This window comes from Armigeres subalbatus, chromosome 2 (genome assembly GCF_024139115.2).
Source record: "Armigeres subalbatus isolate Guangzhou_Male chromosome 2, GZ_Asu_2, whole genome shotgun sequence".
Classification (NCBI taxonomy): Eukaryota; Metazoa; Arthropoda; class Insecta; order Diptera; family Culicidae; genus Armigeres; species Armigeres subalbatus.
In genome coordinates this window covers 396,439,441-396,510,853 of record NC_085140.1, presented here as the reverse complement: position 1 = coordinate 396,510,853, position 71,413 = coordinate 396,439,441, and the positions used below count along the sequence as shown (strand labels likewise).

At 39.4% G+C, this 71,413-nt stretch overlaps 5 protein-coding genes and 3 long non-coding RNA genes across 17 annotated transcripts in view; 4 read left to right on the top strand and 4 right to left on the bottom strand.

Moving 5' to 3' along the window:
• LOC134213243 (zinc finger protein 330 homolog) overlaps nt 1-1,556 on the top strand; it is a 1,734-nt gene extending 178 nt beyond the window's left edge. The window contains exons 1-3 of the mRNA XM_062692038.1: nt 1-91; nt 154-701; nt 1,162-1,556. The exon at nt 1-91 is cut by the window's left edge and continues 178 nt beyond it. Of these exons, the coding sequence (XP_062548022.1) occupies nt 1-91; nt 154-701; nt 1,162-1,409 (887 nt within the window). The 3' untranslated portion in view covers nt 1,410-1,556. The remainder of the gene's footprint in view (nt 92-153; nt 702-1,161) is intronic.
• Nucleotides 1,463-3,077, bottom strand: LOC134213242 (COP9 signalosome complex subunit 6). The gene is made up of 3 exons (XM_062692037.1): nt 2,480-3,077; nt 1,808-2,319; nt 1,463-1,751 (listed from the first exon to the last, which is right to left on the bottom strand). The coding sequence occupies exons 1-3, from the start codon at nt 2,925-2,927 to the stop codon at nt 1,611-1,613; spliced, it is 1,101 nt and encodes a 366-aa protein (XP_062548021.1). The 5' UTR covers nt 2,928-3,077; the 3' UTR covers nt 1,463-1,610.
• Nucleotides 3,078-8,270: 5,193 nt separating this feature from the next.
• On the bottom strand, nt 8,271-12,097 carry LOC134217489 (uncharacterized). 2 transcript variants are annotated; one of them, XR_009981062.1, is made up of 3 exons: nt 11,692-12,097; nt 9,106-9,415; nt 8,271-9,027 (listed from the first exon to the last, which is right to left on the bottom strand). It is a non-coding gene; the product is annotated as an uncharacterized LOC134217489 (long non-coding RNA). The 2 variants fall into 2 exon arrangements; XR_009981061.1 differs by having other exon boundaries at nt 8,272-9,027; nt 11,696-12,097.
• LOC134217488 (uncharacterized) lies at nt 9,667-11,268 on the top strand. 2 transcript variants are annotated; one of them, XR_009981060.1, is made up of 4 exons: nt 9,672-9,773; nt 9,884-10,046; nt 10,277-10,987; nt 11,048-11,268. It is a non-coding gene; the product is annotated as an uncharacterized LOC134217488 (long non-coding RNA). The 2 variants fall into 2 exon arrangements; XR_009981059.1 differs by having other exon boundaries at nt 9,667-10,046.
• Nucleotides 12,098-27,334: 15,237 nt separating the features above from the next.
• LOC134210227 (uncharacterized) lies at nt 27,335-29,085 on the top strand. The gene is made up of 4 exons (XM_062686270.1): nt 27,335-27,432; nt 27,488-27,634; nt 27,690-28,851; nt 28,921-29,085. The coding sequence occupies exons 1-4, from the start codon at nt 27,341-27,343 to the stop codon at nt 29,083-29,085; spliced, it is 1,566 nt and encodes a 521-aa protein (XP_062542254.1). The 5' UTR covers nt 27,335-27,340.
• Nucleotides 29,086-30,791: 1,706 nt separating this feature from the next.
• Nucleotides 30,792-31,334, bottom strand: LOC134217487 (uncharacterized). Its single transcript, XR_009981058.1, has 3 exons — nt 31,213-31,334; nt 30,965-31,148; nt 30,792-30,900 (listed from the first exon to the last, which is right to left on the bottom strand). It is a non-coding gene; the product is annotated as an uncharacterized LOC134217487 (long non-coding RNA).
• Nucleotides 31,335-37,689: 6,355 nt separating this feature from the next.
• On the top strand, nt 37,690-62,119 carry LOC134213239 (myb protein). 8 transcript variants are annotated; one of them, XM_062692018.1, is made up of 10 exons: nt 37,786-37,842; nt 37,961-38,068; nt 39,254-39,758; nt 50,432-50,581; nt 58,866-59,684; nt 60,080-60,388; nt 60,503-60,699; nt 60,761-61,031; nt 61,209-61,364; nt 61,418-62,119. In XM_062692018.1, exons 3-10 carry the CDS (start codon nt 39,681-39,683, stop codon nt 61,544-61,546), a joined length of 2,109 nt encoding a protein of 702 aa, XP_062548002.1. In that variant the 5' UTR covers nt 37,786-37,842; nt 37,961-38,068; nt 39,254-39,680; the 3' UTR covers nt 61,547-62,119. The 8 variants fall into 8 exon arrangements, with proteins under 8 accessions (XP_062547999.1, XP_062548005.1, XP_062548001.1 ...); XM_062692015.1 differs by lacking the exon at nt 37,961-38,068 and having other exon boundaries at nt 37,690-37,842; XM_062692017.1 differs by having other exon boundaries at nt 37,757-38,023.
• A 5,259-nt stretch (nt 62,120-67,378) lies between these two features.
• Nucleotides 67,379-68,169, bottom strand: LOC134217486 (deoxycytidylate deaminase). Its single transcript, XM_062696254.1, has one exon. It carries the CDS (start codon nt 68,091-68,093, stop codon nt 67,476-67,478), a length of 618 nt encoding a protein of 205 aa, XP_062552238.1. The 5' UTR covers nt 68,094-68,169; the 3' UTR covers nt 67,379-67,475.
• Between the last annotated feature and the right edge of the window lie 3,244 nt (nt 68,170-71,413).

Here is a 71,413-nt window from a genome sequence, read left to right as displayed (position 1 = left end):
AGAAACTTCGCCAGAAAGAGATTCGCAATCGCGAATCTCAGCTGCCGGAGCAACCTTGCAATCTGCCAATGGATTGCGAGAAGTGTGGCAGGTATGCGTTCCTTCAGAAAGTTTCTTATTTTACGATAATTCAATCTAATTTCAATTGACCAGGAAGCAGAAGTCTCGTGCATTTTGCTATTTCTGTCAAAGCGTTCAACGCTTGCCCATATGCGCCCATTGCGGAAAGCAGAAATGCATGCTAAAAACCGGAGACTGTGTCGTGAAGCACCCGGGTGTGTACACCACCGGGCTGCAGATGGTGGGTGCCATCTGCGATCATTGTGAGGCCTGGATCTGCCACGGACGGAAGTGTCTTCAGGCGCATGCCTGCACCTGTCCACTGATGGATGCCGTATGCATCGAATGCGAACGTGGCGTCTGGGACCACGGTGGCCGAATGTATAAGTGTTGCTTCTGCGATAACTTCCTTTGTGAGGACGATCAGTTCGAGCACCAGGCCTCCTGTCAGGTGTTGGAGTCGGAATCGTACAAGTGTCAGTCGTGCAACCGACTGGGACAATACTCGTGCCTGCGTTGTAAGACGTGTTACTGCGAGGATCATATTCGTCGAAAAGGCTTCAAGTACGACAAGAACAAGCCGATTCCGTGTCCAAAGTGCAACTACGATACGAGCCAGACTAAGGATCTGAGCATGTCTGGTAAGATGGTACTAGTTTTAAAAGACGAAAGCTTTTTTGTTAACGTAATACGGGAAGCAAAAGCAAAAATCAATCATATCGCGATGCGAATCAAGCGTAGAGGTCTCATACATGCTTGATAAGTACAAATTCTTTGCCGGTCAGTGCGATTCCAGGACCAGTTAAGGGAGAAAAAATGCTCGACTACCTAGAAATAATCTGATTTGTTTTAGGAGTAGACTGACGCGCGATTGCTCGATTAAATTTTGAATAGATGTATGCTACAATTTAAATCACTAGCGGTGCCAGTTTTTTTATTTAGTGGGTCACAATGGTGTTATTGCATCGTGTGGTGCCCCACGCTACCTATCTCCGCCAATGTTTTAAATTAGTGCAAATGACCGAAATCGTAAAATAACCACAAGACAATTATTGTCATTGCCAAACAAGTAAACTAACGAATAGTAATTTTTATTCTCAGTTCGTAGCCATAAGTATGGCCGTAAACGTCAAGACGACATGGATGACGATGATGATGACTACGTGTACGATGCCGAATACACCGCGTACCGAGCAGCTGCTGACCGTTACAATGAAACCGATTCCGATGATGATGACGACTACGAGGAGGGCTCTGACTCGGATGAAGATGATGACGATGAGTCTGAAGAAGAGGAGGAAGAGGAAGACGACAAGGCAGGTACGAGCAGCGGAAAAGGAGGCAAGTGAATCGTTCTGCCGCCCCTATAAGGAAGTTCTTTCCAAAGGCTCATAAGCATTACTTGATTGGTAGGTTGATTCTTGTTGAATTTAGATAGTTTGGGTATCGAACCGATGGGAAGTTGTATTCAATAAAGAACGTAGAAATATCCAGTAGTCACTCATGAGTTCAATTATCGACATATTTACCTTCATAAGGAAACACGGAGCTTAAAAGAATAGACCTCGCATCCTTCTCCCCATTCCTTGGCGGTCGTAAAGAACGTTAAACTTATTCACCAACTGATTCATATCGTTCGAAACCTTGGTCAGAGCTCCGAGATAGGTAATCAATCCGACGTCATTCGATTGCTACGAAAAAAATCAATGAGGTAAGTAAATCATTTATCCGAAAGTATCCAAATTACCGTATAAAATTCCTCCTTGAAAGCCGGATTTTGAATCACCGGCAGTCGACGACTGAGAGAATAAGCACCGCGTAAAATTTCCTGATTCGGTTCCAGCTGCCCGCCTTCAACGGCCTTAATATACGCCAGTACAATCTTGATCCGAGAATGGAGCATCTTAATAGCGCTATGCTGCGCCAGCAGGTGTTCCGCAACAGTCGAGTTTTCGTCGGAATCGTTTGTGGACATACGGGCTACGTGGTCTACCCCAATGCGTTCGGCTTCCTCTGTGGCCAGGGTGTACGTTAAGGGAACGAAGAGCATCACAGCATCGCCCTGTACGATATCGATTACCGATTCGTACAGCGAAATAGGCAATTGATTCATGTTCCGACTGGTCGGATCCAAAAGTACCATAATCGGACATTCGTTGATCTGACAAATTTGCTTGTGAATATTGATGTGCTTCTCAGAGGGCACCGATCCGGTCGTGTACCATCCCAAGAAATCCAGATCGCTGAAAACTTGTTTATCTGTGAAATAAAAATGTTTGAACCATACTTAGAATGCATAAACTTCTTCAGAATGTTTAGTTAGAAACTGGAAATTTTAGATCAGTTTTATTTTAATAATAAAAAGAGAGAATATAGTCCATATCCAATGTATTATACTTCCGGTATATTAACTACTTACATTGTTCCTCCTTGGTGTTGTAGTAGTCCATCAGGATGTGCACCTCGTCGTCGACCAGGTCGAACTTCAGCTCGAACGAGTTCATGACCTCAATGTTCCGTCCCTTCTGCTTCCCGATCAGGGCGCCGTATACCTGTGATTTGAATCCATTCTGGGCGCGGATCCGGGTCCAGTGGTCCGAAATGTTCATAATCACCAGCGGGTGCAACGAACAGGTAACCGAGGGAACCGTAGCGCTACTGGCCATAACATTCCGTGAGTCACCCAAAGGGGGTTGTTTCGTTTGCGCCGGGCCGGTGACCGCGGCAACTGTACTCGAACCGGCGCTAGAAGCGACAGGAGAAGCAACTTTGGTGGTAGCACTAGCACTTGAGCTGCCACCAGCAACCGGCTGTTGCTCATCAGCATCAATATCCATTTTTTCCTCGTTTGCACGCGGTTGACTCATGTTAGTAACGGAGGTCTTTTCCGGACAATTTTCAGGATAATGCAAATTATTTTGTTACGAATACAAATTGCAATCCTACTTTTGGCAAAAGCACAAAAACGATTTTGCTCTGTTGCTGTTCGCTGTTGATTCTTTTGACGTTTGCTTGTTTTTTTTTTCTATTTTTGTTCAGTACAAGTTACACTTCGTGAAAACTATAGATAGTAGAATCTATAGATAGTGGAATATATAGATGAGCGAAGATAAATCCTCTGTCTCCAAACGAACTGTCAAACGTGTCTCCAAACGAACATGACGTCACTATTTCAATGGAAACGTTAAGGGCTGTGACGTCATATGCGCGTGTGCACGGGCAAAAAATCGACTCCGCCATGCTTTTCGCTCATCTATAGATTCTACTATAGATAGTAGAATCTATAGATGAGCGAAAGCATGGCTGAGTCGATTTTTTTGCCCGTGCACACGCGCATATGACGTCACAGCCCTTAACGTTTCCATTGAAATAGTGACGTCATGTTCGTTTGGAGACACGTTTGACAGTTCGTTTGGAGACAGAGGATTTATCTTCGCTCATCTATATATTCCACTATCTATAGATTCTACTATCTATAGTAGAATCTATAGATGAGCGAAAGCATGGCTGAGTCGATTTTTTTGCCCGTGCACACGCGCATATGACGTCACAGCCCTTAACGTTTCCATTGAAATAGTGACGTCATGTTCGTTTGGAGACACGTTTGACAGTTCGTTTGGAGACAGAGGATTTATCTTCGCTCATCTATATATTCCACACGCTAACCTGGAGCTACCCAAAATTATGTCAAAGTGACCCAAATTCAGCAAAACCGTGGTTACTCTAATTTGGGTTCGGGTACCTAAACTCAAATCTGGGTAACAGTGCAAGCGAAAAAATCTGGGTATCCAGTACCCAGCTCTTTTCGCTTCAGAATATTGTTATTGTATAAAAAATGTTAAAAAATTCAGTTTCCCCCAACGTATATCATTTGCCGGCTGTGCCGACAATGCTCCGCCTTGATAAATTTAACCATTCTTACCTTATTTTTGCTGCATACAACGAAAAATTTCAACATTTTCTCCGGAATGCAAAGTCGGCGTCATGTTGCTGTATCAGAAATATTTAAGTCCCCATTTACCCAGATTACGGGTTTGTCTGACTCAGATCCATTTTGTTGACATACCCAGATTTTGACAACCGCTAATATCGAAAAAATCCGGGTAAAATCGACCCGGCCACTGGGTTGTTTCAGATTAGCGTGCACTATCTATAGTGAAAACTGACATCATTTGCTGGCAGTTTGCGTTTCACTGATAAAAAAATACACGTTCGATTCATGTTTTTCGGAATATGGATATTTTCAATAAGCTTACACCATCAATTCTAGTGCAATCCACATCACTACGATGTTCTTGACATCCTCAGTTCAAATGTCATTGTATACGTCCAAATTCATTATTGATACACTACCATATGATATGCCCATCCATGAAAAACCATAACAAATACACGTTCGACTCGTGTGTTTCAGAATGTTGATATTTCATTCCAAATTACACCATCAAGTCTGATGTATTTCACATCACTGAGATGTTCTTCACAAACTCAGTTCAAATGACTATGTTTATAGCAAATTGTATAATTGATACACCACGATGTCATATGTTTATCTAAAACATGTTATGAATTACTTCAAACGAATTTGAGTATGCATTCAGACGATTCAGACGATCCTCCATGTGTCATTATTTCAATAAAAACGGACATGTTCATGCATGTTTCGAAAGCCCGCAACATTTTTCAATTTCAATTATCGGTAAATAGTGAACTGCTTTTATATTAATTTGCACTTATTAATTTATGAATAAAAAAAGAAGGGACATTTTATTGTTGAGTGACCGGGAGGGCAGAAGATGTGTGGAACATGCAACCCTGCCAAATAAATGAAAAAAGTGAAGTTCACCTGCTATCTTAAGTAAAAACAAGTATAGTATAATGTTTGATTTAACTAATTGAAAAAAATATTTATAAACGTTTATAAATCTACGAAGGAATTCTCAAAAAAAATTATCCATATTTTTCGGAACTGTAATTAAACGACAGGAAACGTAGATTTTTCACTTCTTTTTAATAATTTGTTTTCGTTTAATTTAATCCATCCGGAATGCGACTGTCGTTATACGGTTGACATCCATTAATTTAATACATATATATATATATTAATATTTTAAAATAAATTTTCTTGCTCTGGAAAATCTGGCTGACCTGCTATGGCTCCTCGTTTATGTTGAATCGCATCAGAGCATACTAATTTGGTACTTTTTCTAATTGATTGCATGTTCACTTCCTGCTTTAGCAGCAGCAGGATCAAATAAGATGGCATTATACTCAAAACGGCGAAGACGCATCGTCAATACCGGCCTCATCCGACTATCCTTTGCGACGTATGTACTTCGTGGCGGCTTCTTGCTAGCAGGAATTACCACCGAACCGATCATGTTCTCCAGCAGCAGCTCTTTTAGATGTAGGTAACTTCAATTTTTTATGATCTGTGTGGATAATAAAAACCTTATTTACCGGTTGCAGATTTCGGAAAATAAAAGCACTTACCAGTTCGAAGACAAAATCGCCGGCCTCAGCTAGTAAAATAGTATTAGTTGGTGTGGTTCAACTTCTCTTAAAATAATAAAAGCAACCACCCACTGTGGATATTACATTTTTACCAACTTGATTTTTTTTCTATCTGTCCGGATATCAATTTCCGTCAGTGGTTCGAAAACCAACGAGACGTTTTTCTATACTTCCACCGTTGATTCGTCGAAGTTATAGGAAAACTATGTTTCTTGAAATGGATTTCGATCCGATGACGGAAATCGGAATCCGGACGGATATGCAATCATTATCACTATTAAAATGAGAAAGAAAACACGAAATTCACTCACAATTCAAATGAAAATCAACACAATTATTCTTAGATATTGTACGTGGATTTCCCTATTGGACCCGACCGTTCGAAATAGTCGCTCCTTGAACGGTCGTTGAAATCGCCGTTTTCACCTTCACACCCATCTTCATAGTAAAATCTGTCAAAACTGGCAAGTCTGCCACGTGCTTTTTGCTGTTTCCCTCGGACTTCCCTTTCTTTTTCCGATGTTTTGACATCTGTTTTGATAGACAAGGAGCAAAAAACAAGGTAATCTACCAAACATTTCTTGAGTTTGGCAAACCTTGCTGGAAAAGGGAACGTTTGAAATAGGCAAGTGAACCGACCTTCGAATCCATTGGTCAAGTAAATCCACAATATCATATATTAAACAAGCGACTATGACAAGTCGAGCAACCAAATTCGATTTGCTTTACACGTTAATACCGTGTGGTTTGTTTATAAAAAAAATGCTCAGTTTTGAATGAGCCATGTCATGTGTTTTACACGTGATATTGATTTGTATTGACAACATGCGCAAATTCATGTGTAGAACACACGGCCCTCTCGTGTATTTTTTTTATAGTGTTGGTTATATTTGATGGCAGAAATCGAACATGCAGCAGAATAAGATGGACACCGGGGATTCGGAGTGGCCAGTGGAATAAATACAGAACACACGCGGAATGCACTAACTATGTCTTTTATTATGCTGAACGATTAACAAACGTGTTTATAGCGCGAGAAGCGATCGGTAACTAACAATACAGAAAAAAATGTGTTTTATGCTATATCCGCACTACGGCCGAATAACATGTTATTCGCGCTTTGGTGTTATTCGGCCAATAACATGTTTTTCGAAGGTAATATTCCCATACATTTCTGACAGCCGAATAACACCTTTGAATAACATGTTATTGCGAATAACATGATACAACTGATCGAATTTGCTGCTCGACTGAAGGCCGAAGGCCCTGCGCATGTTTTCTTGCATTCAAGTGGTTGGTCATTTCACGTGTCCAATTGGATTATACGGCAATGTCATTTTTGATTTCCTATTCGTTTTCTATCGGATTCTTCAATCAGCTGTGTAGAACAACGGAGCTGAAAATTGGCAAGGTATACTTCATGATGGACTGTCGCATTTCATATTTAATATTCAATATTTAATATTTAATACTCAAAATTTAATATTTATAAATATTTAATATAAAATATTGAAAATTAAATATTTAATTTTAAATATTAAATATTGAATATTAAATATTAAATTCTAAATATTAAATATTAAATATTAAATACTAAATATTAAGTATCAAGTATTAAATATTAAATATTAAATATTAAATATTAAATATTAAATATTAAATGTTAAATACCAAATATTAAATATTAAATATTGAATATTAAATATGTATTTAATATCAAATATTAAATAATTGATATTAAATATTAAATGTGTAATTAATATTGAATGTTAAATAATTAATATTAAATATGTAATTGATATTAAATGTTAAATAATTAATATTAAATATTAAATATTTATTATAAAATATTGAAAATTAAATATTGAATACTAAATATTAAATATTAAATTTTAAATACTAAATATTCAATATTAAATGTTCATTCGTTCAACATAATATGATCTGTAAATTTAATACAACAAAAGCTGTTGACAAATGTCTCATTTCATATAAAAATATTTACAGGATTGGATGAAAAAATACATGCAAACATTTTTTAGAATTCCATTTTGATAAAATTAATTAAAATACACATACATGTGGATCATAACTACATATCTTCTAACTAAGGGGCCGTACACTAATTACGTAAGCATTTTTTCTGGGGTTTTCAATCCCCCCTGCCCCCATGTAAGATTTTTCCAAGATAAATCATTTTATATTTATATGGAGCGTAAGAAAATAGCAGACTCCCCCTCTCCTCATAAGTGCTTACGTAATTAGTGTACGACCCCTAAGCAATAGTCAAAAAATGAACATGTTAATTGTAAGTTCGAGAAATCATCCTGGCGACATGTTTTATGTCTAGAGAGTGTAAAACAACAAAAACCAAACAAATATCAAAAAATTACATGTGATCAGAAAGTCGTGAGAATGTTATACAAAACATTTTCTATCAATCAATAAGCTGTATGTTTACCAGAAACCTTTTCACAACTTACTTCAAACACGTTATACATCAATTTTTAAATTCGGTATTACTTGGGAAACTTTCATAAATAATTTTAAAATTCATAAAAAAATAAAGCTAGATTAAAAGTGAATTGAATCCATAGTTAATAAAAACAAGAATAGATTTTCAGATTGCTTACATTTTATTTGAACCGTCTAATTCATATTAAGTTGAATATATTTAGCCCTTAAACTATCTGCCTTCAACTGAATGCGTAGGACTGCGAATCCAGAGTTAACAAGTTTTAATTTTAGGTTAAGTCTAGTATGTTTTCGGGTGGAAAGCAATCTCGATTGCTTGGGCATAATGTATCCATTGTACTTGCCAAACAGGACATACACTTATGAAATGGCGGGCATAGAAAAGCTTTCAAATTTTAACTGAGAAAATGGTGAAGGATAACAAGTTGAAAAACGCGCCAGGTTCAACTTGGAATGTAGACCCGTAGAAGAAGAAAAAGAAGAAGAAGAAGTGAATGCGTTTGAATATCTTTATTTCGTTTGAATCATTTTACTCTAGTATCTATTTTAGTTATTAGTACTCCACGATCCCTTCCTAGCGAAACACAACAACGTAGTTCCGTGCCTGGCCTCGTTCACCTAAGTTGAGATATAATATAATGGTTTTAGCTGATTTTGGCAACTAATACCATCTCCTCTGATGATGATTACGTGCGATATCATCATAGATATAATAATATCATCCTGCGTTGTTTAATTGTTATTTTATTATAAAAATTGGAAGTTACTTCGTGGGCGAAACGACGGTGAATTTCTTACTCTTAAAACCAATTATAATACTATCACTACCGGCAACTTGTGGTTTTCCGATTGGTGACCTTTTGAGCAAAACTGGATCAACAAAATAGGTGCAGAATAATCCGATCAACGATACAACCAAATAGGGGAGGACAACCAACACTGATGATACTTCCCATTGGGCCCAAGGACTAGACGCATCTAAATACATAAAATTATTATCGTCAGTAACATTATTTCGAAAATTTCAAATTGCATAATAAACTGTTTCGGACTTACCCCAGTAAAAAGCCGTCGGTCGCTCCAAACGATAGCACTGAATATTTTTGGAATTTCCACCGTAGTTCTCGAGTTAGTTCGGGTTCCATGAATCCTGTGTCTCGCGCTGAAGATGTTCCATGAATTCCATTGTCACACTGTTTTGGCGATACAATTTGGTTTAACTTGAATTCACGTTGGCTCGTCTTGCAGCTGCTAAACATTGTATTATTTCTGATCCATCTTGACCTTCCAGGCTCCATTGATGCTTTCTGCCTGTGTAATATTTATGAAATCCTCGACTTCACATCCCGTTCACCGGTGACGAAACCTACACAGAGAAAAAAATAGTTGTGATTTCAACATTTTCTAATTTCATTTTGAAAGTTTGGGAAATTTGGTACTTTTGAATGCTAAAATATTTAATTTAAAAGCAAAATGTTCAATTTGATATATTTTTCTCAGTGTAAAATTGTTATTTTTACAGTGAGAACATTCAGAACAAAAATTGTAAAACAATCAAACTAACTTTCATATTCGATATTTCTGGCAACGCTAGCAATAGAAAAAGTGTTACTGGCAGCTCACGACGATCTGTCAAATGATAGAAAAATATTCATTTATGAATATATTTATCAGATTGGTCCGATTCGCGTAACAAAATCAAACTAAACAAGTGATTGATTTAGGTAAGTTGTTTCGAAAACTTATGCCTATATAGTAATGATGTGATTACCTAATAAACAGTGAAATTGTTTTAAAAGATTTTAATTGAAATGCTCAACTTCTATGTTTACAGCAGGCACACAAATTCAGAGCAACAGCCCCGCTGCTAGAAGATCCCAGTTTTGCATTATGCTTCCGGCTCCGGCTTCCGCCGATGTGTCTACAACGAGGAGCTGTAGAAGGAAATTTGCATCATGGAGGAACATACTCAAAAGGAATCGAGAATATCTTGACTGGTAAGTAGGTAGATGTTGGGTCAGTTTATTTTAGGAAAACCAAAATCCAAACGAGGCAGAAAAAATCATCCACGTTTCAATAGTGCTGTCCAATGAGCAGCTCGAAGTTGTTCCCGTCCTGCTCAAACTTTTTTGTCAACAAATGGGTATCAGCGTGACGGCAACAACTTCGAGCTGCTCATTTGACAGTACTAATGTTTATTTGCTATAATCTTTCCGTTTCTCTGCAGGACGACAACGATGACGGAAAATACAACGACAAAAAGCCGGAGGAAAATCCTGTAAACAAGCTCTACGGAAGAAGGGAGAGGATCGGTGACAGCAACAGGCATTCGTTCGCGTTTTGGGGGACATGCGCTAGTGCTCGTGGGGCGCGTGTGCAATTACTCGTCTAGATGTCCCCTACAGCTGTAAAGGAGGCCACCGCGGGCGCGTTTCTGATCCATCCGGAAGTGCGCGTATGTTGTGCGAGTGAGTGTTAGAGGACCCACTCCTGACCCTGTACTTTTCGGACACTTTGAACGAAGGTTTTCGAGCATCAAAAAGATAATCGCCGCTGCAGCTCGCATATCGAAGGTTCCAAGATTTGTCATCATCAATCTACAAAAGTGGTGGAGGAAAGGTGAAAATGAAGATCTCTATACTGACTACGAGAACGAACCCATCAACAGTGAAGGATATCCTGTCGTTTTCCTGGCAGATCAGCAAGGAAATGGCTTTTCTAACTTCATCGCGATCTGGTCGCTTGGAATGCGCTTCTCGGTGAGGGTCGTGTACCGGAGAACAAAGGCCGTGTAAGATACGAAAAGCGATGTCTGGGCATTCGGAGTCGTGGGCTGTCTGCTGGAAATCGATCACCTTGGGCGCATCCCCTTATTCTGGCATACCACCATAGCAAGGGAAATGGAAATGGAATGTCCGAAACATAATTCGGAAGAAATGTGAGTTAATTAATTATATTGGCAATCGGTTATTAATGTATGTGGTTTCTTTAATTTCAGACTCGTCATTATTAACTCCTGTTGGTCTGATGATCAAACCATCATTTAAATATTTGGCTGGCCGTTTCGGTGTGCCACAGCAGCTGATATCCTTTCCTTCGACCATTTACGCTGCGGAATGAAAAACGGGCAGCTGCAATAGCTGGCAATGGTGCCATTGAGGCAAACAAGAACGGCAAATGCTCATCGTAAATTTTATCTGTACTCTGTAACCATTATTAGAAAGCAAGCAAATATAAACAAATAGTTTTCAATAAATATATATGTAAACATTTATTATTGCGTACTGCAATTGAATGCACACAACACTTGTTGTTTTGAAAGCATCATAGTCAATTCTAGTATAAAATATACATTTAGTGTTGAGAAGAAAATTTCATTTTGACAAGTTAAATACACATTTAGTTTTAAGAGGATAAAGTTATTTTGACAAGTCAGCTCTTATCGGAGCTCACACCGGAGTGACATTTTTGCAATTGTGAATTTAACAATCTTATACTTTCTACTGAAAATCACTAACGTATTTTCTTAACTTTACCAACGATTCTGTTATTTTTACCAACGATTTTTTTTTGTGTGTAAGACAAACAATACACACTATTTTATATAGAAAGCAACATCAGTAAAAAAGCTAATGAAATTACCTACTTGTAACCTACTTGCAAAATAAAATTTAAACGAAGCACACAAATACTTCTGGCTTTTTAGCGCACACTAATCACTATCTGTTTCATCCCATACTGAACTCACGCCTTCGGAGTTTGGTCCGCTTCTTGCAATTACGAAGAAAATAGCAAATTAATAAATCTCATTACCGCTGAACAGTTCTTTAATCGCAAACAGAATAATTGTTTAATAATAATTGAATTCTAATTTGAAGAATCTCGCTGCATATTTGTAAACAAACAACAAACTGCTCGAAAAAAATTGGCGCTTGACACATGCTGTCAGCTGTCAAATAGTATTACCTAAAATGCTAGTGCGAACGGTTTTGTTATTCAGAAGTAACACCTTCGAATAACATGTTATTCAGCTGTAATCTGAACAAGGCATTACTCTTTCCCCTGCACGCTTAGTTCAGTTCACCCAAATATGGGTGAAGAGTACCTAGAATCACCAAAAAGTGCACATACCTAGATATGGGTGAATTGTCGTTTACCTATTTATGGGTAAACCCAGTTCACCCATATATAGGTACTTTAATAGGATCGGTTTATTGGTAAATTTCACCCATATTTGGGTAATGTTTTGTTTTTGTTTTTTTATCGAGAAAATAAAGAGAAACAAATTTATTTATAATCAAAGAACCATAATATAAATTTATTCAAAAAAAATAAAAAATAAAAGTGAATAATTTAAGCGGACCGAAATATGAACGTATCGCTTTTAAATTCGGGAACACAGTAGCTGCATTTATTTGGATTGCTGCAGGCATCGACGTACTGCCGGAACTTCCCCTCTGTTGCATGGATAGAACGGATGTCCAACACTTCGCAGTTCCACATCCGGTGTTCTTACGGCTGCAGCTGTAAATAGACGGAGAACTCATTTCTATTGCAGAGGTGCAGATCGTTATTGAAACTTACCTGAGCACGAAAAGGCGGGTACGGTGGCAGCTTATTAACAGGTTTCGCATTATGGTTCGCATTATGAGAGGATTCGGGGTCATTTGATGTGAATTCTCCACTAGCGTCATCATATTCGATTGATTCGTTCTTATAGGGACTATGGGAAGACCGAGAGGGCTGAAGGGATGTAGTCTGAAGTGAATTCTACACTGCTTCTTGGGTCGTTATTGCCGCTCAAAAATCAAGTTGCCAATTGCGGAAAAAGTTTCTGTTTGAAATTGCTTTGCTGTGGTCATCGGTTTCCTGAAAAACGAAATAATGAAACCATAGATATAAACAGTAATTCTTATAGCACTAATCATTTTTCTCCAGCATTACTTACCGTAATGAGATTTCGGGAAACTTGCTGGTGACAACAAATGGTGAACAGTAGGAACTGCACTTCTTCGGATACCGTCGGGAATTCACCGCTGACCGCCAGCTGAATGCATGCCGAATTTTCCCAGTTCCGGCACAAATGAGACTGAACTTCCGAGCAAGATTCGACTTGCACAGTTCCACGATTTAAGGATGACGAAGATAAGTGTCATTAGAAAGTAGGGGCGGATCATTATTTAAATTCACCTATAGACCAGGTGCGTGCATTATCGGCTGCTATTTCGACAGGTTTCCGTATCCGTTGACGGTGGAGAAGCGGTTTATCGTACACGTTCTTAGGGTCTGTCTCATTTGGAGAATCAAACTTAAAAGTGACAGTTCGAAAATTAAAAAATCACCCCGTTATAAGAATGGCTGGTGCTACCCTGCAATTCCAATAGGACATCGATGGAAAATGATTCGATATCTGTCAAAAGTAATCTTGCTCTGCGAGCAGGGTTATTCGATAATTATTGAAATGTCACTTTTAAGTTTAATTTCAGTTTAATTATCCAATTGAGACAGACCCTTACTCTTCACTGCGTTGGAGTGAAGCTGATCCTGATTTCACTTGGCCAAAACTCCAAAATTATAAATTTCAGGGACAATATGACAAGCACTTCAAAACTGTGATTTGTTTGATCTGGTCGTGGTTAGGATGCAAATGTTTATTTTTTCATCCAAATATGAGTAAATAATTTTACCCATTTATAGGTTAAGTCATATTATCAACAATATGGGTGAAATTGACTGATTTTCTCAGTATATTTCACCCATATTATGAGTAATTTTTGCAATACCCAAATATGGGTGATTAAAGTACCTATAAATAGGTAAACTGATCTAAGCGTGTGCACGAAGTATACAGGGTTACCAGGAATGTGGGAATAGAATACACGGTGAATAAAGAATGGGTAAATCGATGCATTCTCCACACTCCTCCTCAGCGATTGCCCGCTTCATCGTGGATTCAGTAGTCCTAACTGTTCGACGAAATATTTATGTTTCTGTGGCCCTAATGGCTTCGTCATTATATCCGCTATCATGTTCTCTGTACAACAGTACTCAAGCACTATCTCCTTCTTCTCACATAGTTCACGCACAAATCTTTCTCTAGTGTCGATGTGCTTGGACCGTCGGTTTGATCTCTCGGTGTTGACGAATGCAATACATCCCTGGTTATCCTCTCTTATTGTGGTTGGTTGTTGGGGTTCATCAAAATCAAGCAGAAGCTGTCTCAACCAGATGGTCTCTTGACAGGCTTCGGAGAGTGCGACATACTCCGCTTCCATGGAAGAGAGCGTTACGCAAGTTTGACGACGGCTTGACCAGGAAATTACACCACCCGCAAACAGAAATACATACCCAGAAGTTGATCGACGACTAACCGGGTCACCTGCCCAGTCTGCATCACAGTAGCCGAGTAATGGTTCTTTTCTGCCCCACCCAAACCGAGGGGCGATTCACTTGTGTATTTTCGATTCAGGCCAACGTATTTGATCACGTATTGATGTATTTTTCGTGCATTTATATGTATTGTATGCAATATTGTAATTTTGTGAATTAATGTATTTCTCCGTGTAATTTAGTATTTTAGTGTATTTTTATCGAATAAATGTATTGAAATCAAATGTTCGTATGTTTTGATAGGTTTTGATGTTTCAACCTTAAAGGTGTGTCAAATATTCCTTTTTGTCGTTGAAACAAACGATAAAGTTGAGAAGGTGCAAAATTTGATGGTGCTCCACAGACACCATGGGCGGGAGAGGGTTAATATGGCAAATATGAACCCCCCTGCGATGCACCGATATTTGTGATCACGTCTCGGTAAAAATCCGACAGTCGCATATGCAATGTTGTTGACATTTTGAATCTCGGATGTTGATATCCGCCAAATCGGCAAACTGCACCTGATCTTAAACGTGGTTTGTTTGAAAAGCAAGGGACTGGCCGGATACGCTTAATTTTCTGCTGAAAATGCGTTTCAAAATATCAATTGTTATTCCATTCCATGTTATTCTATAATTCATTTGTTATTACAGTTCCAGATGCTTTTTTAATGAATTAGCAAATTACATGTGAAATTCAAGCAATACTGAGATGTTTATAACGAGGTTTAGAATGCTGCTTGGAGTAGTTCGAGAAACGTACTACGATCAAGCAGTCTCATTTGACAGGACTTCATCTTGAAAATGTTCCCGACAGGAGTAAGAGGCTTCACTGAGGGGAAAACTTGGGCTTGAACTCTTCCAAATAACTGACTTTCCTCCTAATGACCAGCACAATCATGCGAATACCTCATAGTCCATCATCGGTAAAATCTATTTAGTAATCCGTGGTGGCCCGGTCAGTGCTAAGGAAATAAAACACGATCATTGGAGGTCGGAGCTCGTCTCATAGTGGTGCCACTATGGCCGGCTTGTTACGGATTCGAATATTGCGTTGTTATACAAAAAGTTATGTTCGAAAGCATGAATCACTGTCCTTGGCTAGTTGGATGTATGCGGACAACATTTAAATCACAGAAACCCGCTAGCTATAGCTAGCTTTTTTTGCATATTTTCATTTGAAAAGTTCATAACATTTATTAGCGCAAATTATCTGCAGTTGAAAGTTATTGAAAATCGTGGAGCGATGCACTCAATTACTTTCAATTCAACCTAAGTCCTGAATATGTTCACCGAATTAACCCTCTCCCGCCCACAACTTTTTCAAAGATTTCAATAGGAAGGAATCATCTTTGAGAAAAAATCTAGAACAAAAGTTGTTTGGCATAGCCAAAATTTGTGGAAAAAGAAAAAAAAATTGTAAATTAATAGTTTAATTAGTTGTATTGAAAATTGATTATATTTGCAGTCTAAAGGAACCATAAAGATGTGCCAACAATTGCTTTTTGTTGTTGAAAAAATTCGATGAAGGTTAGAAAGTGCAAAATTTGATGGTGCTCTACAGTCACCATCGGCGGGAGAGGGTTAATATGGTAAATATGAACCACCCTGCGATGCACCGATATTTATGATCGCGTCTTGGTAAAAATCCGAAAGTCGCATATGCAATGTTTTTGCCATTTTGAATCTCGGATGTTGAAACCCGCCAAATCGTCAAACTGCACCTGATCTTAAACGTGGTTTGTTTGAAAAGCAAGGGCTGCCCGGATAAAAATTTTCAGTAATTTGTATGACATAACCCATTGAAATACAATAGATTGTGTGGCAAACAATACAAACTATTGTATGCTTATTGTAAAATGTTCACGGTTGTAAAAGATCTTTATTGTACGTACATTAAAATCACAATATATTTAAATGTTTCCGATATATTCTATTATATTTTTATTGTTCGCTTATGTTTAGTATTGCTCATCCAAAAACTAAACAGTTTTTAAAAGTATTCGGTTTGGATGATCTGGAAATCCGTCTAATGTTATTGAATTAATATAATTTTGGAATATTTCATGGATTTATTATATTGATGAAATAACAATTGAAAACAATAAAATTACAATAGCTTTGTTTGTTAAATAAATAAAAATGTTATACCGGTTCTCAAGTATATATTTTCATATTGCAGGTCTTGTTGCAGGTCTAGAAATGTTTTGCAATAAAAATTTGATTTCAATAAAATGAAAGGGAACAAAAACTTTTGCTTATAATTTTACTCGGAGAATGGCTGGATTCATTTGAGCGTGTACAGTTTTGTTTATAATTAGTGAAGAGATGAAAATAATGAAACTGTATGGTGCAGGAAGTGTTTTTTCATTGCAGTTTCTGCTGCTGGGAAAGCGGTAGATCACTATGGCTTCTGTACCGTGGTGAGTATCTAAAGTGTTGAAGCGCGTTAGAGCATCATTACTGGGCGCAAGTATTTTGATCACTCTCACTGTACTGTCATTTTAGATTAGTCACTCTTTTTCGCATCGGTCACTATTTTCGGTATTTTCGGTTATCATTTCGGTGGCTGCATTCCGTATCGGTGACGTTCGACGTTTGATAGTTCATCAAATAGTAGCGCTGTTATTTGGTCAATTTGGTCACCTGTCAGCTGCGCTACTGTTTTAGCAGCGCATTTAGTAGCGACCGGTAAAGTGTCAAGTAATGATACTGCGCTGACAAACGGCTTATACTCACCACCGGTAATCGTAATCTTATACTACAAAAGTTCAATGTACATAATGAACGCAGTGGTTCATCCCGAACAAAAAATAAATGAAAATTTTATCATCGTAGTACCTGATAACATGCCTGGTAACATGTATCCTTGTTCCTTTACAGAAATGAAGCTTATGATAAATAAAATACTGCTGCTTACTGGTCCCTGATTGAAGATCGTTCAGTGGCTACCATTGGCCAATCTCACCAACGGGATATAATAAGAACTGACGCAGGTATTTTTTTCTTTTCTTCTCGACGTATTTTTTCTAATAAAACTGACATTCTTTTATAATTTACATTTTCACAGGTTTATATCTATTCGGAACAAAGTTAGTACACTTTTCAAACCGATGTTGGATTTTTCTCCAGATACAGGCAATCCACTTAACTTTGGAAGTAGTGCGCTGGATTCGTCTAAAGATATGCTAAACAACCGGAGGAAAATAAAATGATATGTAAAACAATTAATTGTATTGTATTTTTATTGTAATATTGGAGTATAATGTATTCTAAATCCTGTTGTATTTCTATTGTAAAACAATAGAAACAGTAATTGAAAACATTTAAAACACAATGTTTTCTATTGTTTTGTCGCTCGAAATCATCCCATTGAAGAACCGTAAAATCAATTGTTTTGCTCCGAATTTTGTATGGAAAATTTTCGATTTTTTATTGTAAAGATACATAACAACCCCCTTTTAATTGTAAAAGTCCCATTTACCATTCATTTTATCGTGGAAAACCATTATTTCTCATGTGATTTTATTGTCAAAATTCCATTATATTCAATGGTAAAAATTATGTTTTAAATGGTGTTGTAACAATAAAATTTATGATATTTTAATGATATTTTTTATCCGGGTGGCAGATCCTCGAAGTGTGTAACAAATATTGGTTTGAAATTAATGAAGCGAAAATGAAGGGGATTCTCTCGAACAGCTACCAAACTTTCATTTTCTTTGTGGCGTGCTCGGTGACGTGCGTTTTCTCGCGTAATGACGATTGTACCCGTAATTAGATGCGTTTGATTATATTTTTTGCATTATTTGCATTAAAATGTGATGTTTGAATTTTTCGTGTAATGATATGTATTTATTTGTACTATTTGTATTTTTGTGCAATATTTGTATTTCCGTGCATTATTTGTATTTTGTGCATTATTTTGTATTTTTATGCATTATTTTTATTCGCGTATTTTTGATTCATCATTCGATAGTAGTGAATCGCCCCTCGACCCAAACAAAGATAATGATCACGAGTTGCTTTGAGGTACCGTAAGAGCCGTTTCGCAGCGGTCCAGTCCGCTCGAGTTGGTTCGCAAAACTTTCTTCCCAAAATCGCCGTACTGGCAGCAATGTCTGGTCGGGCAACTACTGAAAGATACAACATACCACCTACCAAGCTGCGATACAAGGACACATCTTCTAAAGGTTCACTTTTCTCATTCGCTTTCAAGAATCCAACATCCATCGGAGTCCTTGCTGTTTTAGCCTCTTCAATTCCGAATTTGCTGATCATTCTATCAATATACTGCTTAACTTGAATCTTGAACGTTCCTACGCCTCGTTGCACTTCAAGTCCCAGAAAATGTTGAATTTCACCCAAGCATGTCAATTCGAATTCTTCGCTCAAGTTGTCGTAAACAAGCTTCAGAGTATCTTCCGCTGCTGCTGCGAGCAAGATGTCATCTACGTGGATTATCAGGAACACTTTGTCTATACCCGTAGCTTTTGTGTACAAACACTGGTCAGCGACAGAATGTTTAAATCCATATTTAGTCAGAACTTCGTCTAACTTTTTATGCCAACAGCGAGCAGACTGCCGAAGACCGTATATGCTCCTCCTGAGTCGGCAGACGAACTTCTCCTTGCCCTGGACTGCGAAGCCAGGTGGTTGTCGCATAAAAACTTCTTCCTCAAGAATCCCATTGAGGTATGCCGTCTTAATATCGAGGTGTTGTACGACTAGGTTTCTTTTAGCTGCAACAGAGAGAAGTGTTCGTATGGTAGTTTGTCGAGTAACAGGCGCAAACACTTCCTCGAAATCGATGCCTTCCTTCTGACTGTAGCCCTGAGCTACAACCCTAGCTTTAAACTTCACTACTTTGTCTTCTTGGTTTCGTTTTATCTTAAACACCCATCTTGACCCGATAGATTTTCGCCCTGGAGGTAACTCTACTAACTCCCAAGTACCGTTCCGCTGTAATGAATGCATCTCATCTTCCATTGCGTTGTACCATTTGGGAACCTTAAGAGCCTCTTTATAGTTGTCTGGTTCCTCAACTGCACAAGCCGCTATACCAACTGCGTATTCCAGTAGGTAGTCCTCAAGATGTTTCGGAATCGTTCGATTCCGCCGTGCTGATCGCCGAATCGTACCCGGTACTTCGCTTGGCTCTCGGGCTGGAGTACTGAACTCATCCTCCTCCTCTGTTTCTTGTTCTTCCTCGGAAACGCCCTTCTCCTGGAACGGGATTAGCTGAATGTCTTCCTTTACTTGCTCCTTGCTCTTCGTTGTTTCCGCAATTGGGAATTCAACAGACGATGTCCCATTTTGGCATTCAATGAAACGAGCATCCCTGCTGATCACAATGGAGTCAGTTTCCTGATCTACAAATCTGTAGCCTTTGTGCTCCATCGAGTATCCCACGAATGTTAGCCGCTTCGCTTTCGGCTCCATTTTGGTACGTTTCACGTCTGGCACGTGCACATACGCCTCGCTGCCAAACACCTTCATGTGGCTGAGATCCGGTTTTCGTCCCCACCACATCTCAAAAGGAGTCTTCGGAACTGATCTGGACGGGATGCGATTCTGTATGTAGGTAGCGGTCAAAACAGCTTCGCCCCAGTAGCGTTTAGCCAATCCGGAATCCAATAGCATACAGGTCGCCATTTCCGTAATGGACCTATTTTTCCGCTCCGCTACACCGTTGGATTGGGGAGAATACGGGGTCGTGAATTGCGGTCGAATGCCCTTTTCCTTATAGAAGTCCCGTAACTGCTTGTTGTCGAACTCCCCGCCGCCATCAGACCGGATAACGCAAGGTCTGCGGCCGAAAAGGGTTTCTGTCCATTGTACGAAATCGACAATGTTCTGGTACGCTTCAGACTTGTGCTTTAACAGGTACGTTATTGTAAAACGACTATAATCGTCAATTAGGTGCATGACGTATCTATTCCCGCTCGGCGTAGTCGTCTTCATGGGCCCACAGAGGTCGGTATGAATAATATCGAGTACCCTGGTAGACTTCCTCTCGTTGACGCTCGGGAATGGGGCCCTGGCTGCTTTGCCTTCTAAACAACATTCACAAACAAGTCTAAGACCGCAATCACTCACCTTCATTCCCGTCGCTAGTTCCTCCTTGTTGATGCGCTCCGCAGCTGACCAGTCGCGATGGCCTAGCCGGCGATGCCACACGTGTTGGCAGTTTTCCTTGTGCTGCCGATTTGCAGCTTGTAGTGAAGACTCCACCTGACACAGGTGATACAGGCCGCCGCAACGTGTACCTGTTGCAACGACACTTCCTTTCGAATCGATTATTCGGCATCCTTCACTATCAAAGCACACATCAAACTTCTTCTGTGTTAATTTTTCGACGGATATTAGGTTTGTCGACAGTCCCGGAACGTACTTTACACCGCTAATGTCAATCCTGATCACTTTTCCGTCACCGTCAATGCCTTCAAGAACACCGGCACCTTCACCGAGGATCTGCGTTTTATTGCCATCGGCAAGAGTGATCCATCCACCGCGCGATTCCTCGAATGTAGTGTAAAACGATTTATTACACGTCATGTGCGCACTGGCACCACTATCAATGATCCAGGATTGATTGTTTTCGTTGTTCACAACAAACGCGATTCCCCGGGTGTCACTGTGTACAGCTTTCGCTTTCATTTCTTCGCTTTTCTTCGGCTTTACTCCAGCCGACGAAACACAACTTTCTTCTTTCTTCGCTTCTGCGAGCTTACGACAGTTCCGCCGCTAGTGGCCAGGCTTTTTACAATAATGACACACGCGCGTTTCACTATTGCCCGGTTTCGATATGGCCGATTTCATTGCTTTCTCCCTTTTCACTGAATTACCGTCACGTTCCAATCTGCGTTGGTATTCGTCAACTAATTTTGATTTAACCACTTCCAGTGTAATATCGTTCTCCGATCGCGAATCGAGAGCGGTGACTAAACCGTCGAAAGAGGGTGGAAGACTCCTCAACAATAAACAAATTTTCGTATCCGCGTCGAGAGTCGTTCCGGCAGCGTCGAGCCGGTCGAACAAATCATCGATATCGAGAAGATGTTGTTCTAAATCACCGCGCTCCGAGAGGTTGATCGCACATAGTCTCTTCAGCAAGGACACGCGCACCGAACGAGTACTTTTCTCGTGGTACAGTTTCAACGCATTGAACACGTCACGAGCGTACACACTTCTTCACTATCGCGAGTTGGCTGTCTTCCAAAAGCAGCACCAACGTCGCCTTCGCCTTCCGATTGGCGGTTTTCCAGTCATCATCTTCGAGATCGTCGTCGTCAGGAGCATTATTCACAACATCCCACAAATCATCGCGACACAGCAAACTTTCCACTCGCACTTTCCATGTCGCCCAGTTCGCCCCATTCAGTTTCGGGATTGAAAATTTCGCGTCGGACATGTTTTTGTCGGTTCACTTTTCACCAACACCAAAACGATGATAAAAACGAATGGGCTCACTAACACACGGAACTGGGAAGGTCTTCGCTTATGTTCACTTTCCACTCTTCGCCTCTCGGGGCGGAACACTAGCAATGGCGGCTCAACCAGCCAAAAATTTTTCACTCCACTCCTGCAAATATCCGCCGGAGCTAGTCACTGGGACCACAACCTGATGGCAGAAATCGAACATGCAGCAGAATAAGATGGACACCGGGGATTCGGAGTGGCCAGTGGAATAAATACAGAACACACGCGGAATGCACTAACTATGTCTTTTATTATACTGAACGATTAACAAACGTGTTTATAGCGCGAGAAGCGATCGGTAACTAACAATACAGAAAAAATGTGTTTTACTCTTTCCCCTGCACGAAGTATACAGGGTTACCACACTGAACCAATACATCAGCCTCATAGCGTCTGACAGTTGATTCGCCTCAGCCCTTTAACGAACATCATACGTTTTCTGGATGATAAGCATTCGATCGCTCCCGATGCCTGATGACAAGCACCATATGCGAATCATCCAAAAACCGAATGCTAGCTAAAACAAAAATCGAATAGTCATTGAATCGTTTTTGAATGAAGCTCATACCTTATACAGATGCGGTCTTTATTGTTTCTGCATGAAATTCAAGTGATAAATATTCTGAAGATTATAATAAATTTTTCGTTTTTGAAATAGAAAGAAACATGCTTTATTGATTCATTTTTATTTTAAACATTTTGAACCATTTTAGTTTACATAGTATAGGTAAAACATTCAATGCAACACTCGGGAAAAAGAATGGAGGTCGTGCTACAATGGTAAGTGCAGTGGCGAGTGTATTTTCTGGCAACATGCGCCGCTGCGTTCACCATTATAGCCCGGCTTTAACACAGTAGAGAATGCAGTATCCCTTCCACATCCAGTGGGAGCATCGAGGGTGGCCAAAGAACATATTTAGCATGCGATATGGGGAGCGAATCTCCCGTCTTATTATTTGAAAATGTTGTCCGGAACTGTCGGTGGCATAACGAAAGATTTTTAACCTAGAAAAAGTAAAGCGTAAGAAATCTTTAAATTAATTATTTGTCACAAGCTTACCAAATTTGTAAAGTCTAATAACTGGTTTTCAGCGGGCAAAAAGTTATTTTTCCAAACATAATTTTCCTACCGAACTCAACGATCTACAAAATACTAATGGCGGTTTCGCCAATGCCGACGCGACCAACGCATAAAATTTGCATTATATTTCATTCTGATAGCGAATGAACTTCATGCTAGGGCAGATTCAAAACAATCATCATCCGATTACCGAATGATTTTTGGTTGGTGCAGACAATATCTTCGCATGGAATGACAAAACATACAATGAACATCAAAAGCATTGTACGCTGTTCGGATGATTTTCATTCGATTTCAAGTGAGTGTGTCAGATGTAACAGGGAGCATATGGTAAAGGGAGGGATCATATTTCAAAAACGCGGAATGCTAATTCAGTCGTTCCAAGGAGGATACTTTGGTTCAGTGCAGGAATGTGGGAATAGAATTCACGGTGAATAAAGAATGGGTAAATCGATGCATTCTCCACAATATTCACACGGTAAAAATAACTGAATAATTTTCTGCATGACATTGTTTTTAATTACAGGTCTGTCTCTCGTTCAACATCGGGTCAATCTTAAAAAAACAGCACTTTTTCGATTTTAAAAATATTGTCGCGTTTATCTTTTTCTAGAATACCGCGGCGGTCTTACGCTCGCAAGCTCGAGTGCGAATGTAAACGTCAAGATAGCCGCCGTGTTTAAAGATAGGCAGAATTATCCCGCTCAAAAAAAACCACGTGCTTTTCGTCAAATGACTACAGTGTTCGATTGTATCAGTGAGAGGCAACCGGAGTCACTGAGTACATGGAGGGTATTTATTGTCGCGCGCTTCTAAGGGTCTGTCTCATTTGGAGAATTAAACTTAAAACTGACAGTTCGAAAATTAGCGAATAACCCAATCATAAGAATGGCTGGTGCTACCCAGCAATTCCAATAAGACATCGATGCAAAATGATTCGATATCTGTCAAAAGTAATCTTGCTCTGCGAGCAGGGTTATTCGATAATTATTGAAATGTCACTTTTAAGTTTAATTTCAGTTTAATTCTCCAATTGAGACAGACCCTTAAACGCTCAGTTCTTCGCGGTGGTAACGCGCAAGCAAATATTGCGCAGCAGCGCGCCCATAAGCTTTTGCATAGGGTGCGAGTCTATGCTGTTAAATTTAATCAGCCGCCGAATGGGGTTGCCATAGCTGAATAGCCGCCGTGTGTAAAGTAAATGGGCGCGCTCCAGCGCAATTCAACGGAGGCTGGTTGGGATGATCACGATCTGAGTGTTTATCTTGGGATGCATAATATCATGGCAAGTTCATACGGTGGGTGAGATTTTCATAGATTCTGTCGTGTTTAATGACCGTTGCGATTACCATGAGAAGCAACCAGCGCAGGAAGCCGCAGTATTCTATTTTATCTCGTGATGCATAATAGTTAGAGGTTTCGAAAGATATGGGTTCTTTGAGAAAGTTGACCAAGCCAAAAAATCGACAGAGGCAATAGGCCTTTTCATGTGACACTGCCGAGACAGCACTCTTGTTTACAACCGCTGAACAGGCCCGCACACCCCAAGCTGTCACTTTCATGGAAGAACTGTTAATTGACGAAAAAATAAGCTGATTTTAAACATCTCGTGAAAGGCATCCAGCTTTCCACGCTCGGTAATGGCGGCTTGTCGGTGTGTAAAAATCAATCGGTCGCTGTACTGTTTGACACTAGCTGGAGGAAAACTCACTGTCTAAAAGGCCTTTTTTCCTTCCCTCACCCAGGAACGCCAGCGGGCTTTCCTCCAGCCAGTGTCAAACAGTACAGTGACCAATTGATTTTTACACACCGATAAGCCGCTCATCCAGCTTTCCACGCTCGGTAATGGCGGCTTGCCGGTGTGTAAAAATCAATCGGTCGCTGTACTATTTGACACTAGCTGGGGGAAAACCCACTGTCAAAAAGGCCTTTTTTCCCTTCCCCTCACCAAGGAACGCCAGTGGGCTTTCCTCCAGCTAGTGTCAAACAGTACAGTGACCAATTGATTTTTACACACCGGTAAGCCGCCATTACCGAGCGTGGAAAGCTGGATTACCGAGCGTGGAAAGCTGGATTTAAAACTAGATACCTCGCATAACTTTTCAAAAGGACCTAAATAACATTTTATTTATGAATTAATTTGAATACTGCAATCAATAGCTTTCATGTTGTTCTGTTGATTGCGCTATTCAAATTAATTCATGAAAAAAATGTTACTTAGGTCCTTTTCAAAAGTTAAGCGAGATACATTTTTTGACGGAAAAGGTCAATTCTCGCTTAATATGTGAAAAGGGCCTACAACAAGGCCTACAACCCGATGTGCTTCAGTAAAGGTGTGGGCCAAAGTCCTATAAGTCTGTATTAGTCGAAAAAATAACGTAAACATTGCCACCCACAGTGGGCGGGCGGAGTGAAACGTCACGTCTGTTATATAAATTGTACTGAGTATGCCAGACGAGACGTCACATTCGGTCGCCTTCGGCCATCTTCGGCAACCCAGCTGAGAGTTTCTCTCTCAAAAGAGCGAATTTTCGTTGAACTAATACTACTTGAGGGTTTGGGCCACACCTGTAGTAAAGCACATCGCCTACAACCATAACGTAAATATTGAGAAAATGCCGTTCGAAATAAATGCATCACAATTTCAATTCCCATTTCATAGGTTTATGACATTTCGAGCAGTAAAAACTTTTAAAAGCACATTAGCCTGTGCACGCGGGGATGTCGACCATCTGGGTCGACATGAGATGACATTTCAATCATTTACCTGGGTCTTTGTTTGTAAACATTGGCATTTTTCTTATATGATGTTGAAATAAGATTCTAACAGGCATTCGGCTTCAATAAGAATGCATATTGGAATTATTGGAGAAGCGCGAAACTAAATTCTATTGGACTTGTTGAACATTCAATGTAATTTAACTACATTTAATAGGGCTTTGATTATTTATTGATATTTTTAGCATTGAATGTTTCTATATATAAGACTGCTTCTGCTTCTTGCAATGGACATACTAACTATATCGAAGCGGCCAAACTTATTATCCTTGAAGTGTTCAGAAAATGCATCCATTCCGTTTGAAAAATCTAATAATCATAAAGGTCTTTGTAAGTTTTCACATAAATTCTGATCTTGCGCATCCTCGTAACGGATGACCAAAGTCGAACCAGTTTTAAAACAATTACTTATCTACAATGTTTTGATTGAACTTGTCTGTATAACTGAATTTTCAAATTAATATTGATCTTAATTTCTTTCAATTTTGGGCTTTTAAATGGTTTTTAATCCTTACAAATACGAAGAACAAGACTCCGAAGATTGCCTAACTCTATAAGGAGTAATACTAACTCGTATTGAGACCTCCAATATTCTATCTAGTTAAGACTACGAGCTATATTATAACATAGTATAGCTTGATGTCAAAGTTCACACATTCGAATTTTACTGGGAATAACACATATGATGTTCAAGATCCTTTTTACCAAGAAATAAAGCTCGTAGTCAGGATGTGATAACATGGGATGCTTTTTGCAAAGAACAATTGTGCACTCAACCTAATTCCCAGCCTAATTCTCTAAAATGTGACTTATTCAAGAAAACGGAATGAAGCCTCAGCTTCTACATAATTATTGTGGATTTACTTGACCAATGGATTCGAAGGTCGGTTCACTTGCCTATTTCAAACGTTCCCTTTTCCAGCAAGGTTTGCCAAACTCAAGAAATGTTTGGTAGATTACCTTGTTTTTTGCTCCTTGTCTATCAAAACAGATGTCAAAACATCGGAAAAAGAAAGGGAAGTCCGAGGGAAACAGCAAAAAGCACGTGGCAGACTTGCCAGTTTTGACAGATTTTACTATGAAGATGGGTGTGAAGGTGAAAACGGCGATTTCAACGACCGTTCAAGGAGCGACTATTTCGAACGGTCGGGTCCAATAGGGAAATCCACGTACAATATTTACAACGCTAATGATTAAACTTGTATATCGTATACATTGAAACTATCATTACTTGTATTCATTATTACGTAGGATAGGATATACTCGATTTAGTTGAAAACCGGAATACGGGACTAGCGAAGTTGGATTTTTCTCGCAATCCGTACGTAAAATCTAACTTCGCTAGTGGCGCGCTAGTCTAGTGAGAGCCTAATTAAACTAGCGCCACAGACAAACAGACATAACTCTTGAAAAAAGAACATCGTTCGGTAATTTAACGGTCGATTCAAATATTGCTTAGTTGGCCAAGCCCCCACCTATGGCGCGCTAAGTCATGCGCTTTGACATTTCTCTCTCTGGCTGTTTCGCTTTGACTGTTTACTTGTGTGCGTGTGTCAATCGAATGGATCAAAACTGCATAATGGGTCGTAAATGCGAAATGATTTCCTGTGTAAACCGCGAAGGAAAGAATATTGGAAAATCCTTCTACTGCTTTCCTCGTGATAGTCGGAGGTTTGTTTACTGGTGAATAAATAGTACAGAATATTTCTAACAGTTTATTTTCCAGGTGCTACTTATGGGTACAATCGTGCTGCTCGTCAGAACTATCGTCGAGATTTGCCTCCGGAGGCTCAGAGGCTGTCCGGAAGCTGAAAATCTGCTCGGATCACTTCCTCTCCTGTTCGTTTCGAAGTCATTTGCAATCAGATAAAGGGTTTGTTTTCTAATTACATTAGTTAGATGTTATTTCAGTTTTGTTTTCGTTACAGTTTAAAAGAAAACGCAATTCCAATTTGTTCATTCAACTCGCAAATCCACGAAACACTATGTTCAATTTTCGACACAAGTATTGATGGCGACATATGCACAGAAACCACCGGAAATACCACTGAAGAATCCTATGAAGAGGTTGAATATCTGGATGAATCTTTCCACAGCATATACGAAGACGTGGAGTATCTCGACGATGCTGAAGAGAATAGTGCACTCGTTCAGGACTGTGATTATAATGGTGTATTTTCATTTAGCGAATCCTTTGCTGAACCAGAAAATCATATGTGTACGAATCTACTTGTGAACGACGAATTAGTCGTTCCTCTTGATCCAATATACATGGAAATGGAGGCAAAAGTAAATGGCGAAAATTTCATGCCATGTGTTGGGTTGAATGATGACCGTGCAGCCACATTTGATTCAGTTTTTACTGTCGACTACAAATCGCTATTTGAAACTGAAAAAGAGAAAAACGCTAAGTTGCATGAATCGATGGAAGGTCTGAAGCAAGATTTACGAAAAAGTAATCGTAAAAGTGCATGGCGGCTAAAATCGAACAAAACTTTCAAAAGGAAAAATCAGGAACTGAAACGGAAGTTCAAACTGCTACAATATCGAAAAACTGACGATTCTAAACTTGCAAATCTTGTTCGGCGCAACCCGGTACTGCATAATAGTCTAGTAAATTCATCTCGGAAGCCAAAAGGACGCAGATATAACAACCATTCAAGAAAATTCGCTCTAGGTGCATATCTAGCTGGACCGGCAGCCTACAGATTCGTCCGAAGCTCGAATATAATCCAACTGCCTAGTAAAATGACGATTAATCGATGGAATTCTAATATCTACATGAAACCCGGTTTGAACACAGAAATCCTGAACCGGTTGAAGTCAAGGACAGAAAATTTCACTAAGAAAGAGAAGGCCGTTACAATTTGTATTGACGGAATGTCCATTAGACCGGAGTTAACATATAATGCCAAAAAAGACACTTTTGTTGGCTTTCCTGATAATGGCAAAATAAAAAAGTACGAGAACAATAACCCTCTAGTATTGGCTACCGAGGCCGTTGTTTTAATGGTTTCCGGAATTACCACCTTGACCATGGATCATCCTGATGGCTGTAAATCGAAAAGCAGGAACAAGAGGTTCAAGCAGGTAACTCAGATTTTAGCTACAGTAGAAAACAGGTAATTATGAAACACAAAACATTTCCTTAATTCACAGGCTATTGGTTATGTCTTAGCTCATCATACGCTGGGGAGTGTTGAGCAATTGAATCTAGTAAATGATGCTATAAAAGCGCTACGAGAAAGGGGATTATATCCGTTGGTGTTGGCAATGGACCAGTGCACAACAAATGTAAAAATGTTTCGGGGCAATCCAAGATAATCCAGTTGTGATCCTGGAAGGACAACAGATTGCATTTATGTTTGATAGCCCACATCTCCTAAAAAACACCAAAAGCATGTTGATGAAGCATAACGCTGTTTTTCGAGGAGAAATATCGTCATTTGAATACATCAAACGACTCTATGATGTTGATTGCTCAGCAACGCCAAGACTTGTTCCAAAACTCAGAGAAAAGTTTATAATTCAAGCTCCTTTTATTGCAATGAACGTGGCACAAGCTACACGTACTCTGAGTAATTCTGTGGCAGCCGGTATTGAATATTATGTCGAAACTGATGAACTACCGTTGTCAGCATTGAGAACCGCGGTTTTCTGTCAATTTTTTGATAAATTGTTCGATACGCTTAACTCCAGAAATACTAATAGCACTGCAAAGGTTAGTATCCAGTTTCTATTATTCACTTCATACATCACTAAAAATCTCTTGAATAAACTTCTGCTCAACCATATTTTTTAAATACATAGCCTTATCGTGCAAGCATAACAGAAAGTTCTTGTCACTGGGATTTCATCGAAGAAGCTGTAGAAGTGTTATCTGCCATGTACTTTACATCTAAGGAATGTATTGTATAACATACGTTATAACCTTAAGCGATGTTAACTATACGATTCTTTAATATTACAGGCTGAGACGCAATCAAAGACTTTGACGAAAAAGCAACGAAAACCTAATTTTCTCAGTGGATTTATTGGCAACATAAATGCAATAAAATGGTTGTTTGCAGAATTGAAGCGAGAGTTTGGGTGTAGCAATTTATGCTGTAATTTTGTGTGCCAAGATTGCATCGAGAATTTGTTTTCTGAAATTCGAAGGCGATGTGGGTGCAATGATGCGCCGAACGCATACCAATTTGCAGCTGCCTTCAAATATGCGGCTCTCTCGGCCTCAGTGAAAGAATCACGTGGTACCAATTGTGAACCAGATAAAGCGATGCCTTTATGTGACGAAAACGACATGGTGAATGAAGAAACTGTTAATCGCAACTTGCAAGAAACATTCCGAACAAACGAACAATACCAAGCAACTCCAAGAGAAACAAATGGTCTAGCTTATATTTTGGGAGCAGTTATTCGTAAACTTAAACACGAAAAATGCCGTAAGCAACTTACTATGGGACACAGTGAATTCAAATTCGGTTCTGATTCTATTCATAGTTTCTGTAAAATCAAGAACGTGAATTGTTTCCCAGGAGCACAGGCTTTTGATATCGGTTTATTGGCTTTCAAAGCATACAAGCAATTTTTTCAAAGTTTTGCACCAAAACCGGCGAAATGTTAAGACTAGACTCAAACAATATCTCAAGTACGAACCATTTATTGAAATCATTTGCAACAACTGTTTCCAGCTTCTTGTCGATAAAATATTTAACACTCTTTTCCAATGTTTCTTGCGCGACGCCAAAAACAAGTTACAAAATTCTATTAAAACGAAACGCATGCAGGCCAAAGGCAAACGAAATAGGAAAGCGATCCGAATGAATTTGGCATTGTGATGGGTATTTTGATTATTTTTATGAAGCATTTTATATTTCTCTCGTTCATGGAATAATTTCATAAACAAAATCATAATTTGTTTCAGTTGCGTTCCAATTTTATTCACTTGCACATTTATTTGGAATCAATCATGGTTTTATTAGTTTGCAGCAGTTTTCGTCAGCGAGTACACAATATTTGAAGACCGTCCAGGAATTCCAGTCCAACGCAACCAACGAAATGTTTTCAGGAGGCTAACGCCCTTTTTCCCATCGTTATACATTTTGTTCCAAAATATTCCTTGAAATATATGCATTTCACCTGGAAAATATAAACTAGCGATAAACTCCATATATGCCTTTCTTTCTAATTAATATATTCACACCAGTTACCACTGTTTTAAACACACAATCTGCATTATGATCACGCCCACGCATATCGGTTTTTATAAGCGTTGATTGTTTGTTATTTTTTCCTCTACGGATTTCCAACCAGGAAATGATTTACGGTTCTACCACCTGCGTTGATACTTGGCAAATCCTGGATAAATATGTCACTTGGCGCTCGATCTGAAAGCAAATGCGCATAGCTGTGATGAAAGTTTTCCCGGATAGTTTCCACTGCACAACTTACCGAAAGCGTGTTTTTGCTCAATCCTCCAGTGAATTGCGAGATATATTGGGCTTCCCCCTCGATGATCCGCTCGAACAACCTTTTCGCGTTGAAATAATTAGTTCCTTTTCGAAAAAACACTCAAACGCATTGATCTGTTCTTAAAAACTGTTCTTTTTCCACGCAATCTTTGTTGATATTGCACTTGCAATCTTTCTGCTTTCTTTCTGAGACAGATGATTGATGTTGACATTTCAGTGCAATGGTGTGGGTGCGATTCTGATATTGACAGATGAATCCAACATGGCGAATGCTGAGAGAGGCAAATCAATCAATAGATGGCGGTAGTGTTTCAACGTATTTTTATTTAAATCGTTGACGATGAATTTTAATATGAATCGTTTAAGGTGTTATGTCTGTTTGTCTGTGCTAGCGCACTACTAGCGAAGTTAGGTTTAACGTACGGATTGTGAAAAAATCCAACTTCGATAGTCCTCCATTTCGGTTTTCAACTTGACTAGCGATATTGATTTGAAGAAGTGAAGTTTTCAAATAATTCAGATTAATCTAGGTAAGCATTGATACGGTTTTATTAATTATTTTATTATTATAATTTTGAATTTCTTTATGGACCAAATCAGAAGCTTTACATATGATATTTGACGTAGAATTACGTCTTTCGAATCGATAAGAAATGGGAGGGAGGTCATTGTTTCAAATTTGGGACCGTCAGGAAAAAAAGGTCAGGAAGTAAGAGCCAATAACTCAGCCGATTTTTGATGCATTCTGGAGCTTTTGGTATGAATCGATCAGTTAACTCCCTAGGATTTTAAAGAACTATTGTAAACAATTGCTTCAATGCATTGAAAATCCAATTTCGACAGGTAGTGTTCAAATTTTACTTCAAAATAAATTGCCTTCATTTCGGCTATCTCCATCAGCAATGAACATGCACAAAAGAATTGAATTTCACATCCACTATCGAACGATAAGTCTACGTTCAATTTGCGGTCGTGTATTTAATACAACATTCTACTTTTTTGGAATGACAACATATGATTAACATCCAATTTCTTCATATCCGCATAACTCTTATGCAGTGCTTACCCATAAGCTTAAACCTAGTTTGCGCTGTAAGCAGAGTTGAAGAAGTTGACCCCAAGTTATAATCGACCTCATAAATGACACAGACATTAACCGTTGCAAGAATTTAATAACTCCGAGCAATAAATATGTTTACCCCTTTTAATATAAAAGGATTGACTCAAAAATAATTATCGAAGACTAACTACCACAGCTTTCAAAACTATTATTTGCACTGGTTTCCTCAGCAGTGTTCCATTCATGTTTTTCAAATTTTCAATTACATTAAATTATTATGTTGCGGCCAAGAAAAGCGCCGTAATTGGAAATTGGATTGATCCGTAGAAAAAATGACACACTCATACGCCACAACAATTGAAAAATATTTGAATCTCGTGATTCATTCATGGTTCAAATCTACAGAAAATAGAACTGAGCGTTATACCAGTTTCATTTGATTGACAGCTGACTTGTTTAAAAAAAGAATCTAGAACAGCTGCTGGGAAAATTAATGTTTCATATTCATATATATATTCAAACTGACAGTCCTGAACGATTTGAATCACTGCTGATTTTACTCTAAAACGACTTTACAATGTTCAACAATTCCAACAGAATTTATTTTCGCGCTTTTCCAATGATTCCAATATGCATTCTTATTGAAGCCGAACGCCTGTAAGAATCTTATTTCAACATCGTATAAGAATAATGCCAATGTTTACAGACAAAGACCCAGGTAAATGAAAGAAATGTCATCTCATGTCGACCCGGGTGGTCGACATCCCTGCGTGCACAGGCTAATAATCAACACTGTTACACTGTTATTTGGATCCATCAAAAATAACCAAATAAGTGTACACACTAAAAATAAATCGCCGAATTCGGTAAAATTTTACCGAAATCTCAACAGCAGAACTGTGTTGAAATCGCGGCGGAACAGGCACAGTGGAATGTCCACACAGACCGGAGAATACGAAACAGGGACTTGCGCTACGGCAGAAGAAAAGAAAAACGTCAACAAACGATGTTTATTGGGAAACGGTTCGATGCGGAATAATACATTAATAACAGTACACAGTACAGATAGCAGCACAACTCACACGGGAATGAACATTGGCGGCGGGTGAAAATATTGCCCCCACCAACACTCCTCCTCAATGTTTGAACCCAGCTACTCATCAGCCACAGCAATCCCAAAAATCCTCACGTTCCGGTGGTTCCTCCTCCTGGATCTTATCGTCCTTGAATAGCGTCACTTCCGTCATCAACTCCTCCTGGCTTCGATATCGATGATTTTTGTTACGAACTTCTGGCACCATATGATTTTCGGATGACGAATCATCTCGTTCCGAACAAACTTGCCAATCGATGGACAATTAGCTTCAATTTTCAGTGCTCTTGGAATCTTCAACTCGAACAAATTCTCACGTAATTCACTAACGGCTACTACCTTCTTTCTCTGGTTGCAATGTTGCAATTGGATGCTCCGAACTCCACCTTAAATCCCTTTGCCAGTAGTTTACGAACAGATACCATACCGCTGTATAGGCTCGGAATGTACAACACCTCCTTGATCCAAATGGTTTTCACATTTCCATCTCCATCAATACACTCGACTGTTCCTTCACCAATACCTGCAGACTTCGCAATAGATCCATCAGCTAGCAGCACTTCGCCCTTCACAGTCTCATCCAACGTTGTAAAGAACTGCTTGTCATTCGTCATATGACATGAACAGCCACTGTCAATGAGCCATCGCCCAAAGCGCCGACGCTCCCTGACTGTAAAACACACCGGTCTTTCCCTTTCGCTCACTTGCTTCGCTTCACTGGTAACTCCGTCGTCCTCGCTTTGCTTCTTCTGTAACATACGACAATTCCGTCGAAAATGTCCTGGCTTCCGACAATAATAACAAACCTTCTCGTCTTGTCGCTTTGTAACTAACTTCAAAGCACTTTCACCACTGCCGAAACAGGAACTCGTTGAACGATCCGTCTTTCTTTCCCTTCTTCTCTGCCACTCATCAAGTAGCTTTGCTTCACTATCTCCATAGTCAGATCTTCGTCCTTCCGGCTTTCTAGCGCAGTCACCAAACCATCGTAAGAGTCGGGAAGACTTCGAAGAACCATTGCTATCTTCAATGACGGCTCTAACTGCAGACCTGCACACTGTAGGCGATCAAAAAGTTCCTCCAACTCGAAAAGATGTTTCTCCATTTCTCCATCAGTACGTTCTTCTTCCAAATTGAGATTACAGATGCGTTTTAGAAGGGATACACGTGACGTCACACTAGCCTTCTCGTGATACGCCTTCAACATGTTCCACGCCTCCTGCGCTGTTTCTGCGTCCCTCACCAAGTTCATCTGGCTGTCCTCTATAAACAACACTATCGTTGCCAGCGCCTTCTGGCTTGCCTTCCTCCACGATGTTGTGACCGGATCCGGCTTCGGATCTACTACCGCAAACCAGTAGTCGTCCCGTATCAGCAGCATCTGCATCCGCACTTTCCAAGTCGAATAATTTGCATTGTTGAGTAGGGGAAACGAATATTTCTCAGTCATTTCACTTGACGCTCGAAAATACTTGCACTGATTATTTCACTTTGTGTTCGTTTTGTACCGCTTTCCCTCTAGTACCGGGAACAATAAAAGCGATCAAAGTCTTTTCACTGCTTTTCGGCTTTCAGTCAGCCAACTCTTCCGCTCTCACGATTACTGTACCTACTGCACAGCCAAATCCACGCTCCGAACGGGCATCACCAACCAAACCTCGCACCAACAAACGAATCAACCCGAGCAAAACGAAGCACAAACTTTACGCTTTTTGTTTCGTTTTCGCGGGTACGAATTTTCACTTTTCTTCAGCACAATCCGGGACCATAACCTGTTGAAATCGCGGCGGAACAGGCACAGTGGAATGTCCACACAGACCGGAGAATACGAAACAGGGACTTGCGCTACGGCAGAAGAAAAAAAAACCTCAACAAACGATGTTTATTGGGAAACGGTTCAATGCGGAACAATACATTAATAACAGTGCACAGTACAGATAGCAGCACAACTCATAGACGGGAATGAACATTGGCGGCGGGTGAAAATATTGCCCCACCAACAAACTGTTCGGTAAATAATTTTACTGATTGCAATGGAAAAATTACAAAAAATCTGTAAAAAAAATTACCGAATAGTTCTGCTGTTGAGATTTCGGTAAAATTTATAAATTATTTATTATTTATTCGGTAAAATTATTTCCAATCTTTCCGCAATCTTTCCCGTCTCCAAGGAATCCGCATCAAGATCCGCGCTATGAATTATATGTGGCGAAAATTGCAAACTATTTTTCCACCCATTAATGGGTAAAAAATTGCACATTTTTTAACGTCAAATATATTTTGAAAATGGGCATTTTTTTACCCATTTATCCACTTTTAAAATTACCCCTTTCTTGACAGATTCATAGAACTTGAAAAAATGTATCCAGCTTTTTACGCTAGCCATAAATAAACTGTGATCACAAGTTTTTGACGTATGCTGTGTACAGATTTTATGGTACTATCTAAGTAGCCTTGAGATCTGCACCAAACATTACAAATGTCAAAAGTTTTCCGTCCCATATGTTTTCATATATCAATAATATTATCCTATTCTACTCCAGCTAAAATCTAGTGATTTCTGGACGTGAGCAAAATGTTTTCATGCCGCAAAGAGCACAGCCAAGGAATATACGATTCAATATCCGTGTTGTAACGATTGAATTGCAATTTCATCAATCATAGATCCATGGACGCGGAACTACTCGAATAAATAAATTTTAATACTACGATACGCATTTACTTATTTGTTAATTTCAGGTGAAAAGGTCAAAATTGTTCTCTTGGAAATGTTGGTGGATACTTTTCATGTTGCAGATAATAAAAAAGATTGAAATATGTGTGCCATACCCCGGACTATTAGCCTCAGACCTCTGTGCTAAACCGCACAGCACCTTGTCGCAATCAGCCAAAGGATATACGAATCAAATGAAAAGCTAGCCTACATTTTATTCAACAACATTACGCAAATCATGGGTGATTGTTACTCTAACTCTGGTATTGAATAAAATGAAGTGCATACTGATCGGATGCTAGGGATCAGTAACTAATAAATGTTTATATCCTTGTTTTTAAAAAGAGGTTAGTCCATAAGCCTATACCCATATTCCGGCGAATGGAATATTTTGAAGACCATGTGTCAAGTCTCTATCTCTTACATCTTATACCTATGTTTGCAGGGCTGAGCACTCGGAAGGCAATCTCTGTATTTGGGCTGTAGATTATTATCATTTGGATATTTTCTTCTTATCTATACGTCGCTTAATATAAGAAAAATATAAAACCAACAGATTATTTGTGGCCCATAGTAGTTAGTAAGCTGCTTTAAATTGTAAGTTGATAATTAATGCATAGCCGATTAACTAGTATTTTAGTTTTAAGAACAAAATTCTTTGAATCCGAACATTGCAGCGAAGGCGAGAACACCAAGATTCTGCAGAATTGTAGCCTACACATCATCCATCCATCGATCTCAAAGCCTCTTACAACAAAGTCGCAATGCTACGAATTTCCAAACAAACCAGCACGAGTAAAGGCGACGATGAGCCGTGATGTACATGAGACGTACAGAGTCATGGAAAGATGATGGACTTCACGCCATACCCAACATTTTATTAGATTTACTTTATAATCTCGACTGTTAGGATTTAGCACCGGCGACTGCAAAGCCATAAAATCCCCAGTCCATTGCATTAGAAAGAGTAACACAAAAAGCAGCGTTTGATACGATTCTCATGAGATTCCACTCAGCCACATGGTCACTCCGATGATATCGATACAACTGCACACAATTATGAAAAGGACTACATCAGGCTGACTGAAGAAAGTCCGAGCGACGGGTCAGTCATCAACGCGTCGAAAACAAAGCACATGCTATTCCCGTACATTATAGAGGTCCAATCAACACCAACACCTTGAGTTTGGCCAAAAGTGGCGATATTCATCCATGATTAGTTCGTGAGAATTTCAAATAGGTCCATCTAGAATAAAGAAAAATAAAACCATACATATTCAAATTTACAAATCGAAATCTCAATATAAACAAATCAAGAGAAAACTTTTGACAAGCAAACTGTTTCGCAAATACCCTAGGCAACTCATAGGCAACTAGGATTGCGCCATAAAAACTGTACAAGGCAAACGTCAAAATGTTTGCCACAGTTCATCCATAGCTATAATAAAAAGCTGGATACTTTTTTACCCATTAATGGGTTTTAGCCAGTAACCGTGTGCATGACCCATCACCCTGATTTTCAGGGCACACATTTCTTTTTCAGTGGGGGTTCGCGCCTTTTGTCATCATCGCTCGCGGCTCTCGGCTTCGGCATCGGGACGCCCGTAAAGCCTTTTCATAAAACGTCAAAATTGAAAAGCAAGCAGCCGACAAACGAACAAAACGTCGTTTACCATCCATCCGCAGGAGCGGAAATTGCTGCTGATTTATTTCGCTCTATTTTGTAGAATATTCACAGTTTTTGGTAAATTTGTTGTCTCTCAATAGTGCTAGGAGTGTTTCTAGTGATTCGAGAATGTTTTCAGTAATCGTTTAATGGTTAAGGATGTTAAAATTGAATAATTTTATTTGTGTTTCGGTAGAGCTTCCTCCTGCAATGGAGGAAAAATATTGCGTGCGAGGAGGCCCCAAGGGGTAGATTTTCGGTGTGTTGGTGTTCGGATTTATCACAGATTATAAAGCTTATAAAGGTACTGGATTGAACAATGCTTATTGTTGGAGATAGTCCGTTGCTAATGTTTACTTTTACGGGCGGCAGATATCGGCCTTGCTTTTACAAACGTAAGCAATATGTTGTTCTTGAAAAGGAGTTGAATCGTCAAAATGGATATTCATTTGCTCGGAAATGATTTGATAATCTAGAGAGTGAACAAAATTCTAAAATTTAAATCATTGTAAAACCAAAAATGTTTGCTTATTCAAAACATTGATAATAATGATCGTGCTGAATCCACTTGTGACGAGAAAAAGTCCACCAGCAGCGAATAAGATAGCAGATAGCTGCAGGAAGTAAATAAAAGTAGCACCCTTTTTCGCGATTCTCGTTTCTATCTGTAAGTGTATTTTGTGCTATTGCGTGAAAAAAAAAACAAGGGGACGAATTGATGCCTATGACCCTCGCATAGGAAAAAGGGCCCGGTGTAATAATATTATGTATGTCGATCGTTCGGAAAGGAAGCAGCAGTTCTTCGGGCTTTGGTGGTGTGTGCAAGAAGAGTATCCATATTGTATGTGTGTGAGCTTGAAGAAGTGGAAAAAGATCAAACTAGAAGCGCCCCGTGGTAGAAGTGGCTTGCGTTATACCTATGGGATATCGTGGGTAAACGCACGCGGTGGTGCACAGGAGAATGAAAACAAAACATCTGCCACTGGTGCCAGGGAAGATCAATAATTAAACACATCCATATGTGCGTATGAGGCTCAAAGCAGGCTAGGGATGCTCTACAATCTTCATTTAAATTCAAATCTAGTCATGACGTTGGTTTATTATTTACAAGGAGTTATCAACATGTTAGTTTTAACATTATTTGTAATTTTATTCATTCTGTTCTACGTGGTTCTCTAGGTACAGACCTTATTTTCAAGACCAGGAAATTTATATAAAAAAATGTATTCAAAATGGAATGTATCTACATTCAAGCATATTGCATTGGGGTCGAATTTCGGAAAGTTTGGATCACCAAAATCCACTCACAATAATATTATTAAACTTACTAAAGTCATTATCTACGTCAAATTAGTATCTCTGTTTCATAACTTTTTCACTTAGAAGACAAGACATTATTGACAAAACACAACTATTGTTTTTTTTTTATTAAAAAAAAATGATCACCCCTAGCATCCAGTACATGTGTTACTTATTTATTTCGTCACAGAGCGGCAGGAAGCGCACGCGAGGATGAGTTAAATCGAAGAAGCACCGTGTCATGAATGACGATGATTGCCGCTGAAGTGGTGGCGAACCCAACAATAGAGCAACCTCTCTATGTGTGCGATAGAAACAGTGAATTAGTGAAATAACACACCGGAGAAGAATAGAATGGTGCGGGCCAGAGTTTGGGTCTGCATGAAGATACCGGAATAAAGTGCGTAGTTGAATATATCAAGGAAGCAACGAGAAAGGACCTAGAAAGACAGAAGAAGCGTGAGTGATATACATAGGCTGTGTGAAAGGAAGTGGCGGAGTGTGTGGAAACGAAAAGGAAATAGGTGAAAATATCCTGCGCCAGCTGAAGGTTTATTAATCTTTAAAACGGTGGCAGCGGGAAGCGAGAGACGAAAAAATACATTCTTAATATCAACATGGATACATCGGACGATGATCTTTCCGAGCATTCGCAGGGGGACAAATCAACCAAATCTCGCTGGACGAAGCATGAGGTAAGTGTCAAGATATAACATATACTTTTTCTGGTATCGTTAATTCAGACTTGATTACATTTTCAATATTATTGTTTAAACCTTTTTACTTTACCTATTAAAGTCACTTTAAAACCCTTAGTTATTGTCTTATTGGAGATATTATATTCTTTCTTGTTACAAGCAAAATCATTAACTTCTGTGACACAATTAGTGATATCATTATATAGTGACCTGCATAACAAAAAGCCCACTTGCCGTTTTTCATACAAAATGATCAACTTTGGAGAACTGGATCTCCGTTGCGTACGTTGCTTAGAATTTGACCAGAGCTCAGATATAACATCAATTTCGCCATACCTAAGTTTCGCCCATAATGATTCATAGGTTAACAAATTATTGATCTGATTGTCAAATTCTTGTATTTGCCATCAAAACATTATACTGTTTGGCTGGTGTTCTCGTTGTGGCAAATTATGCAAATATTGTGATGGTGTGATTTTCAAGTGCTGCAGTGTCAAGTTTTGAAGATTGGTTTTTGAATAAGTTGCGCTCGACTGATCGAAATCCCGTCAGAAAAAGAAGACCTTGGCAAACGAATTTGCTGCATTCATCCGGTTAATTAGATAGTTGATGTCTAAGTGTCCATGTTGTAGAATTTTTAGAATTTCGATTTTTTTTTCATTTTCATACAAACAATTGGAATCTTGTTATTTTTTTTAATTTCCGCAAATTAAAAAAAAAATATCGGTAAAGATTTTGACTTTCTCCTTAAAATGATGTTTTTGCCTTTCTCGTACAACAAAGTTGTACCGAAAGGCTATCATTTCACTCCGAATACGAACTTTTTATAGAAGCCTCTGAGACCCATAGTATTATATACCAATCGACTCAGCTCGACGAGCTGAGCACATGTCTGTCTGTCCGTGTGTATGTATGTGTGTATGTGTGTGCACAAAAGCTATAAAAAACATTAGACAACTTTTCGTATAGTAATCTTTAACCGATTTTCTCGCAACAGGTTTCATTCGACAGGGGACAAAGCCTTGTTGATCACTATTGAATCATATAACGATCGGTCATTGCGTTTAAAAGTTATGAAGAAAATGGTATATCAGACGATATAAGCCCCATATAAGGTTGGTGTCTTAACTAAATGCCAGGGTGGCCACCGAACCGGGAAAAACGGGAAAAGCGGGAAAAAGACGGGAAATTGAAGTCACCGGGAAAAAAAGCGGGAAAACCGGGAATTCAGGACATGAACCGGGAAAAAATAATTTTTGACAACTTTCATTCAGAATTCTTCAAAGTTTTTAATGAAGTTGATACAAAAGGGAAACTGAGTTATTTGATTTTAGTACATAATGTGTGAGGTATAAACAAATAAGTAGATCTTTTTCCCAGATCCAGTTTGTCTTGTCACTAGATCATTTTGATTCCAATTCCGAGTAAGCGGCTTTTTGACTGACTTATGTGATATTTTGTACGTAAAAGGAAACGGAAATTATTTCAAATCAATTCGTGTGTACATTTGTTGTAGTTATGGGGTTGAGAGATATCCTATAGTATAGGACCTATACGATTTATGGTCAATTAAATCTGTTAAAGAAAAACTTGGGCAAAAATATGAGTACTTTTTTGGCGCTTGGTGTGATTTGGTAAAACCCCGGCCATATGTCATAAAGCATAAATGCATAGAATCGAATATCGAAATATTCATTCTTTCGAATGAATGTTATTCTTCTAATCTCCAAGCTTGCCTTTGTACTTCTATACTAATTTCTTCCAAATACTTCTATGTAACTTTCATTTGCACAGAATTCGAAAAAAATGATAATGGTAGATAATATATATTTTAACACATGTTCAAGAGTTGTTTGGAATTATTTTTGAGAATTCTACAAATCATTGAAAATGGTAATTTTAATACTACGTGAATATGTCTGTAATATTGTAAAGAGTAAAATATCTTTAGTTAAGTATTTTTCCAGAACTAACGTAATAATGTAATATAAGGTTATGATGGTGAAAAAGATACTCTAAGATAGTTTTCTAATTTGTTTCTAATATAGTAATATTGAATTAGGACGTTCAAAGTTTTTAATAAAAAATCCAAGATTTACTTTCTAGACATTAATTCTAGGAATTCAAAAAGTAAAATTGAATAAATTACGAATCGAATGTTTTGATTGCCCAAAATGTGTTAAAATCTTTTTTAGAAAACTGAATAATTATTTTGATCGAAAACGAAGATTGTCTTCCCGTTAAATCTGTGTTCATATTAGTTGTTTAAACATTCTGTTGATTTGTAATAAAGTAATGCCCATTACTATAATGAGGTTATACAGTGATTTACTTACTACATTGCTAAGTTTAACCACAGACAAGCAGACATAACACTCGAGAATATCTCATAGTACAGTGATTTACTGATCAATTCAAATATTTATTAGTTGGCCAATCCACCACTTAAGGCGCGCGCGTCGATTTTGTTCGAGTTTGACGTTTGCTCACTAGCGACACCTGGTTCATGATTTGCCCAAGTCAGAGTGAACAACAGATGCCGTTAGTGTTCGCGTGGTGATAAATTGTATAGCCTAATGTTCCATGTGTTATGTCTGTTTGTCTGTGGTTTAACTGTGATTGAATTTAATTTACGTTATAAGAACTGTGTCTTTCCTCATGATTAATTGCACAATCACCGGACTAAATTGTGAGTTGTCTAAACGTTGAACAATGTAAATCAAACATGAAAATACACTTATCTTATCTGTAACTTAATTAAAACAAACAATTCAATTTTGGAAGACGCATTGAAGTTACATGGTTAAAAATATGCAACCTAATGATTTTGTTTTGTGTATGCAACATGGAGTGCAGTATTCTTTTGGTTGTTTGTTTCCAAATGCCAAACGCCTACTGCATTGCAATGTTAATGAAACATTGATCACAATTCGAACGTTTTTCACATCTTGATTTAACTTTTTCGTGCTTTGATGTTTTTCCAATGCCTTCAATAAAACTGAATAGGAACAAGGTGCTTTTTGGAAGATGTTGCGTGTGCTACTTCGGCACATAATTTTGCGATAATTTAAAAAGCTCCATCAGTTACTCAGGAAGCTATTCTTTGAAATAGCCTGAATAAGATCAAACCGAGAGCTGAACATTAAAAAGATGTCGGCTATACTATAAGATACTATACGTTTTATTGCTTTCTGTAAACATTATGCTCTAAGACGGAAGAAGCATACTAGACTGGCATGCAACTTCCATTGGCACTGTCAGAAACTAACGAAAGTTGTGCATCCAAGAAAAAATACAAATAATCTGCAACTAATAAAAAAATCAAATCATTGTAATTAGGTGCCAATGTAGAATTACAATACGATATTGATGAAATGCCGGTTAACACTAACTACATGGCACAATTTCAGTGTGCCTTGTGATAAAACTATTTTCGCATAACACGTTGTTGGTAGTTTAATGTACATCTATTTCAAAGGTTCGTTACAAATTATCAGTTGCTTCGATATAAAACTGACCTCCAGTTTGGTCAGAAAATAAAGTATCAGTTTGGTCAGAAAATAAAGTATAAAACTCTTACCTTGATTTTTTTCAAGTTAAATTAAAACCGGGAAAATTTGACAAAAAATACCAGGAAAAGCGGGAAAAAACCGGGAATTCGAAAATCGAATTTCAGTGGCCACGATATAGCTATGAAGAAAATTCAACAAAATACTAATTTTAAAATTAACCTTTATTGATGTCGTTTATTGTGTAACTGCTCGCTCTAACTCTTCCGAGAATCATAGCTTTAATAAGATTATCATGGGCACAATAATCATTGGACTTCTACCATGACCTCTCCAAACTAAATTTAAAACGATCCCTGGCAGCTGGTCAGTAAGGCCAAGCGGAAGTCGAACGCATCTCAACCCGCAAAGAAAGCTAGAGACAGAGGCGAGGCTTTGTTGGTGAAAACTGATAAGGAAAAATACGCTAAAGTCCTTAAATCGATGCGGGCGGCCGAAAAGCTTTCTGCTCTGGGTCAGGACGTGTGAAACGTCAGACGTATCAAGACCGGTAAAATTATCTTGGTTCTGAAACGTGGAGCTCAGGCTAGTGGCGCTGACTACAGGAAGCTGGCTAAGAGGTCTTGGGTGACGGTGCTGAGGCGAGGTCGTCGGGGACGAACGTGGACGACGTCCTCTCTGCCTCTGTACGCCTAATACTAATGACACACTGGTGGTATTCGTACCATGGTACAAGTTGTACCACAGGTGTGTCACCTTGTACCATGCTGGTACAACGTGGAAAACCATGGTACAATATGTACTAGGGTATATAACCGTGGTATACCACGGTCCTTGTACCATCAGTGTGTCTTTAGTATAAGAGGCGGTCCCTTTGGCACGCGATCGGCTGGTCAGTATGCGCAGTGAGCAAACTCCAGCCGCCTTCAGTGGACAGTTGCTATCGGGGCTTAGAGTCGAGGCACAAGTGCTACAACTGTAAGGGCCCAGACCGTAGCATCCTGTGTCGTTGTTGTGGTGAGGAAGGGCACAAGGCGCAGGAATACGATAAGGCACCAAAGGGCCTCATCTGCGCCAGCAAAAAGCAAGCCTGTAACCACGTTATGGGTGGATCTTCGTGTCCCATCGGAGAGACAAACAAGAAGAAGCCGTGCAAGTAACACAGCTGAATCTTAACCATTGTGCAACTGCTCAGCTGTGGACTGTGGCAGTAGGTCTCGGAGTCGAGGATCGATGTCGCCCTCCTGTCCGACCCGTACAATGTCCCTGTCGATAACGGCAATTGGGTGGCGAACGGATCTAGGATGGCGGCTATTTGCACGACGCGACGGGGCGCTACCCGATCCAAGAGGTGGTACACTCCTCTGCTGAGGATGTCGCGATAGCCAAAATCAATAGTGTGTTATATTGTAGCTGCTATGCCCCACCAAGGTGACCATTAGAACAGTTCAACCAGATGATCGATAGGCTATCGTCCGGCCCAGTGGGACAACTAGTGGCACGCTGCGCTGATCTGCGCCACCTTAGTAAAGTCTAGCTCATTGGGTCGTAAGCCGGTCATCATAGTAGACAATTTTAACGCTTGGACAGTTTAGTGGGGCAGTCGCTCCACCAATCAAAGGGGTCAAGCGTTACTGGAGGCGCTAGTGAAGCTCGACGCAGTGCTAGTCAACTATGAAGTGCAACATCCGAGGTCCGGGGATCTCTGTCAGGTCTGTGGGTGGAAAATCAATCACTTCGACAGCGAAGTTTTCACCGCGGCCCTGGGACTGGAAGCCAACACTGAATGTCTAAGCGAGGATGCGTTGGTAGCTGTCCTACCACGCGCATGCGACGCCACCATACCACCACTCAAGGTTAGACGAAGGATGCAACGTGCCCGCATCGAGGATGAAAAAGCACCGTGAAGTGTTTCGACTTTAACAAGGCCATCAAGAGCAGTAAGAGTGCGTGTTTCAACAACCTATGCTAACGCTCCAGGAGCCAGGATTGTGATGTCCAAGACCAAAGGGAACTCTTTATTCCCCGAACGGTCCCCGGGGTACTCTTCCCGTTCCGAGCCACCACAAGACCCTGGCCACCTAGAAATGGTGGCTCCGAACAGTGCTCTCAAGACAGCAATCATAGCGAACCCGAGCATGTTCAGGCTAGCTATGCAGAGATGCCTTAATGAGTGTAAATTCCCCGAAATATGAAAAAGGCAGAAATTAATGTTGTTGCCGAAGGCTGGGAAGCCGCCGGGCGACCCATCGGCGTATAGACCATCAGTTCGTTCTCGCTCAGCTTTTGAGATGATCAGACGTTTTTTTCCGATTACGTTAATCGTTTTGAAGTCAAGCAATCGAAATCAACAGAGCTATCAAATTTATCATCGGTCTGCCGCGTCGCGTGTGTTTTGATTCGCGATGAGGCGTGAAAATCAGGGGCGTCTCGTGGACTTTTGTTACACCTGTTCTACCATGCTGATAAAAAAAGATTCATCAAGCTGAGTGGCTTCGAATGAAAATTGTGCATTTAATCTAATATTACAACATTTTCTTGTACAACTTAACCAAATATAAAAAAAACAATTTAAATAGAAAGGATTTACAAAACAATAAATAGCTTATTAATCTCTTTTGTTACAAAAATGTTTTAAATTTAGATGCACTTAAAATTTTAAACTCTCGCAAATCGTCCAAAATCTAACTTGGTAACAGTTGGCAATAACTGGATATTGCTCAGAATAGAGATCTTTCAAATCGGCTCATTCCACCATTCGGGGTACACGGGTCCCATCGCCGTTTGATGCGACCCCAGATTGTGACGACCAATGAGTCACATTTAGAAGCTGAAATGTGTTCCAGTTATTTAATTCTTCAAATTTAGTGAAAACTATACCTTTTTCTCTATGTTGATTGATTTTGAGTATTCGTAAAAAAGCATTATTTAATGTCTCTTTTGAAAACGCAAACATTAATTTAATATTGTTCTTGATGCATTGCATATTCATCAGGAGAAAAAAGAAAAACAAACTGTTTCCAATCATCGAAGTATGAACGAAATCGTGCGCGGTGGCGCTTTCGGCAAAGCACAGTCCGACACTACGATCGAGTCTAACCGAAGGTGCGTCGCGTCGTTGATTGTTCTCGCAGCGCGTCGAACGGGTTCGACTCCTGCTGCGCGCATAGCAGAACTTGCATCTAAACGTGCTTGCTTTGCATGCGAAAGAGTATGATGTGAGGAAACGGAGAAAGATGGCAACGCTCATGCTGGTTCTCTGCGCGCGGAGAACGAGTGAGCATACCAAGGAGGAAATTATTTAAAATCATTTGTCATGGCGCAAAACTTTAAATTTGACTTCTGGCAGCGCTGCTATTGGTTCTTCATCATGGATCATACCTAGAGTGCTTTGAGAATAGGTCGTATGTGCAAAAGAGAGCCTCTCTTCGGTTACATTCTCTTTCGATTATTACAAAGCTATACACAAATTTATGTTGGATTTTTTGGCAGATAGCTAAAGACAATAACTTTGTCTAGCGTGCTAAAGTGAAAATGTAGCAGAAAATGCTAAACTTGCCGATCTATTAGCGAAAGAGAGCGTGAACAAAGAGAATCTCTCTTTTGCACATACGACCTATTCTCAAAGCAATCTAGATACGACTGGCAAAAGCTTTCTTTGTGATGGGGTGTGGTGTGTCGGGGAAACACACATTTAGCTGCAAATTGACTGTACGCCAAGCATGTGGCGTTAACTTGATCTGCCTACGAAATATTTTGTTTCTTTAGATGTTTAGATGTTAAAATCATTGGAAATATTACGTGAAACTTTGTTTAAAAAATTTACTGAGTAAATATTTGCCCTAATAAATAATTTCCAAGACATTAATTTCCTACTTCTGACCTAAAAACGAACAGTGGGTAATGTCTGTGACATAACCGCTAAGTGGACGTAGGACTTGACTTGACCATGCCTTTAAGATACATAATATGTCCAAATTTCTCACATCAACTATTTTGGATAAATAATCGGCGTTGCATACCATTCCTTCTCATCAAACCGACACAGAAATCAAATCTACCTCGAACAAAAATCATCAAAAAAAAATTTAGGAGGTATCTGTCCGGTCATGAAATATTAGCCTCGACAGTGGCAACCTTCCCACTGAAGGACTGCCTGAAATAAACCACAAGTTGGCTCAGCAGGGGATGTAGACTGTATCTCAGCCCTTCCACTGAAGGGCCTTCTAATCCGTGCGATAGCGACTGAAGGAGAACATTATTTTTAACTCCTAGAGTCTTTAAAAAGGCTGTTTGCTTCGGCTAAGTGCAAAAAGTAAGAAAACGATCTTTTCAAATAACCGCAAATTTCTAGTGATGGTATAAAAAAGACTGAATGCTCTGCGAGCGAATGCACTTTTCTTTTATACTACTTAATTTTGAATCTTCTCTGCTTCCCAATTGGTGGGCCAATCAGCTAGTGTCTTGTATCCCGCTTCTTTGTCAGCCAAAGCGTCATCATCATCAACGCGTTCGAGAAGGGCTTCTTTTTTTTTACGCTTGTTGCTCGCTGCTGACGTCTATTTCTTAACGGGACTTTTCGCTTGATACAGGCCAATCACGCATAAAATTTTATCTCTAGAATATTGGATTTGGCACCCAAGTACAATTTCAGGGTTGTTACGACTAAGCGGATTTCGCGGATTCGGCGTGGATTTACATAACGATTTTAGGACTTTGTGCGGATTTAGTTTTAGGAGTATTTGAACAAATGAAATTCTATATCTAAGGACGTTTATTTGAAAATTAGTTTTATGTCTTATCTAGACGGGCTTTATTCTCGTTAGCAAATGTTTTCGAGAACAAAATTAACGTTTGTAGTTATTTACTAACATCAATTTTCGGATATTAACAAACCCTGTTTGAATTCCATGGTTACACTCTTGAGCATTGATTAAACAAATGTTATGAGGAGAGGGGCGCCACTTGTTGTCATTTTTAAACCATTCTGAAGCATGGCGCATTCAAAACATGTCTGTTGAAGGACATGAACACCCGTCTTTTAAGTGCTTCCGCAGAAATTGTTGTTGATGTTGATTTTGAAAAAAAAAATGTTGAATTTTTTTTAAAATGTTTTCCCGGAAGAGTTTTTGCAGAGATTCCCGAGAAATTCCCGCAAGAATTCACGTTGCGATTTCCTTCGAAGTTTATTTGGCTATGATCACAAGAATTTCTGTGAAAAATCTTGAAAATTTAACAACATATTTTTCGGAAGTTTTTCAGCAGGAAGTCACCAACCAATTTCTGTTAGAATTTCCCAAGCGATTTCTGTAGGAATTAATTAGGGGTGTCCACATACAGTTTCCGAAAATTTCCTGCATGTTGTTTTTGAGGAATTCACAAAAATTTATGAAAAAATGAAATTCCGCATAAACTTCCGGGGAACCTTTTGCAAGAATGGAGAATTTTCCACAGATGTTCTCGGAGAAACACCCGCAGACAATTTTGGAGCGACTTCTTCAGAAATTCCAAGAAGGACCATCTAGATGAGTTGTTATATCAACTGCTTTTTCCTTAATCCTATTTTCAATTTTGTACAAACATGTGTAACGTTGAAGTTAAAACATATACTTCTTCTTCTTCTTATTGGCATTACATCCCCACACTGGGACAGAGCCGCCTCGCAGCTTAGTGTTTATTAAGCACTTCCACAGTTATTAACTGCGAGGTTTCGTATATCATGAGGCTAACACGATGATACTTTTATGCCCAGAGAAGTCGAGACAATTTCCAATCCGAAAATTGCCTAGACTGGCACCGGAAATCGAACCCAGCCACCCTCAGCATGGTCTTGCTTTGTAGCCGTGCGTCTTACCACACGGCTAAGGAGGGCCCCTAAAACATATACTTAAAATCAGTAATATTATAAAAACGAACTCGAAAAAAGACGTTCACTAAATTGTTGTAATGTTCAGCGTAATATTTAACATTGATATTTAACGTGTATTTGCTTAGAATTTAGTTTTGGGTCGCGCGGATTTGGCGCAGAATGTATTTTCATGTCGCGCGGAAATGGCGTGGATTTGATTTTAGTCGGCGCGGATTTGGGGATATTTCAGGATCTCCGTAACAACCCTGCAATTTCTATCCCGAAGGGAATTGAAAGCTTTGATATTGATCTCTAACATTGGCTCTCTAAAGAACCGTTTGTTTTTTGGACATTACATGCTGCATCATATGGCTTTTCTTCAGCCTGTCTCGGCTCATCACCGATGCCGGCCGGTCTCGACTCGACTCTGCTGCTGCTGCCGGTATCTGCTCAGCATTGCTGCTTTGTCGGGTCTGTAGGGTGGACTGCTGCTGTACTGGCTAGGTTTCGGCTGATGATGGTGGCTTCGATGACTTCATTCCCTGCTAAAAGGTGTGAGTGCTGTTCAAGCGATGATGCGGTTGCTTCGCTTGTCCCGGTCAGAATGAGAGGAAAAAATCGCGTTGCGCTATTTTATGGCTTCTTGGCAGACCCAGCGGCTGCTCATTCGCTGGTGTCTGCACCAATCAGAACGTGGTAATGGAATGATGCAAGACTTATGCGGTACCCATATTTATAGGTTCCCTTGATCTCAATGTTTTTCATTGAAAACAGTTTCATGCCTATTGAAACAAGTTTTTCGGGTCTTATCAAGCATGGACATGAAAGGCATACTTGAAATCTGTCGATTGAGGGGCTTACTGCAGAAATTCGTCCACTGAGACGAACGCTATTAACGTTTAAAATCTTTCAACACAGCGTAACGCGGTCGATTTGAATATTTTGAAATGACACCCGGTATAGTAAAGAGAGACGTAAGTCCTACGTCAAAAAAGAAGGATATTTTATTGAAAGTCGAATGAGAGACGAGATCGGTTGTCTAGTGACTACCGCTTCTGCCTTATAAGCAGGAGGTCGTGGGTTCAATTCCAGGCTCATCCCTTCCCTGTGTAATTCAAATTTAAATTCTATTGGAGTTCAATAAATTTTATAAACAAAACGCATAAAAATGTTTGACTGGAATCAAAAAAAATCTCTGATGTACAAGTGGGAATTTATGAAGCTGGTAAATCGAATAATAAATATTCGAAATAATGTCTATGCATAACAAAGCGTGAAACTATTCAACAATACCCCACGTCTTCTAATTTCAGGATGCTGCCCTCAAGTCGCTGGTGGAGCAGTACGGCGAACGGTGGGACGCTATCGCAAAGTTCCTTAAAGATCGCACCGATATCCAGTGCCAACAGCGATGGACGAAAGTGGTCAACCCAGACCTTATAAAAGGACCCTGGACAAAGGAGGTGAGCAAATCAGATATCAATAAGCACCACACTTGGGGAGAAAACACTGGAAACACGTTCATTCATGTCAGGTTGATCCGATTTCTGCTCGGGGAGGGAAGATACACTCACATATATGTATACAGTCACTCTCAAAATTGAGCGTACACCATAGATTAGATGAATATATTCGAAAATTCCATAGGAAATTTAATTGTTGGCTCGGTGATTTTTAATGCATTTCAATATTCATCCCTTCCTTCAATGTATGCGTACATAAAATGGTTGAATTTTTTTTTTCTAAAGTTCATTTATTTGAAAATAATATCAAAATACGCCTATTAGATGTGACAAAATTGAGCGTACAGCGAATTTTTTTCTATAAATTTTTTTGTTATATACACGATTCATGTATTTTAATTTTGTTTTTCATGATTATATTTATAATAAACATCCGCTACTTAAACATTCAATGTTTTGAAATTAAACCATGTTTTAATCAAAATGGTGAACAAGTAAGATGTATAAACATTGCTATTTAACAACTCAATGCTGCTGGGTAAAATAGATGCTCTAAGATATGGATTTCACCGGCATCGTGTCTTATATATGATAGATAATCGAAATCGAGCGAGACATACGATAAATTTGTGAAAATTCAGTCGGTAAATGATGAATACAGATGTAAACATACTGAGAAAACGACAAATGTTGGGAATGGCATAATTCAAATTAAGTATAACTTTATTTAAAAGTCGATGTATAGGTAGCTTATAAGCTCAGGACACTCATTGATAATAATATTAATAAAAGAGCAGCACACGGATACATTATAAGATGTCATTTTTAAAGTCTCAGTCACCGTAGGAACAAATTTGGTTGAATCATTTAAATTCACCAAGATATCATTAAATAAGCTGCCAAACTCTTAAAAAGTTTATTTTACTCGCCACATGGAAATCATCCAATTGCATCCCTTATGGTAACAGATCGTGGAGTTTAATCCAAATTTAAATATGAAATTACGATTTGAGGCTATATTTACAATATTTAATCAGAAGTGCTCTACGGGGTTGAAAAGCTGTTTTTATGTTCGGTACCTTAACATGCACCTTGTACTTCTAGAATTTGACTGTGGATGATTGGATTCAATAATATTACTCTTAATGAAAGACTTGAGACAATAATCGAGCTTTAAAACAAATTTAAGTTGAAGAAATTCTAAATTTGAATTATGTCATTCCTAACATTTGTCGTTTTTTCTGTATGTTTACATCTGTTTTCATCATTTACCGACTGAATTTTCCCAAATTTATCGTATGTCTCACCTGATTTCGATTATCTATCATATATAGGATACTATGCCGGTGAAACATACAAATTAAAGCATTTATTTTGCCCACAGGCATTGAATTGTTAAAAGCAATGTTCTTACTTCTCATTTTTTCGCCATTTTGACCAAAACATGGTTTAATTTCAAAACATTGAATGTTTAAGTAGCGGATGTTTATTATTATAAATATAATCATGAAAAACAATATTAAAATACATTAATCGTGTTTATAATAAGAAATTTTATAGAAAACATTAGCTGTACGCTCAATTTTGTCACATCTAATAGGCGTATTTTGAGATTATTTTCAAATAAATGAACTTTAGAGAAACAATTTCAACAATTTTATGTACGCATACATTGAAGGAAGGATGAATATTGAAATGCATTAAAACAACTGAGCTAACTATTGAATTTCCTTTGAAATTTTCGAATGTAGTCAACTAATCCATACTGTACGCTCAATTTTGAGAGTGACTGTATAAGGTTTTTTCCACTGCCGTCACGTCACTGAACCCAAATTGCGCAATTTCTTTCGAATCGTCAAAAAGGGGTTCGTTCTACCCCGATGCACTTTTGCTACTCATTTGATTTGTGCGCCTGTCGCTGACGATGAGGACTAGCGTCAGCGTGTCGACGTCGACGACTGCGAAGTCGTCTGCGCATATAAATATTATGTTGCTTTACCCCTATGCTGGTTGAATGTCCGTACCCCGCGTGTATTTATGTTTAGTCCCTATATTCGATGGCATAGCCCAGGTGGCATTTGCCATCAATTTGCTGCAGCAGCACATAAAGGAAAGCTACAGGTTTCTAACAGATAGGGCTACATAATAACCACATGTCTTTCTTCGTTCCGGTTGGTGACGATCGTCCAGTAAGTAATGCGGGTGTATCATTGTCTGTCTGAGGACTTATTTTCCATAGATAGACAATCTGGCCACATTCGACTGGACATTATTATTACACGAAGCATAAAAAGAAGAATTTTTAGGTGTTTTTATTTGCAATAGTTAAACATAGAATAAAATACATAAATTTATCATATTTCAAGTAGGAGGATAATAGTAATATAAGGCTGAAATAGTTCAAAACGTGAGAGATTGCTATCAAGGAAAGGAAATGGAATAGACAAGGTAGTATTGCCATTGCGCTGACTTAAAATAAAGTACAAACTTTTAAAATCGACGCTAATGGAGATGATAATGGGGCGAAAGAAGAATTAAGGGAGAAACGATGATCGTTCGAAGTGTGCCTTCAAATGGGAAAGGATTTTTTTTCCGAAAGGAACGGATGAGGGGGAACGATGCTTTGAGTAGAAAGACAATCAACGGAAGTAGATCATTATATCATTGCGCTACACATACGTTCCGATCCAAAGAACAAGATCTTTTTAAGATTGGTTTCTTAGCTAAATTGAACACAAAAAAGGAATAAATTCACATATTAAACCGATTTAACCTAGCATAGCCCAGGGTGGCCACAGAACCGGGAAAAACGGGAAAAGCGGGAAAAAGACGGGAAATAGAAGTCACCGGGAAAAAAGCGGTAACTGGCGGTTCTTCTTTTTATTGGCATTACATCCCCACACTGGGACAGAGCCGCCTCGCAGCTTAGTGTTCATTAAGCACTTCCACAGTTATTAACTGCGAGGTTTCTAAGCCAGGTTACCATTTTTGCATGCGTATATCATGAGGCTAACACGATGATACTTTTATGCCCAGGGAAGTCGAGACAATTTCCAATCCGTAAATTGCCTAGACCGGCGCCGGGAATCGAACCCAGCCACCCTCAGCATGGTCTTGCTTTGTAGCCACGCGTCTTACCGCACGGCTAAGGAGGGCCCCTCATATATCAATCATAAAGCGGAATTCTAAATGCTAATTGCATTTAATCAATCTTAACGATGTGAAGCTGCATTTATTTATCAACTGAAAGACAATGATACTCTATATCAGCATTACAAATGCTGTGATGCAATACTGCCGTAATCTGAAAAAGTGACGTATACGCCATTTTCCAAAAATGGTGTTAAAGAGTACTACTCATCGAGCTCTTTAACAGAAAAATGGACAACATGCATGTTGTATAATGGCTGTAACGTCACTTTTCCAGATGGCGGCAGAATACTGATGCTTTTTTCAACATGTCAAAGTAGTAATCCATTTATTCGGTCTTATAAAAGCCCTCTTTAAGTCAACTTTTAGGGCTGTATTTTTCACAAGCATAAATAACTTCATGCGTGTTTTATAATTTTGTGGATTTTTAGAAAAGCAATACCAATAACTATGATGAGGTTATACACTGCTTTACTTACTTCATTGTTGAGTTCTCTAAGTTAAAAACATCGCTTCAATACGATTACGAGAATTGTGTCTTTCCTCACGTAATCTTGGGATTATTTCTTTATCAATTACTCTTCATCAGCTTTATCAGTTACTCAGGAAGGTATTCTTTAAAATCAAACAAATGATGTATCTGATTCAAAAGTTCGTTACAAATTATCAGTTGCTATTATTACAAATTATAAAACTGAACTCCAGTATGGTCAGAAGATAAAACACCCAAAAACTCTTACCCTATTTTTTTCAAGTTGAATAAAAACCGGGAAAATTTGACAAAATTTATCGGGAAAAGCGGGAAAAAAACCGGGAATTCGAAAATCGAATTTTAGTGGCCACCCTGCTAGATTACGCTAGAATGGTTACTATGAAAGTCAACCACAACCTTTCTAATAGAATTTTACTTCTTGCAAAAAGAACATTTTAAAAAGTAAAACAAATTTTGAATATGACCTTTCTCAGATACCTACTAAGTATACGTAAAGGCTATACAGGGGTTAGACAAAAGAGTCAAGATAGACAAAATTAAGTTTTTTGCCTTTCTCGTACAACAAAATTGTACCGAAAGGCTATCATTTCACTCCAAAATCGAACTTTTTATAGAAGTCTCCGAGACCCATGATGTTATATACCAATCAACTCAGCTCGTCGAACTGAACAAATGTCTGTCTGTTCGTGTGTATGTGTGTGTGTGTGCACACGAAAACCGAAAAACATTAGCCACTTTTTTATATAGTAATTCTTAACCGATTATCTCGCAACAAGTTGCATTCGACAGGGGATAAAGCCTTGTTGATCACTATTGAATTCGATAACGATCGACCATTGCGTTTGAAAGTTATTAAGAAAATAGAATCGAACTATATAAGCGCCATATAAAGTTGGTGTCTTGGCTAAATGCGAGAAAGGCAGTATCACCACTCGGTGAATTAGGTTTTTTTTCTAAGGATTAAAATAATTTAAAAAACATCAATTTTTGACTGTTGATTATAATTATAGAACGTTTAATAGGATTTTTAGAAGTTCATAAGAAAGAGAGAAACCTGAAAGGATTTCTTGAAATCAGAGGCATCCTAAACATCTCTAAGCCCGCACGAAATCTTGACAAAAGTATTCTTGACAGAAGCTTGACAAAACAAGATCGAAGGGCAAAAAGCTAGTCGAATGAACGAAATGTCTCAATTAAGTGAAACCAAGTGATTTTTTTTAATTCTAGCTATAAACCTTAGTTTGAACAATTTGTTCAAATTTCTAATGGGATGCAAAAATACGAATCTGGAATTCAATATAGCGAACGCAACGTCCGTTTGCTAGAACTCCCCTATAGCAGAACGTTTCTCCTGAGCATACAATTTTGTACGGATGAGTTTGGCAAAAAATTGTGTCTCTTTTATTGGTTTTCGAGACTATGACGAAAAGCCGAAAATGCCTGCCTTCACCCTAACTATAAAATTCTAGAGTGAGTTGGAAAATTCTCATGGTGCTTGTAAAAGTTCTTGGAGATGTTTTCAAACTCTCGAGACCCTCAGAGGTATTTTATAACGCGGTCTAGTTCTCACTTGTGTTTTCCCACTATTGGAAAATTTAAAATATTTTAAAATAAATTCTCAGCATCAAGAAGATTAGACCAATCCGACAGATTCAAATAATTTCCAGATCTTACTCAAAACAAAAATTCTGTTGCAGTTTGGGATAATGACTCGTGGCTAGTTGAGTTCCGATATTTACAAGAGGAAGACAATGTTGTTGTCAAAGGAATGTTTCAGTTTTACAATCGCTGCTTGTGATGGCTATCAAACAATTTAGCATTAGCATTAGCATTGTGCAATTCGCACAAATTCGTAGGTGGTACAAGCCTGGACTATTGTATTAGAGTAGCATCCCTTTCATCCATTACCACAGATATTGATTTGGGACTAATCACTATCTCTTAGATGGAAGCAATGCACTCTCCAATAGTCCAGATCTGTCCTGGACACGTCCTTGCGAATGCTGGGGATGGGGAAGGATGGTTAGCCGGACACCTACTTAAGAAAGATGCAGAGAACTCTACGACCTCTCATAGGTGCCACGGGAGGGTTTTGGAATTGTTAATGTGAAGGGTTAAAACAGTAGTAATTGTGTTGGTAGAACGTGAAACACAGAAAGGACTGTGATAGAAATACAAAGTAGGAAAGGGACGACGAGCCTGGAATTGGACCCACGACCTCCTGCTTATAAGGCAGAAGCGGTAGCCACTAGACCACCGAGCTCGTCTGTGATGGCTATCAAACAATTTTATCAGAAATTACTCTGGTTGGGATTGAGAATTTTGCTCCGAAATTACTTAGGTGCAGATGCTTTAGAATATCTTCTGAAGATACATTTTTTCCTTCACATTTTTTTTTTCAAAATTCCGAGATACAAAAAAAATCAAAAGAATTTCTAAGAGCTCAAAACCTTCCACATAATGTACATATTCACATCTGAGTTACTAAATTAATGTCCAAGTCGGGTAGTCCAATACCCGGAAAATAGACAATTAACTTTGATTGAACCAAAGTTTTATTGCTTGTTGTAGTTTGTTGAAAAAGACTGACATCGAGTTGATAGTAGATGAGCGGAGGTCTAGGCGGGTGTAGGTATGGTCTTGCACCGTGCAAACCGTGGTCTTAACCTTGATTGGCTCGTTCTAACTATGAAATCTAATAGGACAAAAGAGTTCTCTCTATGCCATCGAAACGAGAAGATAGATATGAAAGTCCCATTGCCATGATCCATATTACTTGGTCCCGCTCGGTAAATGAGAGCATCAGTCCACATCAGTCGGTGAGTGGGCCGTAAATTTAAGAACAGGAGTGCTTTTAGGCTGAACTTCATGCAGTCAGTTTACTTCCCCGATTGACTGAAATTAGGCATTGCAGTCCTGAATATCAGGAATGTCCGTGACTATTTTTAGTAATATGTACGGCAAAAGAAACACCCGCGGCGAACTATTAGAGAACCAGACAAAAATATTCACGGTATAAAGGGGTTTTCGGAGCTGTTCTAGAGACGTATTGTTTTCTCAGGTTTTGCAGAAATCGCTGTCAATAGATAACGAACAGCAATGAAAGGCAAATACTGTTTTGAATCATAACAAGCCATAATAACAAATTTATCAAACTTTTATACTGCCGTTATACGCATATTTGTCCCATGTTTGCAGGGATTTTCTATATATATGGGACAGTTATGCGTATAACGGCAGTATACAAATGCAAAAAAAAACAGAATCGAATAGGCAGCCCACACAGAAAAGGGATGGTTCTCGCTCATTTTGTGTTGGGGACCGCACAGCTGTGTAAAACAAGTTGAAATGCATCATCAGAACCAGTGCTCCCCACGTTTGGAGCTATTTGAAAGAAATGTATCATGGATATAGCCTCTCAAATTAGTCTGCTTCTGCTTCGAGAAATTATTAGGCTTCCAATAATTCAGGAACTCGCATGGAGTTCAAGGCTTCAAACTTGCAGGGATTTTCATACGCAATGCGGAATTGAAAAAAAAATTCTGGAATTTTCCGATAAATGGTCTGGAAAGTAAGATTTTTTTTCGAACCTATAAGCATTTTTGTGCATTTGCGGTTTTCGACATGTATTCGCTAATCATTTTTTCTCATACATCCTTTGTCATCTTATTCGACATGCTCGACATTCAATGAACACTTAAACAATCATTGTTTCAGTAGGATTGCAGGATTTTCGGATAGGTACGAGTCTAAACGATGATTCAATAATTTATAATAATTGACGAGCTTTTTACCTATTGCTAGTCACCCGAACGTTTCAAAATAGAGTTAGCAATTCGCTGTTACCTTTAATAATATGTTTCATTCATTAATACTTATTTGTCAGATGAATAACAAAAAATGAGAAAACAGAACTGTGCAATAAAAATCCTATTCGACTAAATGCTGATGTCATATTAGAAATTTGGAGACAGTACTCGTCGATAGCAAATCCTTCCGCACGCGATGGCATATGAGCAAGTCAAACCACCTTCCTTTTGCCAGTGGAGATATATCAGCTTCCACACTGATATTCTTCCCTCCACCTTCATACGGGAGCTTGGCAGAAGGAAGGTCGTGTGATATGTGCCATCACAAATATTGCCCTCCGCTCGCTTTCAAATCGACTTCTATAAAAACATTCTTCATGCCTGTCGTATCCTACCCTCAAAAACAAACCATCATAATCATGTCGTATCCTAACGGAACTATCAATTCTATACTTTCGCCTCTAATTCTATCATGAACATGTACGTCCAAGTTTGGAAGATGATATTAGCATTTCCATATCATTCAAAAAAATAAGCCCTAGAATAGGTAGGGGTAATGACGGCTTTGGCAGGTTTTGTTCTATTATTGGCAGGGTTTTTTATGACTGATTATGCTCAAATTTGGCCCAAACATTCTTTGCATATCAAAGAATATTGTGGCCAAATTTCATAAAATTCGGTCGACAAAAACCCCCTGCCAATAATAGAACAAAACCTGCCAAAGCCGTCTGTTCCCCTATTAGAATTTATACTCAATAATCCAACGTTGTAAAATTACAATTCTACTTCGGATATCATTTTGGCAATCATGTAACTGTCTTTACTTTAACAGGAAGACGACAAAGTCGTCGAACTAGTTACCAAGTATGGACCGAAAAAATGGACCCTCATCGCACGTCACCTACGTGGCCGCATCGGTAAGCAATGCCGAGAGCGGTGGCACAATCATCTCAATCCAAACATCAAAAAAACTGCCTGGACTGAAGAGGAGGACACCATCATCTATCAGGCACATTTGCAGTGGGGCAATCAGTGGGCGAAGATTGCGAAGCTGCTTCCCGGCCGTACTGACAATGCCATTAAGAATCATTGGAACTCGACGATGCGTCGAAAATACGAAGGACCTGAAGCGACTCGTCGCAAACCCAAAGCCAGTAGTAGTCAAAACCACCAGAGCCAGTCCGGTTCCAGTCAAACGACCCAGACCAGTACTCAACAGTCACAAAATGGACAGAACAGTCTGCGGAACATCATTTGCAATAATCGAAAAAAGTCATCAGTGGACAGTATGAACGAGGATTCCCTCGATAAGGACGGAGGCACGATTGCTGTGTCTACGGAGCAGGGAGATTTCCTGATTTCTCCGATGCCAAATGCCACCAGCGAGAAACAGTTTGTCATTGCTCCGTTGTACTCATCGGGAAGGTCCGCCTTCGTCAATGCCAAAGTAATCGCCGCCAGCAATAACAACAATCGCATTCTCAGCGGCAGCAACAACAACAATAACAACAACCAACCGTACACGCCCACCAATGTGGACTTCAATGATCTGCTCAGCGGAAACGATGCGGATGGCAAAGATCGGAAGTTCAAAATCAACACACCCAGCATTCTGCGGCGGAAGCGGAAAATTAGGGACGAAAACGAAATGGTAGGCTATTCTTAAATGAGATTTTTTCCTATTAAATTTGTTTGTTTGCACTTTGTTTGTATTTCATGTTATGTTTTCTATTAAGTTTATTCCATGTTGTATTATAATCAACATTTTGTGATGAACCATTCTATGGTATATCCACACTGTTTTTTTTTTAACGATTATTAGTTCTTATTTTACCCATACTTCCATTGTTATTTGTTGTGCATACATTCGTTTCATAGGGTTTACTTCATATTTTTTTTACAAAAAGTTTGCCGAAAAATAGTTTACCATGAATGGATATCAAATATAAAATGGATCAGTATGAATAAATGTACAGCCACAAGTGCGAGGACAACATTCGTTCGCAATCTCCAAGAAAAATAAATTCTATTGCAATATTCTTCCAGAACGATCTTCAACAGCAGCTTATGCTGGCACACCAGCAACAACGTCAGCAGCAATTACTTCAGGTGACTACAGCAGCAAGTCAGGCATTGAACACGACTGGTTCAAATCAAGCGCATCAAAATCACCACCACCATCAGCAACAGACACGTGACGAGCACCATCAAAATGATAGGCACCTCATGTCACCAACAGTCACCCCAATTAAACCGCTTCCTTTTTCACCCAGTCAGTTTTTAAACTCACCCAGCTTAAATGTTTCGTTTGATCAGCTTCCGGCGAGCACGCCGGTCAAGCGAGCTACCATTAAAGTATGTTTATTATTTTATTTACTTTCGTTGTAAATGCGTATTAACTGCTTTTGTTTAGTAACATGGAAACCAACATTGATCCACAAACATGAACTAAAATATCATATTTTACAGACCAACGACACTAGTCTATTGAGTACTCCTATTCCATTAAAAGATGGAGCAAGTCAGAAAAAAGATATCGCTGAAGAAGACGGCAACAGCAGAGGTCCTTCTAAAACTCCATTGAAAGGGGTTAAAACCTTGGAACCACGTACTCCCACACCATTCAAGAACGCTCTGGCTGAGTTCGGAAAGAAACGCTCCGAAGTGTAAGTTCAATGTCATAGTGTTTGCTTGATAACGTGTAATCATTTTGATACATTCATGCAGATACATTCCTCCTAGTCCAGCACGATTAGGCGAAGACATTGCGGAAATTATGAGCAATGAGCAGGCCAAAGAGAACTCCGGAAACAGTATGATTGATCCGGATAGCACGGTTACCAACGGCGATAAGCCACCGAGCGAGAACCTACGGCAAAGGGGATCTGCCATTAAGGACAGAGTGGCTCCGATGATTGCACAATCTCCACGGGCGAAGAAAAGTGCGTTTACACAGAACTGGGAGAACTCCGACATGAGCTTTTTTGCTGAGACACCGGTAAGTACGTTTTATTTTTTTCGTTTTCGTTCTGAGTCAAGATATAAAAAAAGATTAATCTACCTAACGGTAATACTACCTTGAAGAACTACATCAAATATTTAAAATTTCAATTTTGGACATACTTACATAACACATACTACAATCCAAACAATTTGCAATTTATAATTTTGACAGAGTAAGTCCCTGATATCTGATTCGGGTGTCATATTTTCACCGCCGAGCATTCTCCGAGATACCCTTAGCGATTCCGATTTACTGCTGGACGGAGGAGGGCTGTTGGAACCGTCTAGTACGCAAAACGTACCAGCTAAACCTGCGGAACCGGAACAGGTATGAGTTGTGTCTGATTGTAAAGAATAATCTCTCATTATTTTTATTTTTAGATCCTCGACCCCAAATGGGAAAAATGGGCTTGCGGTAAGACCCGCGATCAGCTCTTTATGACCCAACAGGCACACAACTGCCTGAAAAAGACATCCCTTCAGCCGCGGTCGTTGAATTTTTACAAGTAGATAGTCCGTCACGATACGAGCATCGTCGTACAATTCAACAAATTAAAATGCGTGTTAGTTGTAAGAATTGCTGCCGAGAATGTGTGTGCAAGAGTGAATGCGTTTTTCAATTTGACGGAAATAAGCATTGATTTATTTTGTATAGGCTCTTTGTCTGTAAGGTTTTTAGATCGGGATTTGGGTTTGTGACTAATATTCAATATTCAATAACACAAGCATGCTCAGCGATTAATGTGTACCAGATATCAAAGACAGGACAAACAGTGCTAACTGATTAGTCAGTTTTATTTTTTCTAGAGATATTAATACAGTAGATGTATGAAGTTGATTTAAACTTTGGCACCCTCAAAAAACAAAACAAGCACATCTTCCTTAACGGCTAATATATACGAAAAAGAATAAGTTTTACAAAGCAGACATAATCATATTTTAAAATTGTAATTATAAGGAGATCTTTTTGGAAGTAAACTTTTGTTCTCATGTTCGAAAGCATTTTTATGTTTGTCATCTTCATTTACAAAAAATTATAAAATTGTAACAGATGAAAATAAAACAAGTATATTTATTTTTTTACCAGTCCATGTTTTATTACATTTTTCACCAAATTTGTCATTGTAAGTCTTAAAAGTGGTGTATTAACAAACTATTTATAACAGAGAAATTTTTATAATAAATTATCACTGTTTACTGAAGAACAATGTATATATTTTAATTTTTCACATTTCCTCTAGTATGTTAGCCTTAGTCGAAGTCATTATCCTCTATTCTTATACGTATTTTAAAAAAGATGACATATAATATCATTTCCCATTTGTTATCATCAAAGAGTAATTCTAATTTTGACTTTTTCTTTCCGCTATGCTTAAACTATGACATTTGCGGTTTTGATAGTTTTTTTTTGCTGATTTGGTTGTCATTTGATTGAGCACGCGCAGTTTTAAGTTTGTATGGAAATCGTCACTTATGTAAAAACCAGCTCCGTGAGGTGGCCCATTAAGTATTTGAATATATAATTGAGCCGTTGACGTCATAGTAAAGTAATATCATACAAACTTTAAACTACCAGTGATCAGCCAAATTACTACCAAATTAGCTAAAAGTTGACAGAAAATAACAGAAAATATCTTAAGCATAGGGGAGCGAAGTTTGGATATAACTTACTGTACATAGACATACCTACTTTCATTATTGGCCTCTATTTTGTGCCTCTATGCTAAACCCCTTAGCCCAGCATAAACCACCTTAGAACTCGCAATAATGATGTTTAGTTTTTCATAGTTTTTGATGACATAAGTGCAATCTGACAAACCTAGTGTTCATATTACGCGACAACATTTGACAAATCACATCCGTGATTGTTACACTAACTTTATGTAAACCGTTGGCCTATAAGATAAAGAATGAAGACAAATTCTACAACTTCAACAACTGCCTAATCAGCATCTATGTTCCAACGAACGATAAGCCTAATTGCGTGCTTTTATGAGGCCTAAAACGGACTACGGAGAGTGGCACACACGATGTGATGATTGTTATCGGGGATGCAAACGCGTAGATCACGAGAGAAAGCTTCTTTGGCCTTGTCGTTGGTACGAAAAGTATTCGATGTTGCTAGAAGAACGGCAATCTGCAGTACCTATTTCGCACGTAAGAATATTCGCACACATTTGGCAACACTCGAGTGGATTTTATTTATTACCAGACTAAGGCCGCAGTGGCCTGTGCAATACATAAAAGTCTTCTCCATTCAACTCGGTCCATGACTGCACTTCGCCAACCACGCAGTCTGCGGAGGGTCCGCAAATCGTCCTCCACCTGATCGATCCACCTTGCCTTCTTGTTCCAGTCGGAACGTTGTCGAGAACCATTTTCACCGGACTACTGTCCGACATTCTGACTACGTGCCCGGTCCACCGCAGTCTTCCGATTTTCGCGGTGTGAACGATGAATGGATCTCCCAACAGCTGATGCAACTCGTGGTTCATTCGCCTCCTCCACGTACCGTCCGCCATCAGCACCCCACCATAGATGGTACGCAGCACTTTCCTTTCGAAAACTTCCAGTGCGCGTTGGTCCTCCACGAGCATCGTCCAGGTCTCGTGTCCGTAGAGAACTATCGGTCTAATAAGCGTTTTGTAGATATTAGATAGTCAGTTTGGTACGGCGGCGAACTCTATTCGATCGGAGCGTTTTGCGGAGTCCAAAATACGTACGATTTCCTTCCATGATGCGTCTCCGAGCCTCTTCCTATCATTTACTTCGTCTTCCACGTGTTAATGACTAGTCCAATACGTTTAGCTTCGCTTTTCAGTCTGATGTAGGTTCCTCCATCCTCTCAATGTCGTCGGCGAAACCAAATAACTGGACGGACTTCGTGAAAATCGTACCACTCGTGTCAATCCCTGCCCTTCGTATTACTCCCTCCAAAGCGATATTGAATAGCAGATACGAAAGACCATCACCTTGCCGTAACCCTCTGCGCTTTTCGAAGGGACTGGAGAATGCCCCTGAAACTCAAACTACACACATTACCTGATCCATCGTCGCCTTGATCAACCGTATCAGTTTATCCGAAAATCCGTTTTCGTGCATTAGCTGCTATAGCTGGTCCCGATCGATCATACGCGGCTTTGAAGTCGATAAATAGATGATGTGTGGGCACGTTGTATTCGCAGCATTTCTGCAATACCTGACGTACGGCGAACACCTGGTCTGTGGTAGAGCGTTCACCCATAAATCCCGTCTGGTACTGCCCCACGAACTCTCTTGCAATTGGTGTTAGTCGGCGGATTTGGGAGAGTACCTTGTAGACGGCGTTCAGCAATGTGATTGCGCGGTAGTTGCTACAATCCAGCTTATCGCCCTTTTTGTAGATGGGACACACGACACCTTCCATCCACTCCTGTGGCAGAACCTCATCCTCTCAAACCTTGGTAATCACCCAGCAGTGCTCTAGCCAGTGCCTCACCACCGTTTTTAAACAGCTCTCCTGGTAGTTGGTCAACTCCAAGGGCTTTGTTGTTTTCAGCTGGCCGATCTCCTCCTGGATTTCCTGGAGATTCGGAGCCGGAAGTCGCATGTCCTGCGCGCGTACTCCTAGGTTCATTACCATACCGCCACCGTTGTCTGCCACATCGCCATTCAGGTGCTCTTCGTAGTGCTGCCGCCACCTTTGGATCACCTCACGCTCGTTTGTAAGAAGGTTCCCGTTTATGTCCTTACACATATCGGGCTGTGGCACGTGGCCCTTACGTTCAACTTCTCATAGAACTTTCGTGCGTTATTAGCGCGATACAGTTCCTCCGTCTCTTCACGGTCTCGATCTTCCTGTTGGCGCTTTTTCCTCGAGTCTTGTCTGTTCCGCGTCCGTTTGTATCGTGCCTCGTTCGCCCTCGTGCGGTGTTGCAGCAATCTCGCCCATGCTGCATTCTTCTCCTCAACTAAATGCTCACATTCGCCGTCATACCAGTCGTTTCTCTGATCCGGAGCCACCGTGCCTAGTGCAGCGGTTGCGGTGCTTCCAATGGCGGATCGAATATCTCTCCAGCCATCTTCAAGAGATGCTGCGCCTAGCTGCTCTTCCGTTGGGAGTGCCACTTCCAGCTGCTGCGCGTAGTCTTGGGCTAGTCTACCGTCTTGTAGCCGCCCAATGTTAAGCCGCGGCGGACGACTCCGACGCGTGTTGATCACCGTCGAGAGTTTTGAGCGCAGACATACTGCGACGAGGTAGTGGTCGGATTCAATATTCGCACTGCGGTAAGTGCGTACGTTCGTGATGTCGAAGAAGAATTTACCGTCGATTAGAACGTGGTCGATTTGGTTTTCCGTTACTTCATTAGGTGATTTCCATGTGGCCTTGTGGATATTCTTACGGGGGAAGAAAGTGCTTCGGACTACCAATCCGCGGGAGGCTGCAAAGTTTATGCATCGTTGGCCGTTGTCGTTCGATACGGTATGCAGACTATCCGGTCCGATGACCGGTCTATACATTTCCTCCCTTCCTACCTGAGCGTTCATGTCACCGATGACGATTTTGACGTCCCGCAGTGGGCATCCATCGTATGTCTGCTCCAGCTGTGCATAGAACGCTTCTTCCTCGTCGTCGGGTCTCCCTTCGTGTGAGCTGTGCACGTTGATGATGAGGCTATAGTTTAAGAATCGGCCTTTTATTCTCAACTTGCACATCCTTGCGTTAATTGGCTGCCACCCAATCACGCGTTGGCGCATCTTTCCCAGCATTATGAAGCCGGTTCCCAACTCTTTGGTGGTGCCACAACTTTGGTAGAAAAGTAGCCGCTCGATGCCCGCTTATTCACACTTTCTGTCCTGTCCAGCAGATTTCCTGCAGCGCTACGACGTCGAAGTTGCGAGAATGTAATTCATCGTAGATTATCCTGTGGCAACCTGCGAAGCCTAGCGACTTGCAGTTCCATGTTCCAAGCTTCTAATCGTGATCCTTTATTCGTCGCCTAGGTCGTTGCCGATTGTATCGAGGCGTATTATCTTCTATGTCGTTCGTAATGGTTGTTTTTAAAGGCGGCTTATTAGGCCTGCGCAAACCTCCTGTCACGTCGGAGGGCCATCGTGTCATGGACATGAACTTGGACCAGGACTTGGGCTTCCTAGGCAGGCGCCACAACTCGCAGATGGCCTGGGGAGGGATCGTCAAGCCGTTGGACATAGTCCCTGCTGCCCCAACACTCGAGTGGATAAACTTGCTTAAATATAGGGCAAAAATATAGTGCAAAATTCGGGCGCGAAATAACAGAACGATGCGTTTCAATATCCCACGCTTGGCAGTTGTAGGAGCTGCTAAAAAGCAGCCGAACGGATAGGATATGCCAACGGCCATCTGGCAACAGTTTGTGGGAGAATATTGGAGTATAAATAGAAATAGGTGGACATATGACCTGCGTTGCCGGTCCAGTTAAGTGGGTGGTGAACAAAAGTAAGCACCACCCAAACAGAAAGAAGAAGCATTTTTTAGGGGCGGAGTCCAACGTGTTTGTGCGTGTGTACCCACTACGCTATATAATACTAATGACGCCCACTGGCGGTATTTGTACCATGGTATTTTCATCAAAAATAGTCTAAAATAATTCTTGTCGCCTTGTTTATAGAATATGATAACGTGCAGATAAACGGCACTATCATCACACGGTCGCATATGCTCCTAGGATTTGCGGATGACATCAACCTTATTGGAACCGTTGAAGAAGAAGAATATAAAACAGATTACGTAAAAACCAGCTTAGTTCCCGTAGCATGCAGATGGAAACATAATTTGCCTACCAGTGGTACGTTACGGACATGAAGCGTGATCGTTAAAAGAGGCGGACCGGAGAGCTTCCGGGTTTTCGAGCAAAAAGTGCAGCGTTTAATACTCAGAGGGAAACTATAGAAAAAATGTGTGGCGCAGACGCATGAATCATGACCTGCATCGATTGTACAAAGAAGAAAATATTGTATATCGTATAAAATACGGCAGGCTTTGCCGGGCTGGTCACGGGCAGTACAAATGACACAAGAAAGGATAGCGAAAACATCAACACACAATCGGACAGAGGCCGGCAACTTCGTGGAAGGTCGGACTGCATGCGGTGGAAACCCTATGCCGTGTTTAAAAAACTTTCAATTAATAACTGAGGAATAGCTAAAAAATACTTTGAAAAGCAGGCCAGGTTCCATTTGGAATGTAGAGCCATAGAAGAAGAATACGCCAGGCATGTGTATCGACGTTTAACCCTTTCAGGACGAGTGGGTCATATTTGCCCAGCGCGCTAGGCTTGTCATCTACTCAAACTTCTAATCAAGCTGAATTTAATTAAAGTCTTTTCGTTACCGTTCCATTGTTTTATTGCATGGTCTACCACCATGTCGTCTTTTTACCTACGTGTTAAAGTGCTACCTCTAAAAATAAATAACTTATTCATATTTCATTTTTACTTTCAACTAGTCTTAAACCATTGCTTTTGGCTGGTGTATCCGGAAGCTGATTCAGCGTGTCCCAGTCAATTTCAGAGAAGTCAATAACGATTTTATTCCTCTTTGGTACGAATTGCCAGTATTTGATCCCCGCGGCATCAAACATCTTCTTGGAGGCAATGGTAGATTTTTTGTGAGCATGCTTATCGGACATGTAGATCACTTCTTTGATCTTGGATTGGATAATTATTTTGGCGCATTCGTTGCAGGGAAACAGCGCCACGTACACGGTACAATTCTTAACGTCCGAGCTGTTCTTGTTCAGGATTGCATTCATCTCAGCGTGGCACACGTAGAGGTATTTGGTGTCCAAGGGATCCTCGGCCATTTTACCCCATGGGAACTCATCATCGCTGCACCCGAGAGGAAACCCGTTATAGCCGACACCCACTATCTTTTTCTCTTCGTTGACGATGCATGCGCCTACCTGAGTGTTGGGGTCTTTGCTGCGGCGTGCGGCCAAAAATGCCGTTGCCATGAAATACTCGTTCCAGTCCAGGTAATCAGAGCGCTTCTGCTCATTGAGATTCAATTTTGCGAGATTTCCAGCGGCTTCAATCATTCTGAAATTATTTCGGATGTCCCCCACGCGGAACGTCTGTGTTATAACTAAAAATAATATTTTGGCGCCAACTTTTGTGTCAAATTCTCAACATGTTGCTGCGCAACGTGCGCAACCTGCGCAACACAAAACGATGTGCAACATTGTATTGATACATAATGGGCCTTTTGATGTTGCACGTAGAAGAAGAAGCAGAAAGATGATAATCGAACAAATCTCGGGAACTTTTTCAAATCGGCGTATGTAACATTTTCATCGAGCTGAGAAAATGAGCTTGGAAGTTTTCAGATTTCATTTTTATTCCTATTTAGAAACTAATTATTTTTATTGCAATTGAATACACCTCAACGATAAATACATTATGGAAAGGTTCATCGTCACTGACCCTGAAATCTGCACTGCGTGTGAACATTACAGTTATTTTGATAAAAATATATGTTACAACGTTCTGCAACAGATAAATCACAAACGTCGTTTTGATACGTCAGCATGACCGAGGTCATGCTACTTTCGTCGAAATGTTACGCTGCTCCGTACGCTGCATTGTTGATACGTCGAAATGTTGCGTCAAGTTGAAACGTTTCACGCACATGCGACAAAAAATTGCAACACTTACAACACGACGTAACAACATTTGCTGCAGAAAAACCAGGCCTATGCTAAGAGCTCAGGGTGAAATCAGGAGTGATTCAGTTTGATTCTAAATTTTCTACCACTATTCTAGTTTGCATCTGGAGCAAAATAGAACAAACTAGTTGGTTTCCCAGCAGTGTTCTATTCATGTTTTTCAAATTTTCAATCCAGCTTTCCACGCTCGGTAATGGCGGCTTTTCGGTGTGTAAAAATCAATCGGTCACTGTACTTTTTGACACTAGCTGGAGGAAAACTCACTGGCGAAAAGGCCTTTTTTCCCTTCCCCTTAGCCAGGAACGCTAGTGAGCTTTCCTCCAGCTAGTGTCAAACAGTACAGTGACCGATTGATTTTTACACAACGACAAGCCGCCATTACCGAGCGTGGAAAGCTGGATTAATTGAAATCATTATGTTACTGCCAAGAAAGGCGCCGGAATTGCAAAGTGGATTGATCCGTAGATAAAATGACGCATCCATACACCAGAACAATCGAAAAATATTTGAATCTCGTGATTCAATCGTGGTTCAAATCTGCAGAAAATAGAACGGAGCGTTATACCAGTTTTATTTTTTGACAGTTGACTGGTATAAAAACTGAATCTACACTGAGGAAAATGGACGTATGATTTTCAATCAAACGCCTTATGAAAATTTGCCACAAGAAATCGGTATGAATTTCAATATGTTGCCTTATGAATGATGATTTTTATTTGAAAAAAAGTGAAGTGCGGCAGACTGGGTTCGAACCATGGACGTCGGGGTCGGGAGGCCGGTATGTGGACCACACGCCCATCGACGCTTGAAACTGCGTATAAGAAGCACTGTTGGTGGAATAATCAGTCGAAGATTCATAAGGCGCCAGTTATGATTTTCGATAGTCCAGTTCGCTGAGTGTAGAACAACTGCTGGGAAATTCAATGTTTCAGATTCATATTCAAACTGACAGCCCCGAACGATTTGAATCACTGCTGATTTTACTCTCATGTTTAGCGTACCCAACACCAACACCAACGCCGAGCAGCGTACGTCAAATCTAAAAAAGCTTAACATCATAAAACATCCAAATTCAGCTTTCTTCAATATGCAACTTTAATCGGGAATATTCATTAAATATGACTAATGAGTTTAATTGATTCAAAACTTATCTACATGATCAATTTTGATTTTACTTACATGGAGAACAACAATTTGTCTTTTATTTCACCGTGAAAAGCTTGAGCAGAATTTAAAAATAAATTCTGCTCTTTTATTGTTGTGGATATTTCTAATTATCAAGCTACAATCATTGGTGTTGTTGACGATTGTTGACATCTCATGCAACTGACAGCGGTCTATCTACACACTGTGCCCGGGACATGGTGGCTATTTTTAGGCTAAGGGAGTTAGATAGGGATGTCTATAGCCTGAGAAAAACAACGTAAAATGTTTTTCTTAACGAAAATCAGAATATTTAAGCAACATGCTTAATTTTGAAATCAGTGATGAAAAAGTACAAGCAGACGCACGTTTTAAACTATTTAGTTGTTCGAAAAAACTTTTTAAAGTACATTTTCCGCTAAGCGGTGTATGTGCAATATTTTTAACAATGATGTTACACCGTTTTGCAAAAAATTAATTTACATTTTTAAAAACACATTTTGATGTAGCTTTGAAGATATACACATTTTTAGATGAATTTGATGCCATATGCTGTTGAAAACGGGTTTGTTTACAATTTGCGACATACGCCGTTTTGAAAAAGTACCCGAGAAATCTCCACGGAAAACCATACGGAGAAGTTTTTAAAACTTTTCTCAAAAATTCTTAAGAGCAATTTAATTAAAAACGATAAACAGTACGGGGTTGGACTTTTCTTATTGGCGCTTTGATGTTGCATAAAGAAGAAGAAGCAAGATAATCGAAAACATCTCCGCGGGAAACCATACGAAGAAGTTTTTAAAACTCTTCTAAAAAATTCTAGAGGCAATTTAATTAAAAACGGTAAGCAGTACGGGGTTATACAATATGTATACGTATACACTCAGGAAAAACGACACATACTTTATGGCAAAAATCCATGTATTTTGAAATATGCGTATCATGCGTCGGCACATACTTATTTGCATACAAATTCACACATGGATACTATGACCCATATGGAAAGTATGTGAACGTACATGCAATGCATGTGGACGCATGGAATATATGTGTCGAAAATATGGAATCCATTTCGCTACCCCCATTGCAAAAATCCATGTGTAAACTCATGAATATAATGCGGAGTTTTTTGTGAGTGTACGAAGAAATTTTTAAATAAATAAGAAAATATAGATTTTATTGTATCGATGGTTTCTTAAAGTTCTGAGTGCACAGACAGTGTGTCTGAGTGTATCCATGCTTGATGATTACCGTCAAAAATTGTATCTCGTTTTATTGTCTCAGTCGATTCTTTGGCTTATTTAAGGTCAACTTTCCCAAAAAACCCACATTTTTTTAAACCTTTAACTATTTTTAAAATCGAAAAAGTGCTGTTTTTTTACGATTGGCCCGATTTTTAACAAACTTCGGGTGAACTTTTCAGGCCGGTTCACACGTGCAGCACTTTTTCGATTTTGTTTTTGATTTCAAAAATAGTTAGAGACTTCAAAAGATATAATATAACATATTATATGTTCTTTGAGAAAGTTGACCTTGAATAAGCCAAAGAA

Excerpts from the sequence above, each read along its gene's own strand:
- LOC134213242 (XM_062692037.1), bottom strand. The coding sequence starts at position 2,927 with ATGAGTCAACCGCGTGCAAACGAGGAAAAAATGGATATTGATGCTGAT. Across the intron at positions 2,320-2,479 it reads CAACACCAAGGAGGAACAAT|ATAAACAAGTTTTCAGCGAT; the intron begins GTAAGTAGTTAA and ends TTTATTTCACAG. Across the intron at positions 1,752-1,807 it reads TCAAGGAGGAATTTTATACG|CAATCGAATGACGTCGGATT; the intron begins GTAATTTGGATA and ends TTTTTTTCGTAG.
- LOC134217486 (XM_062696254.1), bottom strand. The coding sequence starts at position 68,093 with ATGATTGAAGCCGCTGGAAATCTCGCAAAATTGAATCTCAATGAGCAG.
- LOC134213239 (XM_062692015.1), top strand. The coding sequence starts at position 39,681 with ATGGATACATCGGACGATGATCTTTCCGAGCATTCGCAGGGGGACAAA. Across the intron at positions 50,582-58,865 it reads AAGGACCCTGGACAAAGGAG|GAAGACGACAAAGTCGTCGA; the intron begins GTGAGCAAATCA and ends TTACTTTAACAG. Across the intron at positions 61,365-61,417 it reads AACCTGCGGAACCGGAACAG|ATCCTCGACCCCAAATGGGA; the intron begins GTATGAGTTGTG and ends TTTTATTTTTAG.
- LOC134210227 (XM_062686270.1), top strand. The coding sequence starts at position 27,341 with ATGGGTCGTAAATGCGAAATGATTTCCTGTGTAAACCGCGAAGGAAAG. Across the intron at positions 27,433-27,487 it reads TTTCCTCGTGATAGTCGGAG|GTGCTACTTATGGGTACAAT; the intron begins GTTTGTTTACTG and ends TTTATTTTCCAG. Across the intron at positions 28,852-28,920 it reads GGAACAAGAGGTTCAAGCAG|GCTATTGGTTATGTCTTAGC; the intron begins GTAACTCAGATT and ends CTTAATTCACAG.